This window comes from Bos taurus, chromosome 5, assembly GCF_002263795.3.
Source record: "Bos taurus isolate L1 Dominette 01449 registration number 42190680 breed Hereford chromosome 5, ARS-UCD2.0, whole genome shotgun sequence".
NCBI lineage: Eukaryota > Metazoa > Chordata > Mammalia > Artiodactyla > Bovidae > Bos > Bos taurus.
In genome coordinates, this window is record NC_037332.1 from 26,336,040 (window position 1) to 26,406,660 (window position 70,621).

Consider the following 70,621-nt stretch of genomic DNA (forward strand, 5'->3'; position numbering starts at 1 on the left):
TTAGACCTAGAATTTGGGTGTCCCAGAGAGGTGGTGTTCTGGGCTAGACGAGCCCCAGCAGAAGGGCTGATGACAAAGTCTGAGTCTTTTTGTTCCTTCTCTGGAAACCGATAAGTCACCTGACATTGTGTCCACCACTCACAGGGTTAGAGACTCGGTGAAGGCCTTGACTCGGGAACAAGAGAAGCTCCTTGGGCAGCTGAAGGAAGTGCAGGCAGACAAGGAGCAAAGCGAGGTAAGGCTCCAAGTTGGTTTGCTCTCTCAGTTGTCCATCCCATGTTTTACTATAAACTTACTTCTACAAATTCAGATGTATAACATTTCCTTATAAAATGATGAAAGCAATTAGATAATTTTGATGGATACCAAACTTTGAAATTGGAGGTTATGGATGACGGTTTTGTTGGCCTCAGCAGCTAACCTGTTTCTGTATCGTGTGTGGTTATACAGTATTGAGTATACCTTGAGTCTCACATACAGACCAGTACAAATGATCATTTTTAAGCTTCTGCCTTGCAATCTCAGTTCACTCTTCACGTCAATAGAAAATACAGTTGAAATTTTATTCTGAGGTTTTCACAAAAATGGATTAACCTGGAAGCACATGTCAGTGCCTGGGGCTCTCCAGTGTGCTAACATGTGAGTCTATACATTGTCTTCCAACATCATTTTTCATAATTTGGAAGAAACTGAAATCAAATATTGAAGCTTCCAAATGACTTCATCAGAACCCAAGGATGGAGAAGCATCCATCCTGTGGGCTGCTAGGGAGAGAATAGAACTGCACATGGCACCAAGGTGTCCAGCCTGAACGACTTGGGACGGAGTTAGTACCATGGACAGAAACAAGTGGCAAGGACGGGGTGGAATGGGAGGTGGAATATGGCGAGTGTGAGAGCCCACACCACATCCAAGTTGAGTTTTGGTCTAAAAGGAAGCGTAGGGGAGCAGACATGAGGCATGGGATGCCTAGATTCACATAAGACCCCAGGCTGTGCCACTGGAGATGGGACGTTCAGGATTGAGTTGCTTTGTGCTGAGAACCCAGGAAGGGCTGGCCAGGGCTGACAGTTTGAGTTTGTGTTAAATCTGAGGAGTGGAACCTTGGCTTTTCTCATCACAGAGGTCCATCTGCCCAGTCACCCCAAATATGTATTCCCTTTCCTTACCTCCTCTCCACCTCCACCAGGCTGAGCTCCAGATGGCACAGCAGGAGAACCGCCGCTTGAATTTGGAGCTGCAGGAGGCCAAGGACCGGCAGGAGGAGCAGAGTGCTCAGGCCCAGCGACTGAAGGATAAGGTGGCCCAGATGAAGGACACCCTCGGCCAGGTCCAGCAGCGGGTGGTGAGTGAAAGCCCTGGGCAACAGGAAGCAGCAAACGTTCCAGGGCTGGTTGTAAACAAATAGGGGGAAAGGCATGGCTCAAGACTAAAGAACCCAGGCCTGAGGTCCTGATGCAATGGGGGACAGGAAGGAACCTAGTTGTCTTCCTGGCTCAAGAGATGACTGCTGGGAGCCCTGATTCCATCTCCTCCTCTCTCCCGAGGCTGAGCTGGAGCCCCTGAAGGAGCAGCTTCGAGGGGCCCAGGAGCTTGCAGCCTCAAGCCAGCAGAAAGCTGCCCTTCTTGGGGAGGAGTTGGCCAGCGCAGCGGGAGCCCGGGACCGCACCATAGCCGAGCTGCACCGCAGCCGTCTGGAGGTGGCCGGAGTCAACGGCAGGCTGGCTGAGCTCAGTCTGCACTTGAAGGAGGAAAAAAGCCAGTGGAGCAAGGAGCGGGCAGGGCTGCTGCAGAGTGTGGAGGTAGTGGGATGGGGGATCTGCAGGTTCCTGGTCACTACTGCCCCCACCTCAGTGTGGTCAAATCCCCTGGGGGGACAGAAACAAGGGTGAGAACCTTCATGGACTTAGGGGTGAGGAGGGCCCATGAGGGAGGGATATTCACTGTCCCGGTGTGGCCCCTCCCTGCAAGGAGTGTCCAGTTCCTGATCTTCATAGCACCTGCCTTTGTTAACATCTTGATTCAGATACATGTTCCACCCTACGCCCCAGCCCTGCACGATACCCATTCCTACTCAGCAAGGCACCTTGCTCTTAGAGCCCTTCCTTCTTTCAAGGAATGAGGAAGGCAAGAAGGGAAGATGTCTCTAAATGGCTCCAAAACATTCAGTCCAATAAAGAAGAGACACAGTGAGGAATGGCGCTGTTACCAGTGGCATCCCTTACCCTTAACGTCCCGTTTGCTTCTTCGGCATCTCCAGGCAGAGAAGGACAAGATCCTGAAGCTGAGTGCAGAGATACTTCGATTGGAAAAGGCAGTGCAGGAGGAGAAGACTCAGAGCCAAGTTTTCAAGACTGAACTGGCCCGGGAAAAGGACTCTAGCCTGGTGAGGCACCCAGCCTCCCCAGAGCCCCAGGCGGGGCCTCCCTAGGCATCAGTGCCCCTTCCCTCTGCCTTGGCTGTGGGCTCAGAAGTGCTGAGCACTCACTTCCCTGGTAGGCGGCATTCCACTTGCAGGCCTCCCATCCCTCATTGGTCGGAAGCCTGCCATGTGCCTTTCTGCTCTCGGCACACATTCTGGGCCCAGTGGGGATGACTCAGGAGAATTCTAGGGTGGCCCTTCTCTGACCACGGCCTCTGCACCCCAGCCCAGAGGCAGTCCTCCCAGTCCCCACTTGGGAGGTGGAGGCAAGGACTCGGGTGAGTCTCCTGCGGTTGAGACGGGGCTCTCGGAGGAGGAGAGTCAGGCCTCCCGTGTGTCGGGGCAAGCAAGGAGTGAAAGCATGAGGAGTCGTGGTTCCACGTTGTGGCATCCAGGTTCTAGGAGGCACGTTCTAGGCTCCAGATTCCATCTGGCCCTTTCCCCCAAGGTGCAGCTGTCAGAGAGCAAGCGGGAGCTGACAGAGCTGCGCTCAGCGCTGCGTGTGCTCCAGAAGGAAAAGGAGCAACTACAGGAGGAGAAGCAGGTGAGAGCCCAGAAGCGCCCCTGGATGCCTGAGAGGAGGACCGAGGGCTGGAAGCTCGGTGTCTTCTTGTCGTCTCTCGACTTAGAGACGGGCATCAGTAAGAAGGGCCCAGAGGCTAAAAATGGGACCATGGCTCCTCTTAGAGGCCTACCTGGCAGGATAGGGGAGGGTTGCTGGGGGAAGCAGGGTGGGCATGGCGGGGTGGAAATCTGCCTTAAACCCTCCCACCTTTTGATGAAGGCATCAAATTCTCAGGAGCTCAGAGATCACCCTGGACGAGGGGAAGGCTTTGTGGGGCTGCCTGGTTCATACCTTCTCAGCCTCTCACACTTCTCCCCACTTCCAGGAACTGCTGGAGTACATGAGAAAGCTGGAGGCCCGCCTAGAGAAGGTGGCTGATGAGAAGTGGAGTGAGGACCCTGCCACAGAGGACGAGGAGGCCGCCGTGGGGCTGAGTCTGTACACCCACAGTCTTGTGACACCCCCACCCAACTCTCCCTCCCCATGTGACCCTCTGGGAGCAGCCTCTGCCCTCCGTGTTTTGCCTTCTTCCTTCCCAGACCCTGGTCCCTGATTTGCTAACTATATTTTTCCTCCAGAGAAGCCAGAGCTGATCCAACCCTCTTTCTTCTCTGCCTGCTCCCTTGCCTACAGGCTGTCCAGCAGCTCTGACAGACTCAGAGGACGAGTCTCCAGAAGACATGAGGCTTCCACCCTACAGCCTGTGTGAGAGTGGGGACCCGGGCTCCTCCCCTGCCACGGGGCCGCGAGAGGCTTCTCCCCTCGTGGTCATCAGCCAGCCAGCTCCCATTGCTCCCCAACTCTCAGGGCCAGCTGAGGACAGTAGCTCAGACTCGGTGAGCAGAGAGGAGAGACTGAACAGGGGCAGGGACAAGGGGTAGGCCCAATCCCAAGTGGCCCAGCCTGCAGATCAGGGAGCTTTAGCTATACAGGGCTCTCTTTCTCTTGGAGGAGAGCAAGGAAGGCCCAGGCTGTCTTTAAGGCCACCCAGTAGACACCACCCCAAAACCCAGTGTGACCCAATAGCTCACTGCTGCCACCCCCTCTTCCCATGCCTGTTTTTTTCCTGTGCACCAACCCCCATCCAAATGCTTCTCCTGGGACTTCCCTGGCAGTCCAGTGGCTAAGACTGCTCACTCCCAGTGCCCAGGTTCCATCTCTGGTTGGGGAACTGCGTCCTACATGCCATGATTAAGGCCCAGTACAGCCAAATAAATTAACAAAAATAAACATTAAAAAAAAAAATGCTTCTCATGCCCCACTCTTACTGCAGCCCTCTTAACAACCTCGGCCTAGTCTGCTCGTCCCTTACCTGCCCCAGCACTCTGCTTCCCCCGTCTTGGGACATTACCCCAAGACTCAGCCCTATCCCTTTGGTGCCCAGGAGGCTGAAGATGAGAAGTCGGTCCTGATGGCAGCTGTGCAGAGTGGGGGTGAGGAGGCCAACCTGCTACTTCCAGAACTGGGCAGTGCCTTCTACGACATGGCCAGGTGAGTGCTCAAGGGGGCAGACAGCAGGGAGGATGCCCGTGGAAAGGGCACCCAGGTGAACAGTCCTCATGCGCTTCCACCACCTCCCTCTTCTTGGCCCCAGCTAAGAAAAGGAGATGTAGCTGTGTTGACGCAGAGAATGACCCAGCACCCCAGATCACTGGTGCCTTCAGGCAGCCCTCCCCAATCCTATCAATGCACATGCGCACTCGGGCCCTGCCTTTAACTGGCTTCTGTGTTGTTCTAGCACCGTCCTCTGCAGAGCCCAAATTGCCCTGCATCCCCCCTCTCCTGCCCCTATGCCTTCCCCAGCCACCAGGTAAGTGCCTAGGCTCTGTCAGGGGTTGAAGGGAGGTGACCAAGGCCCCCAGGGACAGGAACAGAGAGAAGACTGGGGTCCAGCATCCCTCTGATCACCCCGCAGATGCTGTCGCTCCTCTCTGACTCCCCTGGGCAATCCTTTGGGTGGCGGATTCAGGTATCAGATTGTGCCCCGCCCGCACCCCCCGCCACCCGCCTTCCCTTTTCCCCCTGCAGGTCAAGAGGGGAAGGTAGGGAGGCAAGAGAGGTTTTATCGTCCAGCCCCCAGCTTCTCCTGGATATGAGATGGGCTCGGGGCAAGGAGGAGGTGATGCTGTCATCCTTCCAGGCTGGAGCAGGAAGATGAAGGACGATGTCAGACTCATTTTCAGCCTCATTAGGCAGCAGACGGAGATGGAGGGAGGAGAGCAGGGGGTTGGGGGAAGGGCTGTGTACTGGAGCAACCAGCAGGGACTAAAGAAAAGAGGGCACGGGGGAGCCTGGAAGCTAAGGCTTCCAGTGCTGTGGGGAGAGGGGACTGTGAGAGGCTTGGAGAGGACGTTAGGAACAGGGTCATCTGGGAGCCCCCGTGTGTGGGTCCCCCTCCCTGAGATCCAAAAGCCGAGAAGGCAGCAGAGCATGCCCACCCTCTCTTTCCCCTCTGTCTTTCTCTAGTGGCTTTGCTGTGGGTCCCTTGACAGAGGCCAGCACTGGGGGCCCTGCCACCCCGCCGTGGAAGGAGTGTCCTATTTGTAAGGAGCGCTTCCCAGCCGAGAGTGACAAGGATGCCATGGAGGACCACATGGATGGACACTTCTTTTTCAGCACCCAGGACCCTTTCACCTTTGAGTGACCCCACCCCCCACTCCCAGTCCACACACAGACACACACTTACACACATACACACACTCATGCATAGACATACACTTAGATTTCATGCCTCTTTTCCAACACCCTCCACTCCATGATATTCTGTTGCCTGAAAACACCCCAGGCTCCCCAACATCATCCTCTCCCAGCTGGCTCTTCTGTCCAGGCAGGGGTTCCTTCTTGGAAGCAGTGGCTGAATTTACTCCCTGAAAGCGGTTTTGGAGGAACCAAGATGGAGGAGGCCTTCTCTAGGGGAAATGGAATCACCCCCTCCTGGCTCCGGTTGCTTCTGTTAGTCACACCAACCACTGCACCACCACCACCACACACACTCACACTCTCTGATGCCCCAAAGCCAATTCCTGGGGCACGCCCCCCCGCCTTTTGTTCGGGGTCTGTGTTTGTTTACCTGAGTTCTCTCTGGGGCCTGCATTGACATCATGACCTCTTTAGGTCTCTTCCGGTTCTGAGCTTCTCTGGTTCCTCCTCCTGTTCCCCCGCTGCCTTCCATACCCCAACCCAGCCTTTTCCATACCATTAGATATAAGTTTGGAGGTTTCTTTTGTATTTTTGAGGTTTTCTGTACTTTATCTCCTGTCCCTCTCCACCACCATCCCCCAGGGTCCTCACATGGAAAGAAATAATGTACTTGTGCCTTCTCTGAGGGATGGGGGAACAAATGGTCCCAGGTGTCCCCACTTGCCAGCCCTCCCTCGCTCACCACATCCCCCTTCAGCAATAAGAGCTCCCCCCACATTGCTCTCCCCCTGCCAGTAGTTGAACAAATATATTTATATGATATGTATAACTATTCTAATAAAATGTGTTCTTATCATGAGGTGTGACTAGAGCAAAAATGCTCAAGACCTCTGGCTCTTAGACCTTGGTGGAGGGAAGAGGAAGAGAGGAAGGGCCCCCCCCGGCCAGCCCCATGCCTTAGGGAGGAGGCTAGCAGTATTTTTCCATGATGCCTCCTGATACGCTGGCCACCGGTGGGAAGTGAGGAGAGAGGAACCTTTGTCTCAGATGGGGGTCTGGTTGGGGAACACTGCAGTGCAGGAGGGGGCAAACTGAGGGGGAGGGGAGGGTTGTTCCCAGGTGGAGCAATGTGGGACCTGGGATATGGGCCGAGGTGTGTGTCTCGAAAGTAGGGTGAAGTTTCCACCGCTGAGACCTTTACTCTCCAGCCTTCACTGTACCTGAGCCAAAGGACAGACATTACTCCCGTTAAGAGTACACCCCTTTGAGTATCAGCTTGGTAAAAAATGTCCTAAACCTATCTCTAGAATTATTTGAATTTCTCCCAACCCTGCCTCCCTCTCTCCCTCTGTTCCAATCGTCAGATACATGCAGACTCTACAAACACAAAAACACATTCATCCACCCTAACTAGCTTCACAGGCTAGACAGACACACACGCAGCATCACAAAGCATGAATTAAGGACCCACGTGCTCACCAAGGCTCTCGGCAGTACCCGGCATTAGCCGTGTCTACAGCCCACTGTTCTCCACTCCAGTTGCTGTCTTATCAGCCACCCTCCATTCCCTTCAGGGCCCATGGATGGGCCACCCCCACCATTCCCTCTCTGCATCCACCTGAAACCTTCCTTGCCCACCCCCTTCCAGCCCCACCTGGGTGACATCTTACATCCTTCCTTCTCTCACGTTGCTGTCTCCTAGCAACCCCATCTCGTTCCCTGAATCCCTTCCAAGGAAATTAGAGATAATGGATCTCTCCTCTCTCCATCTCTACTCCTCTTTATTGATCCTCCTTTAATGAAAGTTAATTATAACAATGATTTAATTAATAGAATCCCTCTCTTCCTTTATTGCTTCCCGTATTAAGACTATTAATAAATACGAGCTGGGCTGACAGAGGCATCCATCACCCGCCTGGGATTCCCCCAACCCTCCTTTTTTCCTCCCCCTTATCCCCTCCCTCTCTTGGCCTATAAACTTGCCGGGGTAGTGGGGGTTAATCAGAGAGGAATTATGAGCCAACATCCCCAGCAGGAGGTGCATTTAATGAAATCACTTGTGATTTATGTCTGGGGGAGGTTGGAGAAGGAAGAATCTGGAACCCAGACATCCTGCTTCTAGAAAGGTACCGCCCCCCCAGTGCAAAAGAGGAGGAAGCAAAGCAGAAAGAGGGACCCAAGGCCTTTACTGCCACCCCACAGCCCCTGCAAAGCCACACACACCCTGGCAGGAGCCACAAGGGTAGCTGCACAAGGCCATCGCCACAGAGGCTGCCAGACTTAAAGTGCTTCTGAGGAGTGTAGTGTAAGTTTCGCTCTTTCCCACCTCCACAGCTACATAGGCCATTTTCACCTCTTTCCCTTCTCCCCAGCCCAGTTCTGCTTCACCTTCCCAAGCTACTCCGCACTCTCCTCCTTCATGAGGCTTCCCCAGTCCCTCATCAGACCCCTCAACCTGGGCATCTAGAATTTCCAGCCCCTCCTTTCTCTGCCCTTAGTATGTCTTCTGGTGTGTAGTCTGCACCTTCAGACTAGGAGTTCCCTGGAAATGTAGAATGATTTCTCTTCCTCACTTATGATTTTCCTACCCCAGGTGCCAGTGCCTGACACGGGGCGCTCAGGGGAGAGTAATTGACTGCACAGGCAGGGAAGGAAGACAGCTGGGTTCCCATCAGAGTTTTCTCCAGCTCATGGTGAGGTATTTGGCAACTCAGCCTTCCTACTGTTCCCCTCCTGTAATGGATCATCTGTCTTCCTCTGCTTCCCAGTACTCTTGCAGAAAGTGATGGACCTGAATGGGCTCAGACCAAGTAGCAGCAAATAGGAACTCAGGTGTCAGTATTTGGGGAGGGATGAATGAGTCCAAACATCACTCCCCCCTTACAGAAGCTCAGTGGCGGCCTGTTACCTACAGCAATGCAATGTGTGCAGTCGGGGCACTTCACCAACTCGCCTTTCCATTTCCTACCCTACCCTGGGGAACCCTGGACTCCAGTTTTACAGAACCACTCCACAGAAATAGGCACTGCTTTTGTATGCCTCTGAGCACATGCTTTTGCCTCAAAAGACACCTCCTCATGAAGCCTTTCTTCATCCCCTTCATTATCCTCTGAGGTACCACATGCTAGCACTTTGTCAAAACTCGCTATATGTGTTTGCAAGTTTTTCTTCTCTCTCAATGATATGCAGCTTGAGAGAAGGGGTACTTAATTAATCAAGACTCGGGGAGACAAAGCTTCCTGTGGATAATGACATGGGGGCTGAGTCTTAATGAATGTGTACTTGTTAGCTTAGTGTATGCAGGCAGACAGGACAAAATAGGGAAGACCGAACTCACTAAGAAATCCCAACGCTAAGAAATCTTGATCCTCACTCAGCTCTGAATGAGGATTGGATATGACGTGGGAAGTGAAGCTGAACAGATGGATCATAGACATCTACTCATACATTTCCTCAACAAACTCTCACTGAATGCCTACTATGTGCTAGGTGCTGTTCTAAGCACTAGGAAGCTGCATGAACAGATAGGAATGTGTACACTCAAAGAGCTTACACTCTATTGCAAGATCATGAAAGTCCAAAGAAAGCAGTTAGGAACCCACTGTAATAACCCTAGCCAGAACATTGAGCCTAGAACTAGGGAGTTTCCTGGTGGTCCAATGGTTAGAACTTGGCACTTTCACTGCAGTGGCCCATGTTCAATCCCTGCTTGGGAAACTTAGATCCCAAAAGCTGATCAGCGAGGCCGAAAAACAGTGTGCACTGAACTTAAGCGGTGTCAAGAGGCAAAGAGGCAGAATTCTTTAGAATGCAGAATTAGTGGGACTTGTTAATAATCAGATATGGGAATTGAACAGAAGGAGTCCTGTTGATCCCAGGTTTCTGCTTTCAGTGACCAGATAACCAGTGATGCCATTCACCAAATTAAGAATACAAATGGAGAAATAATACCTTGGGGGAAAAGGTTATCAGTGCAGTTTTGCCTTGTTGAATTCTCAGTGTCTTAAAGATCTTTCAAAGGAGACAGGACCCCAGTAGACAATTGGATAGATATTTAAGTCCAGAGCTCAGGATGGGTTTAGAGCAGAAGAGAGAAACTTAAGATCCTTGTAAGTAAAGATGATACAAGTGAAGAAAGATTACCCAGGCCTCCCTGAGTGTAGAGTGAGAGGTCAGAGGACCAAGGGCAGCACTCAGGAGACCATCAACATGGAAGAGAAGGATGGGGAGTGCTGAGCCATGGAGAAAATAGAAGAATCAGAGAGGTAGGAAGCAACTCAGGGGAGGTGAGTCAAGGAAAAAGGCCACAGCAGCAGGTGCAACAGAGAAGCCAGGGAAAGTTTCCCTGGAAATAGCTGGTTTGACAGCCAGGAGGTCACTGGCAACTCAGCAAGAGGCACTTAAGGAGAGTGTTTCAGGTAGAAGTAATTGTACAGCTGGACTTCATAGAGCCTGAAACAGATACCCTGCAATAGATATGCAATTCTTCTGACCCATGGGAAGTGGGGACATGTCTCTAGTCTCACAGAAAAACAAGGACTCCTAAGTCAAGGTGTAAGTACAATCAAGGGTGGGAACCAAGATGTCTGGATCCCACATCAAAGATCCTGCTGCCTGTGACCAATCAGATTTAGGCACTCTCTAAGCCTGCACTGCCCACATGGTGGCCACCAACCACACGCCACTACTGAACACTTGATTTTTTTTTTTAAATTTCTTTTGCTTTTTGGCCTTGCAGCATGAGGGATCTTATTTCCCCAACCGGGGATAGAACCTGTGCCCTGTGCAACAGAAGCTTGAGTCCTAACCATTGGACCACCAGTGAATTCTCCATTAAAACACGCTTGAAATGTGACTAGTGTAGACAGATTTGTCAACTGCAAATCGCATAACAAATTTCATATTTAACACCAAAACTAAAACAAATTTAAAATAATGTTATATTGACTGCATGTTGAAGGGATATAATATTTTGAATAGATTGGGTTAAATAAAATACATTATTAAAGGTAGTTTCACCTAGTTCTTTTTCAAATGTGGCTATTAGAAGATTTTGGGCTTCCCAAGTGGCACTAGTGGTAAAGAACCCACTATCCAACGCAACAGACGTAAAAATGCCAGTAAAAGATGGGTCCAGAAGATCCCCTGGAGGAGGGCATGGCAACCCACTCCAGTATTCTTGCCTGGAGAATCTCATAGACAGAGGAGCCTGGCGGGCTATGGTCCGTAGGGTCACAAAGAATCAGACACAACTGAAAGCGACCTAGCATGCATGCAGGCACTAGATTTTAAATTATGTATGTGACCCATATTAAATTTCTACTGCACAGCATTAGTCTAAGCTTTGCCACTAAATAGGACCCCTACAATACCCAGCCTCCCAACATCCTCCTAGCAGAAACAGAAAGGCCTGGAATCCCAAGATTGCATTCTGTAGGTACCTGTATGTCTCATGCTCCCAATGCCAGAACCCATAGCAAGAGATTCCAGTGTTCAGTACCCAACCTCCCCAGTTTTTCTGTGCCTGTCCCTTCTTCTCCAGGTACCTGTTGATAATCAGATAAGAGCAGAAATGTCCTATTGTAACTCCCAGAAAAGTAGATTTTCCCCCCTACCTAAGAGTTCCAAATCTCTCTCCCATCCCTAAATTTAAAAGCCATGTCTTCCTGTTACCTCCATTTCTCAACTCCTTCTTTGCCTTTCTGAAACCTTGAAAATCTCTCAAACGGGTAGAAACACAGCGTGATAGCAATCACCAGGATTTAGAGATCTTGGCAAGCCATCCAGTACTCTTGCCTAGAAAATCCCATGGATGGAGGAGCCTGGTAGGCTGCAGTCCATGGGGTCGCTACGAGTCGGACGTGACTGAGCGACTTCACTTTCACTTTTCACTTTCATGCAATGGAGAAGGAAATGGCAACCCACTCCAGTGTTCTTGCCTGGAGAATCCCAGGGACAGCAGAGCCTGATGGGCTGCCATCTATGGGGTCGCACAGAGTCGGACACGACTGAAGCGACTTAGCAGTAGCAGCAGCAGCAGCAGACTTAGTTTGCCGTATTTCCTAATCACGTGACCTGGAGTGAAACACCTCATCTCTCTGAACCCTCATCTGCAAAACGGATCTGTGATGATTATATGAGATCAGCTGTGTAAAACACCTTGTGCAGAGCCAGTTACTTTGTAACTTGGGGTTTCTCACTTTGCTTCTTACCCCTGAATATCTGGAGAATTAGGAAAAGAAACAGCAAACTCAGTTTCATGTATATGGACTAATAGAATCTTAAAACCAAAAAGGGGCTTAGAGGTATATTTCCAGCTTCCCATTCAGTGCAGAAATCTCCTAGACTCCATCCCTTATTGGTAGTCATCCAACCTCTGCTTAAACATCTCCAGGGGCCATTCACTGGTTCACTCAATAAACAAGAACAAGGCACTGTGGGAGCCACAAAGAAGGGCAGGCACAGCTCTCGCTGTTAAAGAGCCTACTTATATAATAGCAAAAAGGATAGAGAAATTACTATCACATAAGATAAACATTGGTATGTGCCAGTCAAGGTACATACAGAGCCAACAACCTTATAGGTTAATATATGTGCAACAAAGTGTAGCTCTAATGTTGAAATCCCTCCTAAATCCCAGACCTCCGTGTTCCCATTCATTTCATGGAAAATGCAGCAAGATCCTTCCACATTAGATCTTGGGTCACTCTCTTTTTTTTATTTTGTTTTTGGCTGTGCTGGGCCTTCATTGCTACATACGGGCTTTCTCTAGATGCAGCAAACTGGGGCTGCTCTCTAGTTGCGCTGTGTGGGCTTCTCACTGCAGGGGCTTCTCTTGCTGTGGAGAACGGGCTCTGGGCATGTGGGCCAATAGTTGAGGCATATGGGCTTAGTTGCTCTGCTGCGTGTGGGATCGTCCCAGATCGGGGATCCAAACCACGTCCCCTGCATTGGCAGGTGGATTCTTAACCACTGGACCACCAGGGAAGTCCCATGGGTCATTCTTAAGGAGGACATTTTTTGTAAAAACCTTTAAAATTCCAGGAGGGTGTGACCATGGAAAAGGCTAGAACAGATAAATGGTAGCACAGGTGTAGGGAGAACTGCAAGATCCTCTGGCCTCTTCTGTCTCAGAATTTCTAGGAATCCCTAGATGTCTACCCTAGATGTACAGTCCCTTACGTACTACCAGCAATTCCTGTCGCCCTGGGAAGCCCTGAACATCCCCACTCTCGGGGCTCATCCAAATGTCTTCCTGTGTGCTCTTGTTTTCTTTTTCATCCCATCCCTCTTACATTTTTTCATCTTTTATCACCATCTCTATGATTTTCTTTGTGTCCATCTGTGCTTCAGTCTGTCCCTCTCATTACTTTGATTTGGCGTATCTGATATTCTCAAGGTCTTTCTGTCTCTCAGTCTCCCTCTCTTTTACTCTTTCATCATTCTCGATTTCTTGGTTGGTTTCCATTTTCTGTCTCTGGCCTCGCTTTCTCCCCAGCTGCCGCAAAGCCATAAACCCAGCCGGCCCTGCAGCAGGCAGCCGCCAATCACTGGGCTCCAGGAGTTGCGGGGAGGGGGCTGCAGAGAGAAGGGGGCTTGGAAAAGCTGGGGCGTTGTTGCTACAGCATGGGAGGGGAGAGGCAGAAAAGAGCAGAGAGATGCCACTCCCAGAAGGCGACCACAGCTTTCCTGCAGGGAGCAGACGCCTGACCCCTCTTTCTGTTGGGAATCAGGGTACCTGGGTCCTTCCCCTGTACTCCCCAAATTGTGATTTCTCATCTAAAACCACAGGTCACAGGTCACTCACTCCACCAGAGATTTGCCGCCTCCTTCATTTTTAGGCTGTCCCAAGATGAAGCAGCTAAGGGACCCTGGGAGTCTCGGGATGTTTGGGACATACGTTACATGAACAATGGGACAATAAATGGATGATCAAGACATGGTGCTGGGAAGACACTGAGAAGAGGCAGACTCTTAATTGGTCAAGGGCGAACCCGAAGGTTGCGCAATCCAGGCTCCTTACTTGCTACCTGCATCCCCAAAGCAGGACTGACAGCCTGAAACCCTGGTCCCTAGTCTAGGCTGGGATTGGGCAGTTTAGGTGCTATATAAGGAGCAACTATCCAGCTTATCAACAGGAAACTACAGGGCCTGGGGAAGGGGAGGGGTGCTAGAAAGGGAAAGCAGGAAAGGGGAGGGATTAGTGAGAGATTTTAGGAGAAGACAGAGGAGGAACTTTCCGTTCTGTTCGGGCCCAGCGAGTGGTAATTCCTGGTGTGCCGGCGACCCCTGCCGGCTGCGCACCTCACTGCTCAGGAGAAGGGAAGGAACAGCCGGCCTGTGTGGGTCGCAGCGTGGGTTGAATACGACACTGTGTTTTGTGAGGGTGTCACCGTACAGCGGTCACGGTGCCTGTGGTACCCCACCTGAGATTGTATGTGGGCACCCCTGGGTGATGGCAGTAATATGACCGAGCACAAAAGTCACAAAGTTCAGGCTCTGAACTCCTGGCTGCCCCTCAGGGAGTCCAGACTGCGAAGGGGGAGGTCTCTGAGCGCAACAGACGCCTCACTAACGTCATGTATGAACCCACTCGTTGAGGCTCTGCGGGCATCAAAGTAAAATTTACCTGTCCGAGTTTAGGGGGGAAAGTGTGGACTTTGGAAGCAGACTTACCTAGGTTAAAATCCTGATTCCCTGTACTAGCCATCTGACCTCAGGCAAGTTACTTAACTTCTCTGAGTCCAATTTCCTCACTTGAAAGGCATGTTAATACCCATCTCACAGGGTTATTGTGAGTGTAGCCCATAGATAGATGCTAATTTTCTGCCTCCCTTTTCCTTTACCTCCCACCCCAAAGATGCGGCAGGGATTGCAAAAGGCAAATGAACTGAGGATATTGTTGACACTGATGATGGTGGTGGTTTATATTTACATCACTCACGCAAATCATTTTAAACATATTTTTAATACGTGGCTTTTTTCCTTTTTATTAGCCAAGCACATCATGATCATGTTTTATTGGGATAGAAATATCCTGATGTTATGGCAGGTATGTAGAAGGACAGCCTTATGAAGTGATAACAAGGCATGACAAATCTTTCTTTATTGTGATACATTTTCATTACTCAGGTTAATCAGGAATTACCCATTAGAACAAGGGCTTCAGATAAGTACATGACAGTCATCTGTGCAGATCAGAATCTCCTGATTTTCCAATGGGTATCTAATTGTTATTGCTGTTGTGGGGGGATGATTAATGCTTTGATTGAACTGGTCTTAAAACATTAGAATAACTCGAGATATGACAGGCAGTTAGAAACAGTATATTCTGAAATTTAAAAGAGGACAGATTTCAATTCTACCGAAAAATATCTAACCATTACAGCTGTCCAGTGACAGAGGGCAAACTGCTCATGAAGTAAAGAGCTCCTTTTGGGGAGAAATACTGAAGCAGAAGCTGGCTGATGCCCTGGCAGGCTTACTGTGAAAGAAATCTGGGCTGCAGAGGGAGCCTGGATAAGAGGCCCTTTGAGGTGCCTCCACGAATACACTGCCGTGAATAATGAATACTTAGCTCTGTATAAGTGTTGTCCCAAATGACATTACTGCCATACCCAAGGCCATTTTTTGTCACCATGGGGTGGGATGGGGGGATAGTAATAATAACTATATACTTTTTCCATTCAAGACTATTCTTCCCAAGGAAAGTCAAGATTCCGGGATTGTTCCCTCTTTAACCATCCCCACATTCCTCTAATTCTTTTTTTTTTTTTCCTATCTTCAAATATCTTAAAGAAAATTTTGCTTTTAAAAAAAAAAGACATTTTTCATCTTTTAGTTTTCTGCCTCCAAGAGGTGGGCAAGCAATAGGTGGGGGCAGAGGAGGAAACAAACATTTATTGAGTTCCTATTTAGTGTAGCTGCTGTCATTTTTGCATTTAAGAAGTGTGTATCTGCTCTCATGCAGGTTAAACATGAGAGCAGATACATGTGTATGTGTGTGTTAGTCGCTCAGTCATGTCCAACTCTTTGAGACCCCATGGACTGTAATCCGCCAGGGTCCTCTGTCCATGGAATTCTCCAGGCAAGAATATTGGAATGGGTTGCTATTCTCTTCTCCAGGGGCTTTTCCCAACCCAGGGATCGAACCCGGGGCTCCTGCATTGCAGGTGCATTTCTTTACCATCTAAGCCACCTATAGTCTTTTGTAAATGTGATGGGGCCACACATTTTTTTTTTTTTCACTCTTCAGGCTTCTCTGTGGGATTTTGGTTATCTGGCTGCTTGTGGGGGTATCCATATGCAACTCCTCCAAGGATTTCAATTCTTCCTATGTATACACAGGAGTTATTCTTCTGGCTTCAGAATCTTTGTGCAGGACACCAGCTTTGTCCCTATCCTGGGCACAAGGGTGTTACCATATCAGGACTCCTGCCTCCTCGCATTCCATGTGTGCATGATTTCCTTTTCCATCTTTGTCACAGTGCACGCAGATCCCTGTGCCCAAGCTCCGCCACACGAAGCCATGCGTGTCCCACAACCCCTCCTTCCACCTCTGTGAAGAGTCCTTGGCACCCTCCCCTCCTGGCCACCCCCACTCCCCACTTTCCATGCCAGGAGAGATCTAATTACACAGAAATTAGTACAGAGAAGGATCGTTTGCTTTTATGGCATCAGCGCCAGGGCAGTTGTAAATCTGGGGCTGCTGCTGCAACTGCCTCTGGGCACTGTGCAGGCTGTAGGGGGGCTCTCACCTCTGTACCCCGCTTTGCTCCATCTCTGCCCAGCTGCCCAGGGCTCTAACTCTGCCCAGGACCCCAGAGCCCTATCATATACCCCCTCTCAAAAGGAGGAGGAGGCCTGTGAAAGGGGAGGGGTCAGTCATAAGATGACACATACTAGCTGCTCAATAAATGTTCCCTGAATAAGAGAAGGGTTAATCCTAGCAATGCTAACCACCACTAGGTCCCCAGCTCTGGTGGCCAAGGGATGACTATTCCTACTAAGATTTCTCCCAAAATATTTAACACTCACTAGAGAGTCTTCAGTGTTCTTGCCTGGAGAATCCCAGGGACGGGGAAGCTTGGTGGGCTGCCGTCAATGGGGTCGCACAGAGTCGGACACGACTGAAGCGACGCAGCAGCAGCAGCAGCAGCAGCAGCAGTCTTCCCCACCTTCTTATAAACTCAAATGAAGTTTATGGGTCATCTTGACTTCCACTTTAGAGCTCTTGAACTCCTTCTCAGGCAGTATCAGATAATGAAAACAGCCCAGTTTACTAGCTAAGTGATCTTAAATTACACACACACACTCACCTGAGCCTTGGTTTCCTCATCTGTAAAATGGCAGTTATGAACCTACCTTTCAGGTTGTTGTGAGACATCCATGAGAAAGCACTGAACCAACAGGAAAGTGGTCCACTAATTGTTATTATCACCACTGATTTCTTGTGAGCTTACACTTCCATTTTCTCACCACCCTTAAACTAGCCTTTATCCCAACCAATGCTCACACAAGTGCCACCACACAATTTGGCTCAATAGGGTACGGAGGCAAGGTTGTGTCCAACCTAGAATGAATGTTTCTTTGGGTTATGAGTCTTGTCCGGAGCCAGGGATGAGGACAGGTGACTCCCACAATCCTTGAGTACCTGTAGACACTGTTTCACCTGTAACCAACTTTCTCCAAGCTCTTATCTTGACAATGATTATTTTGAGCTCCACTATTCTCATGGAGGTTATGAATTTGTTCCTTGGAGTACCTGTGAGTACTGGGTAGAAAGAATCAAGGACTTAAGGAATTAGGAGAGAGCAACAGCAAGGGAATTAGGGTAATGACAGAAGATTTTAACCCTAAAGAGGGAGTAGCAAAGACAGAAGCCAAAGATCCAGGTTTCCAATTTCCTCCCAACTCAGTCTCCAAACCTAGGGACTTGGGGTCTCCTCCTTCTGTCCTCTCCTACTCTGATGTCTCTAGCCCAGGGCACTCAGCCAGGAATTTCTGACTTTCTCTCTATATGGATAACCCTGGAAAGTTCTAAATGGTGTAGGCCAGGAAGTGAAGAGCCAGAGGAAGGAAGGGGTATTCCGCCTTTCTCAACCCAGGTCTGTGCAGATCTCCAAGCACCATTTGGACAAGACCCCCAGCTTCCATCAGTCAGGGGCAGGGAGAGCAGGCTGGAGAAAGCTGAGGCACATCATTGTCTGCGTTTGGCCTCTCACCCCATGATCTGCGTCCCAGGGAGGGTGAGGATTTGGCGTGAAGGGCAGAGTGGCGAGGGGATCTCTGGCCCCCGCCTCCCCCCACCCCCAACCCCAACTCAGGCTGCAGTCTCTCCTCGTTGTAGCAGAGCGAGAGCAAAGGGACGGGCAGTAAAGATGAGTGATGGCGCGGAGACAAGCAGAAATACACCATCATGAAAATGCTAATGACTCCTTGCTCTCTTTCTTTATGGTTGGAGTAATACAGACTTCAATCATAAAAACAATCTCCCAACATTTTAATGGGCTCCATCATGCCCGCACTTGTCGGTATATTTGAAGAATAAATCACCCTCCCCTCTCGGAATGAATTCGCTGTCAAACTCGGCTCCCTCGGAGAAAATGGATGGGGAGCGAGGATGGAGGTTTTTTTGGGGGGAGGTGGGGGAGTCCTCTCCCCCTCTAACTCCCTTCTAAACTGGGCTTTAGATCGTTGTGCGAGGCGCCTGGATCCTGAGAGGGAGGAAGGGGGCAATTGGGAATTTGGTGGAGCTGAGCCCGAAGGGAGGGTTTGAGGCAACAGGGGGCAGGGCCCGAGGGACTCCACACGGAGAGAAGCCGCTCCTTGGATGGACATGGAAGAGAGAAAGGATCAAGAACTGTCATAGCATTGGACGGAAGGGGAAAAATCTTGATACAGAACCGAGAGAAGGCAAAGAAAATGCAAAAAAGTATACAAATTCGCCTTATTTTTTGCGAATTGCTTTCCGACTGGGCCTCAGACAGAGGAGCTGAGGGAAAAGTTTGAGATATCTCTTTGGGGGAAGAACAGGGAGAGAAGGCAGAAAAAAAGCCCAGGAGTTCTGGCTCTGAGCTTGCAGGTTTCAGTGCAGTAAGCCACAGGTCCACGTAGCAGAGAAGGCGCTGAGAGTCCCCTGTCATTCTCATTTCCATACAGGTGGCCGTCAGCCAATGAAAACTTAGGATGCGCTCACCACCAGCAGCCAATCCCAGTGAAGGATGAGCCGAACTGCCAGGCCTAATTGCATCTTGATTGGTTGTGATGTTGCTAGGCAGAAATGAGGTCCCGGAGATCGCTGCGGGCAAGACCGGAGAGACAGGTGGATATGAGAATATCTGGAAACATAGACTCTTGGATTGTCATTTTTCTTCCTGAGCTCCTTCATTCTTAAAGGATTAATGGGGTCAGGGGAATCACTCTTCCTTTTCTCCTCCACAGTGGGACAGAGCCAAATAGTTACCGTTTCCCCAAAACGCCTTCAGAGAAATCTGGCTGCCTCGAAGGTGTTCTAATCCAAAAAAAAAAAAATATCCCCCGGAGGTATTCCAGCCTCATACTCAGTCTCCCCATTTAGGAAGTCCTTTCTGAGGCCTCCCTTCAAGCCTCCTGGCTGTAGTTTATGAACCATTTTCTCTAACATACTCAGGAAACGAGAAATCTTGTCCCACGTTCTTCTTTCACATCGCAAGACTCAAAGAGCAAGAGATTTCCCTGCAGAATGGCCCCTCCACAACCACCCAAGGATGCCCTGCAGACCGCGCCAAGGTCGAGGCGGCCATATAGTGGCTATATAGTGGCATTCTCAAACCCGTGGTTTCTGCATCTTCATTTGCATCTCATTTTCATCAGTGCCGTTCTTCCGCTACCCCCAAACTCACCCGCCTCTGCCCGGCCTCGGCCCCTCCTCCCCTCCACCCTACATCTGCAGTTCCCTCTCCGTGTGCCTGACTCGCCCCCTCCTCCTCACTCTACCCCCTCTCACCAGCCCGCTCGGCCCCACTCCGGTGTACCCCCGCCTGCAGCCTCCGCTGCAGGAGACCCGGCTCCGGAGCCTCCCGCGGCTCCTGAGTCACAGCATCCCGGGAGACAGGAGGGGGCAGTGAGGGGAGCGGCGGGGGCCGCCACCGGGAACTGAGAACCCGCTGGTCTGAACTAGACCGTCCGCGAACAATATGCCACCATTTAAATCTGAACGCGCGCCAGCCGCCGATTGTGATGTTAATTCGGGGATGATTTAGCGGGGCGGGAAGGAGTTGGGGCTGGCCGCCTCTCTGTCAGAGTGCTGTCCGGGGGCTTAATATTTGTAATTGAAGCTGATGAGGACTCTGTCTCTGTTTCCACTGATAAAAAAAAAAAAAAAAAGCAGGGAGGGAAAAAGAGCAACTAAATTATGGGGCCGGGAGAAAAACATGATTAATCAAAGGTTTGAACTGTCGTCGTGTTCGAGGCCCAGTAAATCTCGCCCGGCCGGGGCCTATGGAGGCCGGAGGATAAATCTGAGCCGACCGGTGTTTGCCGCCCCTTTCTGTTTGCCTCTCGGTTAGCACGTCAATTAATTCGATAATTGGATTTGAAGAGATATCAGAAGATTATCGAGGGGGAGCTAGGAGGAGTGGATGTGGAGGAAGGGGCCCGGGGATGGCATGCAGGAGGCGAGAGAGCCGGAGAGATCGGTAATGGAGGGAGGCAGACAGCGGACCTGCCCAGAGAGCACCTCACCCAGCTCGCCACCAGGAGACCCCGGGAAAGGCAGCCCGGGTGTGCGTTCCCTCAGCCACGGTTCCCAGGCCCCCTCGCCGCGCACTGCTCCCTCCAAGAAACTTTCCTAATTTTCTCAGTACTGCCCTTGTGCCAACACTCTTTCCCAGTTCTGTCCTCCATTTGAAGCTGCGGGTGCCCTTGCGTGAACTCGTTTGTCATTGTATGTTATGCTGGTTTGTAAACAAAGTTCAAGTGTTCCCTCCTCTGGTTCATCCCATCCGACCCAGAGATCTGCCTCCCAGAAGGCGGGTACCAGGACTTCCCTTGGAATCCCTTTTAAATGATAAGACAGGATTTTAGTCCTCACCAAAATTTCTTTCCCACACTCACAGTTAGAATTATAACCTACAACCAAAGTTAACTTCTGCTTAAGGAAGACATCTTTACAAACCCATAACACACAGGAATACAGGAAAAACTGACAGAAGCAGATTCTTCAGAAATTAAGCCCTTCAGTAACCTCAGGTGGATCCCCAAAAGGGATGCATTCATCTCCTAGAAGAAAAGTGATTCTCTCTTTCTCTGTGTTGCTTTTAGGCTTGGGTTTGGGTTTTGGGAGTGATCTTGATTTGGTATTTGGGAGCATGATAAGGTCAGAAGAGAAATGAAGTCTGCCATACATTCTGTGTGTGTTTGTGTGTGTGAGAGAGAGAGAAAGGGAGAGAAGGGGTGGGGTGGCCGGGGGAGAGATTGATTTCTCTTTAGCAGATATTTGTCCCTGTTCTCTGTAGAATTGTATACAGAGATAGAGAAGGTTGGGAAAAATACAGGTGAACCATGCAAATGATTCTGGAAAACAACAAGAGGAAATTGGAGGCAGGGAAGGAAGTGAGGGCAGGGACATAAAAACCATCCTGCCAGGCTGCCTGGTATTAAAGAAGCTCTAGGAAAGGACACTAGTAGGCACCCCAGCCAGAGGCTACCCTGGTGAGAACAAAACACACAGCTACTCTTGATGCACAGACAAAATAGACTAAGCAGAGAGAGCTGAGTCAAATAGCAACATGAGGGGTACAGCAAGCCATTGGTATTTAAGCATACCAATTTAAAACACTGATGCCAGCTAAACAAGCACACTTGTTCAGATAATTATTATCCTTTGTCTGCATACAAGGAAGTAAAAATTCCAGCTATGAAGGGACAAAATGGAGGATTTGAGCAGCTTCAGTTTCTATGTGGAGGCTCCTCAGAGAAATCGACCTTTCAAATCCACTCTTGCCTACTCTTTCATGTTACTTGGTCTCAATCTCTTGCCTGTGTTGATCAATCTCCACGCACAGAAATGAATCAGACCCACCACCTTCCTTTTGATTAGTGCTTGATTTTGGCTGTGTCCTCTGAATGGATTCATGATAACAAGCATCCTAATACTGGGAAATATTTTTACTTAACTAGGAGTTGAGGGATGGAGTCACAGGAAGAAATTGGGTTCAGGGGTCCTTCTGCAGCTCTATCAGCTGCAGCCATGAACCAAGACATTCAAGAAGTCATCAAGGTCTTCATATATAATGTCTCAAAAGGATGCTCCAGTTATGAATAACACAATATCACAAGCTGCATCTTACACTACAAGGAGATGAAAGATGAGATTTAGGGGATCACAACCAGATTTAGGCAATTAATATTAGTGGAGAAGCAGAGGACTTGAATTCAAAAGAGTAGGCTTTAAGATTGGTGATCAGAAGGGGCCGAAGACCAGAGACCTGAGATGATTTTTGCAGGTCACACAGCAAGCACACAGCAGGGCGAGCTGAAGAACTCAGCTCTCCACTCTCCCAATCATCGCCTGGACAGCACAGACTTCCTGGATTCAAGTTCTGTCTTTTCTTGCTTCCTACCTGTACCTGAGTTTCCTCTTCTGTAAAGTGGGATAATAATCATATTTACTTCATAGGGTTGTTGTTAGGATTTAAATAATTCATGTAAAGAAATCAGCAAAATATCTGGCACATAATCAATATTCAATAATAGCTGTTTTTTATTATGAAAAATGCACACAGTTCTCATAATTTACAACCTGAATGACCCAAACTGGCAAAAGGCATTCACCAATGCCTGTAAAATGCTTTGTGTTTTAATCACTAGGCCTTAAGGAAAGGAGTGAACACTGCCTTGAAAAGACAGTAGGCTCTCTGTTTTGATGCCTCTAGAGAGCACTTCTCCCCTCAAACCAGTCTCACACCTTTAAGTCTGTGAGAACTTGTTTCATATAAGAGGGATACACCTGGAACAGCTTGCAGGGTTGCTATCCAGTAATTTCATTCATTCATTCATTCATTGAATGCCTAGTCAAAAAGCAGCATGGTTCATCAATCCATCAAACCTCTATTGAGGAACCATTATGTGTTCAACACTTTTATAGGCAGTTATTAAACCATGAGTCCATTACTAGCTTCACTAGTGAAGAGGAAATATATATATTTCATTTTTGTATCCCCAGCACCTGAACCCCAGTTTAGGCACATGGTAACTCAATAAATGTATATTAAGTGAATATATAGACACTATGGGAAATGGAAGAGAAATAGAAATATAGTTCCTTCCCTTAATAAGCTTAAACTCTTGTTGGGGAGACAAGACTTGTGCACATAAAAGGATAAGTGAACAGGACTTCCCTGGCAATCCAGTGGTTAAGGCGCGAGCTCCCACTGCAGGGGGCACAGGTTCGATCCCTGGTTGAGGAACTAAGATCCCACATGCCACTCTGTCAAATAAATAAATTTTAAAAAATTAAAATAATTTTTAAACGATAGGAGAACAAGACTGAACATATTAAGACCATGAATAAATTCCAAGTGATATAGACTAGGGGCTTTCCAGGTGGCATAGTGGTAAAGAATTCGCCTGCCAGTGCAGGAGATGTAAGAGATGCTGCTTTGATCCCTGGGTCGGGAAGATCCCCAGGAGGAGGGCATGGCAACCCACTCCAGTATTCTTGCCTGGAGAATTCCCATGGACAGAGGAGCCTGGTGGGCTATGGTCCATAGAGTCCAAAGAATCGACACAACTGAAGCGACCTAGTACAGCACAGACAGACTAGGAAGAGCTCAGAGGAAGTGGGGAGGGTCACACTTACCGTGGAGGGAGTGAGCCTGAAATACAGAGTAGAATCTGGAACAGCTGAGAAGCCTCGAAGGGCATTCTAGCTGCAGGAGTAGAGAGAGTGACAGCATGTGGTAAGAATCTATACATGTTACACAACAACACAAGATCAACTTAATGAGAGGACCGGGCCATGTCTGAAAGATGGAAACCATCTGTGTTTTCAACCATGTTTCTCTGACCATTTTCCTGGTCTCCAAGACATTACGTTTGGATTTTCTATTCTTTTTCTATTCACACCTTCTTCCCCTGTCTTAACATGAAAACCAAGAATTGAAACAGTAACCAGCTGCTACTGTCAGCAAAACAAACAGATTGTAAAAGCAATTACGCTATTACCATTTCTCATTCATCTACACACAAGACAACTGACTCCCCCTTTCCCACATGGCCCCAGCCTGAGCTGGGATTACTGCTGCCTGGATTGTTACTGTTTCCTTTATAAACTCCTTTTTCCTGGAACCACTCCTCCCAGAAAAAACAAAAAAAGAATTTACCTAGAACAAACTTCATATTTTCCCCAGCCTCCATGATTAGTTTGAGGGAAAGCGGTGATGAATGGGAAGAAAACAATGTAAACTGGGGAGGTGAGGAGGGGAATATTAAATACCAAGTGCTCTGCATATATTCAGTTCAGTTCAGTCGCTCAGTAGTGTCCGACTCTTTGCGACCCCATGAATTGCAGCACTCCAGGCCTCCCTGTCCATCACCAACTCCTGGAGTTCACTCAAACTCACGTCCATTGAGTCGGTGATGCCATCCAGCCATCTCATCCTCTGTCGTCCCCTTCTCCTCCTGCCCCCAATCCCTCCCAGCATCAGGGTCTTTTCCAATGAGTCAACTCTTCGCATGAGGTGGCCAAAGTATTGGAGTTTCAGCCTTGGCATTAGTCCTTCCAATGGACACCCAAGACTGATACCCTTATTTAATTCTCACAATAACCCTGTGAGGTAGATATTACTATTGCCATTTTACAAGGAAGGAAACAGGCTCAGAGAGTTTGCCCAGGTTCAAAGAAGAGTAAATAAACATGAGAATAGGGGTTTGAACCCAGTCTGTATGATTTCAGAGTCTATGCCCTTAGACCAGGCAAGAGGGACCTCTACCCTGGGTGACAGTTTTAGAGGGTCTCTTCCTCTTGCAGGGGGCGGATAACTTTAGGCCAAGGGGGTGTGCCTACCCAGAGCTCACGCCTGCCCACGCCTAGACCATGCTCCAGTGGCCAGACTATCCTGTCAATTTGCCCCAGGCTGACTTCCAGGACCTCTTCCTGGGGTTTGATTTCCTGAAAACACAGAAGGAGCTGCTGGGGAGCGCAGCACCAGCCTTGTTGGTGTGGAGTTTAGCGGTGAGGCTGACCCCAGCACGCACTTTGGTGTGAAGCCCCTCAGGTAGTAGGATGGAGTACGAAATGGAGAGAGAACCCGAGGGTCAGACTGGGGCTGGAAGAGTCCCAGGATTCTAAATATAAATCTTCCAACTGATATTGATATATTTGTCAAGATAAGAGGGTAGAACATGTTTTATTTAACAGTTTGTTAACTTTGATTTATAACTTGTACATATTTAGACATTTGGTATGTAGGCTATATTTTTTACCTTGCCCTGGGCCTCACAAGTATCAGGGGTTGGCCTGCTCATCTCACTCTAACCCTCTGACTCTTTTCCAATCAGAGAATGGCACCACTCAGTGACCCAGGCCAGAGAACTGGGCACTGTCTTCACCTCTCTCACCTCCTTCATCCCCCATAACAATCAATCACTGAGGCCCATTGGTTCTTCTTCCTAAACCTCTTGAGCTCTGCCTACTTTTCTCCATCCCAGCTATCACCTCAGAGCTCAGGCCACCACCATCTCCCACCTGGATTCTGACGACAGTCCCCTACAGCGCTCCCTGTCCCCTGTCCTGCCCCCTCTCATCCATTCTGCACACTAGACCTACAATGATTTTTCTAAAATGCAAATCTGAGCTCATTCTCTGGTTTAAATGGCTTCTGGCTGCTTTCTGGATAAAATCCAAACGGCTTGAGTTTGATGCTCAAGATCCTTCAGGATCTAGCCACTAACAACCAGTCTCTGCACTCTGTTGCACTCACAACTATTCATTCTGACCACGCTGAATTACTTGCCTTTGTGGAAGAGACCACTTATCCCTCTCTTCAAGCTTTGTCCTTACTGCTTTTTCTCTGTGGAACATCCTTCTCTTTCCAGGTCCTTTGAGTTTCTTGTAAATGTCACCTCATCTTGGAAGCCTCCCTTGACTACTAGTTCTCAGGACCGAAATATATGTCCTCCCTATGCATTCCCACGGCATCCAGCGCTTATCCATCTTAGAACATTGTCAAATTGTGTTGAAATTATTTGCCTTTTGCTTCCCTGTATTCCCTGATAGACTAAAGCTTTTTAAGGGCAAGGACTCTATCTGATTCACCATTCAATCATTCACAAAATTTCTATTGAGAGCCTATTAAGTGCCAGGCACTTTTCTAAATGCTGAGGATACAGTGGTGACAAGGTCTCTCAACTAGTGGAGCTTATCTTCTAGTGAAGAAAAAAGCAATAAAAATAAAACTATGGTAAGTGCTAAAAAGAAAAATGAAGGAGGATAATGAGATAAAGAAGGGAAGGTAGAGGAGTTTCCTGGTGGTCCAATGGTTAAGACTCTGAGCTTTCAATGAGCAAGCAGCCGGGCCCTGGAATCTCTGGACCCCTGAACCCGTCCAGGACCCATCTCTGGTCCTGGAATTCAGATATCACAAGCAACGTGGCCAGAAAGTTAAAAGGGGCCGGGGAGTGGCAGCTATTTAGATTGGGTGGTCAGAAAAGCACTCTCTAAGGAGGTGATATTTGAAATGAGACCTAGACGAAATGAGAGTGAGCATAATCTAGGAGAACGATCCAGGCGGAGGAAACAGCAAAGGTTCCGAGCAGAAACAAGTAAGTGTGGTGTGACTGAGGGTCAATAGGAGTCTAGTGTAGCTGAACAACGAATTTTTTTTCTATGAGAACTGGAAAACCATTGGGAAGTTTTAAGTTGCATGATCTGATCTACACTTCATTAGATCACTTTAGCTGCTTATTGGGTGGAGTAGACCATGGCAAGACCAGACTGGAAAAGGCAGAACAGCTAGAAGGCCATAGTAGTGGGTCCACCAGGATATGTCACTGGCTTGAACCCAGATAGATCTTGGAAGTGGTAACTGGTGAGCAAGTGTGGAATATATTCGTATTCTCAGAGTCTAGCATGACGTCTGGCTAGACATTCAATAAATATTTGATGAATGAATTAAGAATTAATTAATCCAACTAAACGAGGACTCTGAGCTGGAACTGAAATCATCCATCCTTTAAGCCTCTATTAAAATCCCAACCCTGCTAAAAACTGGAAGGAGATAACTGATACTGACAAAGAATCAGGACTAGGCTATCTATATTTGTTAATTCCTAAAAATCCACAGGAGATGACAAATAACCCAATAGGAAATGGGCAGAAGACATACATGAATAGGCATTTCACATAAGGAGAAGCATGAGTGGCCAATAAATATATGAAAAGATGCTCAACTTCACTAATAATAAGGCAAATATAATTAAGTATAAATTCAAATCACCATTTTATATCCAACAGATTGACTAAATAACCAAAATTGGTAAGGATAGGGTAGCAATCAAAACTTTTATATACTTTAGTAGGCATAAATATTGGAAAACAATTTGACATTATCCAGAGAGGTTAAAAAATTCATATGCTTCAACCCAGCAATTCATACATATGTACCCTGAAGAAACTCTTACGCATGTATACTAGGAGAAATGTTCTGAGCAGCATTGTTTGTAGTGGCAAACAGCTGAAAACAATCCTAAATATTCTTCAACAGGGAAATTAATTGACAAATTGGTGGGCTATGATGCAGCTGCTGCTGCTGCTGCTGCTGCTAAGTTGCTTCAGTCATGTCCGACTCTGTGCAACCCCAGAGACAGCAGCCCACCAGGATCCCCATCCCTGGGATTCTCCAGGCAAGAACACTGGAGTGGGTTGCCATTTCCTTCTCCAATGCATGAAAGTGAAAAGTGAAAGTGAAGTCGCTCAGTCGTATCCGACTCTTAGCAACCCCATGGACTGCAGCCCACCAGGCTCCTCCGTCCATGGGATTTTCCAGGCAAGAGTACTGGAGTGGGGTGCCATTGCCTTCTCCAATGATACATCAACGAAAGTAAATAAACTATAGCTACCTACATCAGCTTCAATGAATCTTAGAAACATAATGTTGAATGAAAAGAGCAAGTAAAGAAGGATACAAATAATATTATATCACTTTTAGAACAGTAGGGGGAAAAGACCAAAATAAGCAATACGGTAAAAATCTGAGGAAAAATCTTGAAATGATAAATATAAAATTCAAGGATTACTTTACTATAGGAGAGATGCATGGGGGAGGGGGGCTCAGTGGTATTAGTAGGGTTTTTTTTTTTCTTTTCCTAAACTGGGGGTCATTTAATGGATGTCTATTTTATTATTATGCTTCATAATTTATATTAAAGTCACCTCTGAGGAGGCAAGGATTTTTGTCTTATTTTATTCACATCTGTGTTTCCAGCACCTAGAACAGCACCTGGCACATAGTAGGATCTCCAAAAATATCTGTTGCATAAATTATACTCATTAATTGCATTCCTTTATGTAATTCAAATACTTTAAATTTTTTTAAAAGAAGGAAAAAAACTACTTTTTAATCATAGTGCCCCCTTGATCATTCTAAATGGAAATCATACTGCTTCAACTCCTATAACCCATATAAACCATTAAATTTTGCTGCAAGTTATAGTTATATATGTACATGTTTTTCCTACTGATTATAAACTTATGAAGACAAGGGACTGTGCTTTCTCCTTTTTTATTCCTAATCACAATACATGGTTCAGCACCTCACATACAGTAGATGCTCAGTTAATACTGGTCGAATACTTAAAGTCACAGGAGATGAGGGCAAAACAGGAAGAACAGATCTATGCTATTTATATTTAAAGCCAAAAAAGAATTCAATAATCAGCAAGTGTTTTCCTACAATGTGCAGTTAAGAAAACTGAAGTCCAGAGAGGTGAATTGATGTTTTTCAAAGTCACATAATTAAGAACAATCCCAAATTTAGGGCTTGCCTGGTGGCTCAGTGGTGAGGCATCCACCTGCCAGTGCAGGAGACATGGGAGCAATCTCTAATCCAGGAAGATCCCACATGCCTTGGAGCAACTAAACCTGTGGGCCACAATTATTGAGCCTGTGCTCTAGATCCAGGGAACTGCAACCACTGAGCCCATGTTTACTATAGCCTGTGCTCTGCAACAAGAGAAGGCACTGCAACTGGAGAGTAACTCCTGCTCTCTGCAACCAGAGAAAACTGCACAGCAATGAAGGCTCAGCACAGCCAAAAATAAATCAATTAATTAAATTATTTTTTTAAAGATATTCCCACATCTACATTCAGATCTCTAACTTTCAGTCTTAAGCTCTTACAATGTATCACAATGACCTTTTTTTTTTTCAATTGGAGTATAACCACTTTACAATATGTTTGTTTGTGCTGTTCAAGACAGTGAATCAGCTATATGTACATATAAATCCCCTCTCTCTTGGACCTTCCTCCCACCTTGCCCCTTTCCAGCCCTATAGGTCACCACAGAGCACTAAGCTGAGCTCCCTGCGCTATACAGCGGCCCCCACTAGCTATCTACTTTACATAGGGTGGTATATATATGTCAATTATCACAATGACTTTCATTTTGTTTTGTCTCTGTGTGTGCTTTGGCTTGGGAGACAATAAATGGCAGGGACCAAATTTGTTCACATAAATACTTAATCATTGTTTCTATATAAATATGTAGGGCATGTATAAGTTCATCTTACAAATTCAAAAGAACTTAGGTTCTTCCCAGCAAAAACTTGTCCGGCCATCTCTCACCAAGCCTTCCACAATCCCTGTCTTGGAATCCTGGATACCCATGACACTTTTTCTTCTTCCATCTACTTTTTTTTTTCTCCAAGAGTAGGGAGGTTTACTGATGGCTTAATCCTGTTGTTCTGGGGAACTGATTTAGCAAGAGAAAATAGAAAAATCCATCAGTCAGTGCCTATCAGTCCCAAAAGCTTGAAATTAACAAACTCAAATAAATAGAGGAACATAGCACCCAAGAATAGTCCTTATTGGCAGTGTAAAGTTACCACTTCAGCTTTAGAAAACAGACTGCTTGTCAGAAAGAGAATCAGGAGAGTTAATATTGGATGGAATCTTACGGATCACCTACTTCTCCCCCTGATTTTTCCAAACGGGGACACTGAAACTTTGAGAGATAAAGTAACTTGCATAGCTACTCAGCTAGTTAGTAGCAGGGCTGGGACCAGATTCCTAGTCTCCTGCCTCCAAGACAACTGTTCTTCCCATGCCACGTGCTGGCAACATGTGCATCTGACAAAATGCATCATAAAGTAGCCTCCTCTTAAACCACCAGAAATGAAAACCAAATTATTCAAATCCATCCTCTTTGGCTTTTTTGTTTCTTTCATTTTTCTGTGTCTTAGTCTCTCTCTTTTTACCACTCTTCTGTTTCCCTCTGTGAATCCCTCTGTTTGGGTTTCACATTGAACTGTAGCATGCCTGCATGACTCTCTTGACTTTTCTTCTCTAAGCTATTGTTTCCAGTCCAAAGGCAAATATGCATAAGCCAGTCAAGACTCTTTCTTGGTGACCTTTGTGGAAAAAGAACTCTCAGAATTTCTACATGAAAGGTGCTGGACCTCCCTCCTAGCCTCTCCAGTCAATTAAAATGAGTCTCTGGCCCCGCTGAGGGTTGTTAACCAATCCTAAGAAAGAAAAGATCAATCTCATTTCACCGTCACCACTGTGCAGTGAGGTGGCTAACCAGTCAGAATCTGCCACTAACAGTCCTTAGAAAAACTGGCCAATCAGGCCAACCTTGTTACATGGTCTGGTAGGAAAAGAAAAGGATTGATTGGAAAGGATAGTTCTGGCTCCACACCCTTTCCTTTCTGGACCCTAGTTTTCCCTCAGTGAAGTGAAGGAAGAACCCTTTCCCAAGCCCTTGGTTAAGAAAATCCCTAGACCCTTAGCTAATGTTCTCTTGGATCATATTTTGCTGTCTTCAAATTCACCCCTCTGCACATACCTCCAACCACGTTTTATAGTCTCATGCCTCCGGATTTAATGTCTGGTTGCAAACCTGGTAGCAACAGCCCTGGGAATTCTCAGCCCTCCCCACAGATCCCCACCCACTTACCTGTCAAGTAACTCCTTTGTGTGATTTATGTAGGTAAATAAGTTCAGTAAGCCATAGTTTAGTTTCTTTCAGGAGCTATCGTTGCAAGCAGCTTGCAATAAAGTCTCTAGGAAGCAGAGCAGAATTGAGCTGCCATGCTCCCAACTATAACACTACTACTGCTGCTGCTGCTGCTGCTGCTAAGTCGCTTCAGTTGTGTCCGACTCTGTGCGACCCCAGAGACGGCAGCCCACCAAGCTCCCCCGTCCCTGGGATTCTCCAGGCAAGAACACTGGAGTGGGTTGTCATTTCCTTCTCCATTGCATGAAAGTGAAAAGTGAAAGTGAAGTCGCTCGGTCGAGTCCGACTCTTAGCAACGCCATGGACTGCAGCCTACCAGGCTCCTCCGTCCATGGGATTTTCCAGGCAAGAGTACTGGAATGGGTTGCCATTGTCTTCTCCAGATAACACTGCTACTAACACCAAAAAAAAAAAAACCACCACCCAGTATTATTATATTACTAGAATTTATTGAACTGTTACTAAGTTCCAAGCTCCTTGCTAAAAGCTTCAGGTATCTCTGCAGTCAAGTCCAACTCTTTGCAACCCCATTGACTGTAGCCCTCCAGGTTGCTCTGTCCCTGGAATTTTCCCAGCAAGAATACTGGAGGGGGTTACCATTTCCTCCTCCAGGAGATGGTCCTGACCCAGGCATGGAAACTGCGTCTCCTGCATTGGCAGGTAGATTCTTTACCACTGCACCACCTGGGAAGCCCCAAAGCTTCATGTATATTATCCCAATATTTGCTGCTGAGCAAGCATTATTATCGGGCTTCTCAGATGGCTCAGTGGTAAAGACATCCACCTACCAAGCAGGAGACTTGGGTTCGATTCCTGGGTCAGGAAGATCCCCTGGAGAAGGAAATGGCAACCCACTCCAGTATTCTTGCCTGGAGATATCCCGCAGAGTAGCCTGGCCGTCTACAGTCCATGAGGTCCCAAAAGGGTCAGATGAGACTTAGTGACTAAACGACTATGAAGAATTATTATCATTCCCAAATTACATAAAAGAAGATCGATATAGAGGGGTTAAACAGCTTGCCCAAGGTCACACAGCAATTTGGGAAGCCAGGTGTATGAATCCAGAGCCTACCACTGAATGGAGGTAAGGGAGAAATAAACATATCAGACACGGGCTCCTTCTCCAATTCTCCTTTGGATTGTTAGATATCTGAGAGGGGTCTAAATTTTCGCAACAAACAGCTGTAACAACTGGCTAGTGCTGGCAGCTCCTACGAGCTGTGGAAGTTTTGCCCTGAGGATGTGCAGCCGCGGGCTAAAAGGAATTCAGTGGGCGGGCTTGGGGTGTCTGGGGACCTCAGGAGATTTTTTTTTTTTTTTTTTTTTGCCAACTGCTTCCAGGCATGAGATATCTTAGCTCTCAGACCAAGGATTGAACCCCCACCTCCTGCATTGGGAGCTTGGAGTCCTTACCGCTGGACCGCCAGGGAAGTCCCCCAGGAGATATTCTTGTAGCCTATTTTCCCTTTCTCCTCTGAGCATCTTACCCTGTGTCTGGCACCGCTTGGTACCTGGTAAATACCTGTTGAGTGATTCCCAAGGATACCAGTTCCATTTCTCACCTACCCACAACCTCACCCTGAGTCAACAACTGGAACTGGAGAGAGATCTGGGCATTTCAGGGGAACCAGTGAGAATCTTCATTCTCGAGCTGGAATCTTAGATTTAGGAAAGGCGGGAAGTCTCCCACTCTTCTCCTCCTCGCCCGCTTCTCGGATTTCTCCCTACTCCTTCCCCTCCCTTTCAGAAGCTCAGGGCCATAAAAATGCAGATGGAGGATCGGTGTGAAATAACGGGCCCATATAAATCCCTCTGCCGCCCGCCTGCAAGATGGATTGGCCGCATTGAAATTCCTCCGCGAGGATAATTAAACTCGGGGCCTCATCCGGGCAAAATTACATTCCTGTAATGGCGTCGCTCGGGGTCCCGGGAAATTGCTCCGTGGGCTTTCAGCGGCGGTTTTTATCGCCGGCCGGGGTGTGCCTGGCTGCGGCTCGCCTCTCCTCCGGGACCGTAAAGCTGCTGCCGTGATTTATCCTCCCCTTCTCCCAAATCCGATTAAATGGAGGAGCTCGGGGCCGGGGCGCCGCGGGGCCCGGGAGCCGGGAGGGGGCGGCGGGAAGGACGGGGCCAAGGAGGGGAGGACAAACGGCCCCTCAGAGGGTGGCGGATTTGGCTTTATTTACAGCCGCGGCCTTCTTTTTATTTTTTATGGGGGTTTGGTGAGCTTTCCCCGTGTTTCTTGTGCTGCGTTCAAGACGATGCCCCTGGACGGCCGAGGTTTGGACGTGAGGGGAAGTGGGTAGGCCTTGTGGACCTCCCTCCAGAGGAACAGGTCAGACCTACCTGGGACATAAAGCAGCCTAGAAGAAGAGGCGAGGGCCAAGAGGCCCCCTACTTTCTCCCATCGAGGAAAGGACGAGCAAGAGGTCAAGGGGAAGAAGCTGAGGGGCCTCCATAAGAGCACCTCCTAGGGGTGGGGGACTGCTTATCTCAACTCGTGTAGATGAAGCCTGAGCAGAGGCCCTGGCATGCCTGGGGTGACCTCCCAACCTCACTGCTGGTCACTGATGCCCTCTATTCCTCGACTGTCTCGGGCCTCAGGGAAGAATGCTTAGGGTCAGGGCTCTCGAGCCCTAATCATCTTTAGCCCCTATCTTCTGGTCCCTGATGCTGATTTTCTCATAGTTGATCACTGGAATAAGGAGAGGGAAATAAAGGTGAAGCCACTAGAGGCAGCCGGGGCTTTTTCCTGACTATCCGCCTATTGAATAAGTTTTGCCATCCGTAAAGCCTGGGTCGATGGCAACAGGCGTCGGGATTCCTGTGACCTCATCTTCCTCCTGCTAGATTTTGGACACTGAACCCCATCTCGATTGTAAGCCATTTAACACTGAAATTCTGGACAGCTGGGTCTTCTTCCCACCCCGCAGTGTGACCGCGCATGCTTGGAAAAGAGACACAAATCCAAGATCCCAGCCGCTGTGCAGAGCAAACCGCAGGCCACGTTACGGATCGGCTTACACTGCGGAGTGCCCTCATTTCTCAGGCTCTGCCTGCAGTTTCTCCTCTCAAACGCCAGGTGGAGTGACCGGCCGGCTACCGCCACGGAGCTGGCAGGCGGCGCTGTGGTGCCTGGGCCCACCCTCAAGTTTGCAATCTCTCTAGCCTTGGCGGAGCGACTCTTTGGTCCGGGCCGCGCCTGCGCTGAGCCTTCCTTTTCCTATTCCCGCCCCCTCCCCGCCCCTCTCTGTCTTCTCTGCACTGGGAGCAGGTAAGGCCTTGGGCCCTCGCGCCCGGGTTGCGCCGCGCACGCGCGCCGGGCGCCCACCTCGCGTGGATGGTCTGAGGCCCTTACCTCGCGTGCTCCCACCTGGGTCCTCACGTCCTCCCTTGCCCCCGTATCCCCGCGCGTTAGGGCTGCCCCTTCCGCGTGCCGGTGACCTCCAGCCGCGCGGGCCTGGCGCCATCTTTGATGTCTCGTGGGTTGGGGGAGGGCGCCTTGGAGCTGTCGAAAGTCAAATCCCAGAGTGCTCATTTCACCTGTCGCTTGCAAACGCTTTTTTCTCACCCTTTTGCCCTTTCAGAGCTGTCCCAACCCCCAGACTCTCCCCTCCTATCTCTGCTTTCTCTTCTCATCGTGACTCGTGCCTGCCTTATCCTGAAACCTCCAGACTTCTGGCCCCAGGATCTCAAGTGTCGAGCAGTGGAGTTTGGTGGGTCGTCTAAAGCCACCAGTCCCTCTAGGCAGCAGCCCTCGATTTAAAAAATAAACCATGAAAGTGGTAGAAATGAACAGCACAGCCAAAGCACCCCCTACCTTCAGGCTGTGGACTGGGAGAGAGCCATATCAGAAAAGAGGGAGGTTTCTTTGGTACCGCGGATTGTCTCCCAGTGGCGTTCTCTTCCTTCCACTGCGGTGAAGCGGGAAAAACACAAGTCGTGGCCTGTGTGAGGTTTTCTTCAGAGGCAACAGGCCTATAAAGCGGAGGGGCCAGCATGGGGTGCTACCCACCTGCCAGCTTTCCTGTCAAGGGGTTTACTGAGAGTCCCCAGACTCTGCCCTCAAGAGGAAAAGAAGGTTAAGGAAAGGGAACGATTAAGTAGCAGCCCTGTAACTCCCTGGCTGACCTCCATTGAGGAAGAAACCCATGAACCTGGGTAGTGCTGTTCCCCAAGGTGATATTGGTGAACAAGTGCAGACTTGGCCAAGTTTAGGTGGCCAGCAGAGGGATCACCGCTTCCTGCAGGCTTCCTTTAGTTCTGCATCAGGCACTTTCCATATGTTATTTTCATTTCATTCCTCTAAGAACTATATTTTTTAAATGATGATACTGAGGTTTTGTTGCCTTGGGGGAAAAACAGTCTCTCTTTTTTTAAAGCTTAAAAGAAATTTTAGATTTTTGACCTAAGAAAACCTGAATAGCCTGGCAGCAAAATTGGGTTAGTGTTACATATGGGCAGAAATCAGAGTTCTGGAAAGGACAAGAGTTGAAGACATCCATTAATGTAAAAGTAACATTCTGGAACCGGAAGTTAATCTGGGAAAGTATTAGTCCACTTCATTCAAGGAAGTGTCGTTTAACAGGCCTAAGTAATCATTGAGTATTTCAACCTGTACCATATTAGAAAGCATTAAGAGTGCTGCTGCTACTAAGTCGCTTCAGTCGTGTCTGACTCTGTGCGACCCCAGAGACGGCAGCCCACCAGGCTCCCCCGTCCCTGGGATTCTCCAGGCAAGAACACTGGAGTGGGTTGCCATTTCCTTCCCCAATGCATGAAAGGGAAAAGTGAAAGTGAAGTCGCTCAATCGCTCAGTCGGGTCCAACTCTTAGGGACCCCATGGACTGCAGCCTACCAGGCTCCTCCGTCCATGGGATTTTCCAGGCAAGAGTACTGGAGTGGGGTGCCATTGCCTTCTCTGCATTAAGAGTGAGAAGAGTTCAAATTCTGATTCTACCACTGCCATAGTTTTAAAACTGTTTTTTAAGACCAAGCTCTTCCATGTACCTAAGAATCATTTGGGAAGCTTCATTGAAATACAGAACGTTATTATTTAGTTGCTAAGTCGTGTCCCACTCTTTTGTGACCCTGTGGATTGTAGCCAGCCAGGCTCCTCTGTCCATGAGATTTCCCAGGCAAGAGTACTGGAGTGGGTTGCCATTTCCTTCTCTAGGAATTGAACCTTAGTGTCCTGCACTGGCAGGCGGATTCTTTATTGCTGAGCCACCAGGGAACCCCGAAATAGAGTACTTGGGCTTTATTCCCAGAGATCTTGACCCAAAAAGTCTTAAGGTGAGACCCAAGAATTTGCATTTTTTGTTTTTTCTTTTTGTTTGTTTTTTGGCCACAGCTCATGGTCAAGGGATCTTTGTTCTCTGACCAGGGATCCCTGCAGTAGAAGTGCAGATTCTTAACCACTGGACTGTGAGGGAAGTCCCACATTTTTAACACATACACAGCCCCTACCCTCCTGTAACTAGTTCAAGTGGGACACCAGCTGTACTTGGAAAGACCCTGCCTGGAGATCTTTAACTCACCCACTCTTCTCTCAGTTCTACCAACATAGGTAGCTCCAGGGTGTTAGCATTGTTTAAGCTCTTTTTTTTTTTTTTTAAGCCTTTATTTGTTACAACATTGCTTCTGTTTTACCTTTTGGGGTTTTTTTTGCCCTGAGCACGAGGGATCTTAGCTCCCTGACTAGGGATAGAACCCGAACCCCCTGCACGGAAGTCTTAACCCCTGTTTAAGGTCTTGAGGATACAAAATTGAATACCCCTTAAAACAGTGGTGGAAATGAATACTTTAACAGTCATTGCTAATTAGAGTAATGACAGAGTTTCTCCTTGATCTGCCTTATCTAGTTAATTAACATAGGAGATAAATATTTTGACAAATGCTTCCTCAGTCTGTCAGTTTAGTCGCTTAGTTGTGCCTCTGCGTCCCCATGGATTTCAGCACACCAGGCTTCCCTGTCCATCACCAACTCCTGGAGCTTATGGAAACTCATGTTCATCGAGTCAGTGATGCCATCCAACCATCTCATCCTCTGTCGTCCCTTTCTCCTGCCTTCAGTCTTTCCCAGCGTCAGGGTCTTTTCAAATGAGTCATCTCTTTGCATCAGGTGGCCAAGGTATTGGAGTTTTAGCTTCAGCATCAGTCCCTCCAATGAATATTCAGGACTGATCTCCTTTAGGATGGATTGGTTGGATCTCCTTGCAGTCCAAGGGATTCTCAAGAGTCTTCTCCAGCACCACAGTTCAAAAGCATCAATTTTTCAGCACTCAGCTTTCTTTATATTCCAACTCTCACATCCATACATGACTACTGGAGAAACCATAGCTTTGACTAGATGGACGTTTGTGGGCAAAGTAATGTCTCTGCTTTTTAATACACTGTCTAGGTTGGTCATAACTTTTCTTCCAAGGAGCAGGCATCTTTTAATTTCATGGCTGCAGTCACCATCTGCAGTGATTTTGGAGCCCAGAAAAATAAAGTCTGATACTGCTTCCACTGTTTCCCCATCTATTTGCCATGAAGTGATGGGACCAGATGCCATGATCTTAGTTTTCTGAATGTTGAGTTTTAAGCCAACTTTTTCACTCTCCTCTTTCACTTTCATCAAGAGGGTCTTTAGTTCTTCGCTTTATGCCATAAGGGTGGTGTCATCTGCATATCTGAGGTTATTGATATTTCTCCCAGCAATCTTGATTCCAGCTTATGCTTCAGCCCAGCATTTCTCATCATGTACTCTGCATATAAGTTAAATAAGTAGGGTGACAGTATACAGCCTTGATGAACTCCTTTCCCGATTTGGAACCAATCTGTTGTTCCATGTCCAGTTCTAACTTGCTTCTTGACCTGCATACAGATTTCTCAGGAGGAAGGTGAGGTGGTCTGGTATTCCCATCTCTTTAAGAATTTTCCATAGTTTGTTGTGATCCACATGGTCAAAGGCTTTGGCGTAGTCAGTAAAGCAGCAGTAGATGTTTTTCTGGAACTGTCTTGCTTTTTCGATGATCCAGCAATTGATCCTCTGCCTTTTCTAAATCCAGCTTGAACATCTTTAACAAATCTTTTGACGTGTTTTGACAAATGCTTCCTGGTAATTCAATAAGAGGATTGTTAGAGACCGTTTCAGAGCCTTCACCTTCCGCACATATCTTCCAAGAGTCTTTTTTATTTTTTTTGACTTGTGCTGTATGGCTTATGGGATCTTAGTTCCCCAGTCAGGGATGGAACCCATTCCCCCTACAGTTGAAGCTCAAAGTCCTAACTACTGGACTGCCAGGGAATTACCCTGAGGGTCTTAAAGGGCAACATTTTGAGATCCAGGAAATGAAGGCTTGAGAAGAGTTCCTTTTCAGTAAGAGACTGGGGGGGAAACTTGGGCAAAAGATGCTGGGAAAATTCGTCTATAACCCCACCTCATGAGGCTATGGAAAGAGATAACATGTCTTAAAGCTGGGACCAAGTGGCTTCTTGTTCAAACCAAGAGAAGTCACTTGATTATAAGGAAAGCTTAAAAGCTGTGTGGAGGAAATCCTGACTTCAGGGTTCTCATTCCATCTCTAAGACTTGAGGTCAGTCACTGCTTTCTGGGCCATTTAAGTTTTCCAGAGCACTTGCTAATACAGCGGTCTTTTGATGAGCAAGAAAAAACATTTACACTGCTGCTTCTGTAATTGCAGCTTTCCTGCCGTAGCCCTTCATCCCCTGAAAATGTACACTTGCGCCAAGTTCGTCTCCACCCCCTCCTTGGTGAGTACCCACCTTTCCCAAGAAAGTTTTTAAGGAGAGGTGTTTTGTCTTTTCCTTCTCAGACCTTATGCGTCACAGTTGGGCCCTTTGCTTTGCTAGCCTGACGAGAGTGAATACTTCCTAGGCGTTACTTGCCTTGTGTCCCATGAAGGCCAGTTGATTTTTCTCATGCAGTCATAATAGAAGAGCATAAATGAGCATCTAGGCTAAGACAGGTTATTCCTATCCAGAAACACTGTGTCCTTGTAAACTGGAGCCCCACTAGAAATGGTAAACATGAAATAAATAGCCTAAGTCAGACTGAGTATGCACTGTGTACAGGATCTTGTCCTGAGTGTCAGAGAGCTGTAGCTAGGAGTTCCTCTGGAAGCTTAAATTTGGGTGGGAAGCTAAAATACACATAGGAAAAATTTTTGATTCAAAAGCAACAAGATGGAAGAAATGGAAGAGTATTAGATAGTGGAGGCAATCGGTTCATTCACTCGTAAGTGAAAAGGAGTGATGCTGTTAGTTGGTATTATTTATTGAGCACTTGCTATGCCTGGCATTAAGTCTACCAGTTGATGTACGTAATCTTATTTACTCCTCCAGTCAACCCTGAGATATGTTATTCCCATTTGATAGATGAGAAAGCAGGCTTAAAAAGATTTACATGACTTGTCCTAAGATCACACAACTCAGATAGAGCTAGGATTTGAATCTAGTTATATATGACTAAAGCCCTGGCTGTTAACCACCATGTTGTCTATTTTGGAGACGCTGGCTTGGAGTTAGAAAAGGGCTTCCAGGAGGGGGTACATTTTCAGCACAGGTCTTCATGTCTGTTTTCCAGAACAGTGTGTTCAGGGAAAGATGTTCCAGTCATTCACTTCCTTCTAATGAGCTGGCCATTACCAGTATATGTGTAGATTTCTTATTGAGTGAAGTAAATACTTTAAATGAATGATTCCAGATTCTTTTTTGAGGTTCCAATTTAAGTTCTAGTGAATAAATGGGGTATCTCAGTAATAATTTGCAGTAGTTCTAAAACTCTCCACAGCGTTTCTTGACCTTGTATTTTTCCGGCTAGATCAGGAGAACCTCTACAGTATTGAGCCGATCACTGTCTGCAGTGGTGGTAAGACGACCGGAAACACTGACGGATGAGGTACCTTATGAGTAGAACTGGACCTGTGGGGAGGGGTGAGGGTGGGATGGGGTGGGGAGGGGAGGGTTACTGACAGAACCAGTAGGAGGAGTGCTGAGGACTCATGATACCATATACCATGTGATATATTCCCTGATGTTCCAACTTTTGCCACTGGCAGCACATGCCCCTGTGTGCTGCTTATAACTCCCATTTTACTTGATCTAGTGCGCTGACTTGAGTTGGGAGCATGTAGCCCAGGAAGATGGTCTCCTCAAGGCATCAGGAACAGGCTAGGGCTGTAGTCTTCCATTTCTAGACTGTACCTGAGTCATGAAGATATTTGACATCCACCTCTTGCATTTAAGCGTTCTGCTTGGCAGTAGAGTTTTCTGGGGAGTTAAAAGATTTTTTGTGTGGAGGAGAAACGATGGGATTTGATAGCATAAAGGGATTAAGTGGTACAGAAGTTTTCCAAAGCAAAAAAAGGGTTTCCTAAAAACTTGCTATCTGCTGCTTCTTCACAGAGCCACAGCAGCTTGGCAGTAGTTCCCCGTCCCCTGACCACCTCACTTACTCCTAGCCGCAGCTTCCAAACCAGTGCCATTTCAAGGGACATTGACACAGCAGCCAAGTTCATTGGAGCTGGGGCTGCCACAGTAGGGGTGGCTGGCTCTGGAGCTGGAATTGGGACCGTGTTTGGGAGTCTCATCATTGGTTATGCCAGGTAAGATGGGCCCTCCATTGGCTCTCTAATGTGCTTCCGCCGGTCTGGGCAGAAATATTTGGGGTTCTGGAGCTGCAGTATCCTATACAGTAGCCACTAACCACGTAGTGCTATTCAAATGTGAGTTTTAACTAAAAGTACACTGACTTAAGTATACTTTGTATACTTTCAGTGTAGCTCAGTAGCCACATGTGACTCGTGGCTACCATTTTGGAAAGTTCTATTGGACAGCTTTGGTTTAGAGTAGGAGTTAGCAAACTAAGGCAGGAGGTCTGTATTGGGCCAGCCTGGTTTTGTATAGCTGAACTAAGAAGGGTTTTATATTTTTAAAGGGTCATGAAAATAAAAAAGGTAACAGGTTGTATGTGACCCACAGAGACTAAAATATTTGCTGTCTAGCCCTTTACAGAAAGTTTGCCATGTCCACCCCCCAGTCTAAAGCCTCAGTCAGCATAGCTTCGCTGCTGTTTTTCCCCATCCCCGGGAATTCCCTCATCACTCCTGGGAAAACTGCTTCTGCATCCAGCCCCAGTGCTCCCTGACACTTGAGACTCTTTGGTCCCCAACAACTCTGGGCAACTCAGTGTTAGAGCTAAATTAATCCTTTAGAGACCTGCAAGTTCTCTCAGTGCCTTTGGGGAAATAAGTTTATTTCTTAGGATTTGTATGAAATAAGAAACTTCTATGTCCACAATTCTATTAAAAGCTAGTGTTGCTTTACCTTATCCATCAAGTCTTCCGGAGGCGACAGTAAGGGAAATAGAAATTATATATTGATTTTCAGAATTAGGGAGGGATTGGGGGCAGGAGGAGAAGGGGACAACAGAGGATGAGATGGCTGGATGGCATCACTGACTCGATGGACGTGAGTCTGAGTGAACTCCGGGAGTTGGTGATGGACAGGGAGGCCTGGCATGCTGCGATTCATGGGGTCGCAAAGAGTCGGACACGACTGAGCGACTGATCTGATCTGATCTGATCTATCCCATTTTGACTCATATTGTCTAAATGTGTGCCCCCACTCCCCAAGGCGGTTTGTAGCCCAAAATCTTTTGACTATTTTGAAATAAGAGAAGTTATTTGTCCCTCTGATGTCCTTGTCCACTAGAATAGTATTTCTCTAATTGTGTTACACAAGCCCTAGGGTTCTGAGGGTACACCCCAGAGACGTCTAGAGAACGAAGGGGAGACCAAACAAGACTTCCAACTCCGCCACTCCATTACACTTTAGCAGTTACAAGTTTTGTATTATGGGGTTCTACTGCTTAAAGTTTGGAAACGCTGCTCTGATAGACCCTGCCACCCAGAGACGTCTTCCATCTTGGTTGAGCCCTGGATAGTTAAGTGTCCAGACCCAGGGAAGATGTGGTGATACAGTAGAGGAGGTAATGTTTGTACCTGGGCTGTGTTGGAGAATTTTGGATTGTCCCCTCCCCCCTTCATCTCTGTAGAGACCTTAATGTGTCGGAGCAAGAAATGGGGCATAATGGTATCACCCTGAGAGACTCGTTACTGAAATGTCAGCCTGAGATGGATTCTCCCTGAGCCCTCCTTTAATGTTTGTCTTTTTCTTTATATGGACTAGAAATTCAGTCTTTTCTCTTCCCCTCCCAGGAACCCTTCTCTGAAGCAGCAGCTCTTCTCCTACGCCATTCTGGGCTTTGCCCTCTCGGAGGCCATGGGGCTCTTTTGCCTGATGGTGGCCTTTCTCATCCTCTTCGCCATGTGAAGGAGCCGTTTCCACCTCCCATAGTTCTTCTCCCGTGTCTCATCTGCCCTGTATGTTTCTTTTCCTGTACCTCCCCAGGCAACCTGGGGAAAGTAGTTGGCTCAGGGCTTGACAGAAGGAAGACAAATAAATACTGTATTAATAAGATGTTTCTTGAGTCTCCTGTGTATATTTCTTTTCCACAATTGGCTGAATGCCTTGGTGAAAGTATAAGGCCAGAGGTTAGTGATGGTTTTAAACTCAATGTGGATCTGGGCTCACTTATTTTTCATTCTCTATGTTGGGAAAGCTTTATTCAAATCAGTGCTCTTTTTTAATAATTTTCACTTGGGATGGCCTATTACCATGGAGAATTGGGACAGAAGCAACATACAGAGCTGGTGTAAAATTTTGACTAAAGTGGCTGTCTGTTGCCACTGCCACTGCCCTGGCTGATGCCCTTATTGCCACCCACTGGTCTATTGCAATAACCTCTTAATTGGCCTTCTGCCTGCCGTCTCTACCCTCTGGCATTTACTTTTGCCCACCACTGCCAGGTTAATCTGTAAATGCAGGACTGGTTCTGCCATTGACCAATTCAAAAATAGTCTGATTCAACTTTTCTCAGCTTTATGTCTTATTCCCATTACACTCTACCCAAAGTGGACTGTTAGTCATTTTTCACTTTCCTGCTTTCCTGTCCTTACATATCTGCAGGCCTTGCACTTTGTCCATCTCTGTTTTCTTTGCCTGAATCTTTAGTCACTTTCCTCTTTTTTTCAAACTCTCCCTGCTATTCTGAAAGACTTACTTTAAATGCTACCTCTTATTCCATGAAGCTTTCGTCTGGTTTCCCTCTACTTTCAGTCAAACGAACATTAGTCCATATAAAGGACTATAAAGCATGCTGCGTCCTTTGTAATGCTTAACTGTGTGTGACAAATGTGGGCTTAAGTGCCTGTATGCACAAATGTGTGCCTTATCTTCTAAGTTAGATTGTTAGTTTCTTGAGGCAGGGGCTCTGTCATACTCGTATCCTTAGAAGTATCTTAGCATGACACATCTCAGCAATATCTTAGTCAAATTTTCAATTTAATTGTCTAAACCAGCCACCTCACTTCACAAGTGAGGGAACAGACTTTGAGATATCAAAGGACTCTCCCAGGAACATTTATTGGCAGAGCTTGAGTGGGAGCAGGGGTCACATGTTGTAGTCCAGGGTGTACGACTACCGCACAGTTGGTCTCGTTCTCTTCCAGTGTTGCTGGTGACTGCTATTTTCTCAAGCAATCCAAAAAGAGCAGAATAGGCAATGGTAAACCTTCTTCCTTAAAAATGCCTCAAGAGGGACTTCTGGACAGGGGTTAGTATAAAGGTAAAGGATTATTATTTTCTAAAGGCTAAATTTTCGGGTCTTTCCTGGTGGTCCAGTTGTTAAGAATCCACCTACCGGTGAGGTGACATGGGTTCCATCCCTGGTCCAGGAATCTGACATGCCTTGGAGCAACTAAGCCTGTGTGCCACAACTATTGAGCCTACGAGCCACAACCCCTGAGCCCACTTGCTGCAACTATTGAAGCCCATGCTCTGCAACAAGAGAAGCCACTGCAATTATGAAGCCCCCGCTCACCACACTAGAGAAAGCCCACGTGCAGCAACAAAGACCCAGTGTAACCAAAAATAAATTAAAAATAATTTTTTTTTTAAAGGGCTAAACTTTAGAACTACCCTAATGGTGCAGTGGCTAAGAATTTATCTGCCACCGCAGGGGACATGGGTTCCATCCCTGGTCTGAGGAAGATTCCACATGTTGCAGAGCAATGGAGCCCATGTGCCACAACTAGTGAGCCCAGATGCCTAGAGCCTGTGCTCCTCAACAAGAGAAGCCACTGCAATTAGAAGCCCCCGCTCGCCACACTAGAGAAAGCCCACATGCAGCAATAAAGACCCAAAATAATTTAAACCAAAATAAAATTAACCAAAAATAAACCAAAAATAAAATTTTTAAAGGGCTAAACTTTAGAAGTGGATGGCGCAGTGGCTAAGAATTTATCTGCCACCGCAGGGGACATGGGTTCCATCCCTGGTCTGGGGGGAGATTCCACATGTTGCAGAGCAATGGAGCCCACGTGCCACAGCTAGTGAGTCCACATGCCTGGAGCCTGTGCTCCTCAACAAGAGAAGCCATTGCCATGAGAAGCCTGAGCACCGCAACTAGTTGGCCCTGCTCACTGCAACTAGAGAAAGCCCAAGCGAAGCAACGAAGATCCAGCACAGCTAAACTGAATTTTTTCTTAAATCTTTTTTGAAGAAAAAAGTTAAACTTCAAGTAAGACTTATCTTACATATGCTCGAAGTTGGGTATAAAAGTCCTTTCATGATAATGTTGATGATCTTAACAGTTTTTCTTTTGGTTTAATCAGTAATTAAAGCCTAGAGCAGATACTTGACCCCACAATAAACTGATGCTTAGGAAGCAGGTCACCTCGAACTATTCACCCTGTCCTTTCGCTATTGTCATCAAGGATTGAATGGGATCGTATCCTCAATTTGCTTCTAGATTGCTATACTATTCCAAAAAACTATACCCTACTGCCCTTTGGGGTTCTAGGCGGACCTCACAAGAATAGCTCCTCCAGCCATAAGTAGGTACGGGTATGCACATATTTGGGGATGATCAAAGTGCTCTCTCTGTTTTGTTCATTTAAGTTTGAACCTCTGGTGAGGGCTTCTCTTGCCAGTTCTGTTACCAAATCATCAGATCAGACTCATCTGTGTTTTATTTCTCTCCTTGGCCCTTTCTTTGGGATTGAAACTGACTCCTTAACAACTCAGGTGCTTGGAGAGAGCACATCTGGTGGCCCACGTGTTCTTGTTCTCTCTGAGGTGAATGATGAGATGGTGCTGCAAGACGCTTGGAAGCAAATTTCTTCAGAAGGAGCCGAGGCAACCAGGATCCTCTTAGTTTCAGGTCCCAAGAGGTATCTATTGGCAACCCAAGTTGCCAACAGTTTGGGGTGGAGGAGTGCTTTGTTTTAGTAGAAACAGGGTCCAAGAGCAACTTTTCTGAAGATCTTTCCAGTTTTGATAACATGCAATGAAAGCTATCTATTTGTCCTTGTAATTTCAAAAAGATTGCATGATTTGAAATTAGATGTTATTGTAATCTTTCTTCTCCCTGGGCCACTGTGATGGTGGTCAGATCACAATAAATAACTCTGGGACCTCAGTTTCTCCCCATCTATTAAATCGGGATAATAATTCTCATTCAAAGAATTAAGTGCATGTACACAAAGGTGACCTTGGGTATTTGGAAAGGATGGTGACTTGAAAGATCAATGTATATTGATTATAGTTTTCTTTCTCATTCTCCATGAAACTCAGAGCCTGTTACAGGCATTTCACAGTTTCTCCCTCTTGTGGTTGGCAAGTCTGGCCATAAAGCACCTGGAGGAAAAAAACCCCAGGGATGCTGAAGGCAGCGAGTCTTGGTTTCCCTCTTTTTCTTTTTTTAAATTTTTATTGGAGTATAGTTGCTTCACAATGTTGTGTTAGTTTCAGGTGTACAGTAAAGTGAATCAGTTATACATATATCCACTCTTTTTTATATTCTTTTCCCATATAGTTGGTCCCCTCTTCTTAGATTTCAGTTTCCCCAAGTTGTGTTTCTTCAGTACCAGGCAAAAGTATCATCCTAATTAGAAAATGATGTTCTTTGAAAACCATCTACATGCTAAATATTAATGATGAGAAACCCTGTTCCAGCCCGCCTTTCAGGATGGATTTATTAGTTTGAGATCTTCTTAGGTCACCAGGATGAAAAAGCAGCTCAGGAACAACCCTGGTGTTTAGCCGAAGTTGGTACACAGGAACATAGAGGCTCCTGTGTGTCTTAACCTTCACTGAAGAGAAATGAGGTGAAGGGATGAATATCCACCTTGAATCCTGAAGTAGAACATGTAAGAGGAGTACTGGGGTGTTATCCTGGTCCTCCGAGTTTTGAGCGGTGAAATTCTCTCTTAGTTGAGCCATATCTAAAAAGCTGCACTTTCCAACGTATATTCTTAGGACAAGTTCTTGGAGGGCTTGGTGTTGACACCATTTGATGAGGAAAAACTAAAGCATGGCAATAGTTTTTTAGTGCCCAAGCATTCCTTAAAATGTCTATTATTGACCATTTACCTCAAGACACTGTGATAGGACATTGTGACCAAAGTAGCCACTCTAGAGGTGGCAGAAGATATAATGGGTAGGACTCTCATCGCAAATGCTTGGCTTCTCCTGTTAGTATATTACTTAGAGAGAGTTTATTCCCACTTCCTTCTCCCCCGCATCCCCAAAGAACTTCCTTTCATCTTTTGAATAAGTGCTGTGGCAGGCAGAATTTCTTAAATGACCCCCTAAAAATAATCCCCAGAACCTGTGAATTTGATTAGCTATTGCACCTGTGGTAATGTTTGTTTGTTTGTTTTTTAACTTGGCTCATAGAGCAGATACTTTATTGAAAAATTTATTGGTTATTACTACCAGATAAGAGGCAAGATAAAACCTACTTCTCATTTGCAAAAAGAGTATAAAGTCAGCTCAAAATGGCTGTGACAAGTGTGTATGTTAGGTGCTTTTATTCCAACTCTTGCCAAGAAAGATTTTTTTTTTTCTTTGGACCACTTTTGATGGTTATAAACTGAAAAACAAAACAGGAAACAGTACTGATAAAGACAGGAAAGAAAAATAGGTTTAGAAATAAAAATAGGGATGCTCCAAATGATGGCTTCAGTTCTGTCTCAATAAGGCTGTCTAAAGACAGCTCGGGCAGCAGGTAGCAGTTCAGGTCAATCATACCTTCTGGAGTGGTGGTGGTTCAGTCCCCACTGGCCTGGAGTTCTAAGGCAGCAGACTGCAACCTTGAACCTCAGTGCAGTTGAGGAGTGCAAGCATATTATTTTCTGTTGTTTTTAAATAATGTGACAACTCCCAATTGAATAATAACCAACATCTGAGGCCGCGTCTGAGATCCCACTCATACTCTGCTGTAAAGGGCAGTTTTGAAGCACAGTATCTGAAAGTTGGATAGAAGTCATTCCTCTCCTCCCTTCAAAGTAGGCCCCACACTCCATGGATGGAGGGGGCATGAACCTGACCAGAGGCTAAGAGCCAAGGAAGCAACAAAGCAGGAACCCAGAGAAGGGCCTGTATCCCCATCCTCAGTTCTGGTCCAGTACACAGTGAAGACCCAGCAGGCAGCCAGAGACTTTGGAAGCAGAGAGGTAGGCTTGTTTTTTATTGAATGAGTGATCTATGCAGTTGCCAAAGCCACTATGTACAGAGAAGAGGCGGGGAATTTTATTTCTTGGTCTCTTCCTCCTTGGACAGAGTCTTAATGATTTCCTCCTCCTTGGCCTGAAGCCGCTCTTCACCACGCTTGCGGGTTTCCTTGGTCTTAGACCTGCAGGCCTCAGCCTGTTCCACCAGAGACTTCTTGCGAGCCTTGTCGCCTTCAGCTTGTGGATATGTTCCATGAGATTCCGTTTGTTTTTGAACACGTTACCCTTCACCTTCAGGTACAGGCTGTGATACATGTGGTAGTCAATCTTCTTAGATTCACGGTATTGTCTGAGCAGCCGGTGCAGAATTCTCATCCTCTTCATACAGGTTACCTTCTCGGGCATTCAAGTGTTGGCAGTACCCTTTCGCTTACCTATGCCCATATGCCTGCCTTTCCGGCAAGCCAAGGTGTTTTTCCAGCATCAAGCCCGTGAATGGATAGTCACAGGCTTCCGGATGATCAGCCCATCTTTGATCAGCTTCTGGATCTGCTGGCGGGAGTTGGCATTGGCGATTTTGTTAGTCTCATTGGGGTCCAAACAGACCTTCTTTTTGCCACAGCAGAAGACACTGGAGGCAAGCCTCTTCTGAAGCCTGAGCATACTCATGGCTGCGGCCACAGAGGTGAAAGGAAAGCTATTGTAATGTTATATATGGCACAGCTGACTCAGATAGGGAGGTTACCTGCATGGGCCTGAACTAATCAAGTGGCCCTTAAAAACAATGAGCTTTCTCAGACTAGTGGCAGAAAGAGAAATCAGATTTGAAGAAAGGATTCGATACACTGTTATTATTGGATTTGAAGTTGGAGGGCACCATATGTAAGTGGCTTCTTATATCTGAAATTGACCCCTTAACCAACAGCCAGCAAGAAAATGGGACCTCAGTCCAACAACTGCAAGGAACTGAATTCTGCCAACAGCCTAAATAAGCCTGGGAAGTGGATTCTTCCTACAACCTCTAGATAAGAGCCCAACTCAGTCAACATCTTCCTTGACTTGGGATTTGTGAGACACTAAACAGGAAACATGGACTTCCCAGGTGGCACAGTGATAAAGAACCCGCCTGCCAATGCAGGAGACACAAGAGACGCAGATTCAATCCCTGGGTTGGGAAGATCCCCTGGAGGAGGAAATGGCAACTTGCTCCAGTGTTGTTGCTTGGAAAATTCCATGGACAGAGGAGCCTGGTGGACTACAGTCTGTGAGGTTGCAAAGAGTCAGACATGACTGAGCACACACGAACAGGAAATGTAATCAAACCTGCCTGGATTTTATGATCTACAGAAAGTAAGATAATAACTGGAATTTGTTTTAAACCACTGAGTTTATATAGTTTGTTATGTAGCAATACAAAGGGAACACAAGTGCAGTTTTCCAGTCTGCAAAAGGAGTGAAGTTTCATCCGAATCTTGTGTTGAAAGGAATTCTAAGGTTGACTTATCTGACGTCTGCCTCCTAACTTCATTGACTCTAACCTAGCTCAAGAAGGCAAAACAAGAAAAAATCTTTTAATTTTATTTACTTACTTATTTGCCTATTTATTTATTTTTTGGCAAGACCATGTGGCATGCAGGATCTTAGTTCCCTGCTGCTGCTGCTGAGTCACTTCAGTCGTGTCAGACTCTGTGCGACCCCATAGACAGCCCACCAGGATGCCCCGTCCCTGGGATTCTCCAGGCAAGAACACTGGAGTGGGTTGCCATTTCCTTCTCCAATGCATGAAAGTGAAAAGTGAAAGTGAAGTCGCTCAGTCATGTCCGATCCTCAGTGACCCCATGGACTGCAGCCTTCCAGGCTCCTCCATCCATAGGATTTTCCAGGCAAGAGTACTGGAGTGGGGTGCCATTGCCTTCTCCGCTTAGTTCCCTGACCAGGGATCAAATCTGTGCCCCCTTCAGAGGAAGCATGAAGTCTTAATCACTGGACCACTAAGGAACTCCAGGAATGACATATAAGCAAAAATTGTATGCCTGTAGCTATTTTTACTATAGCTATTTCATTTGTGTGAGGTAAAAACACAAAAGGGAAGGAATTGAAGCACGAGAAGAATTAACCAAAAGTGACTTGAACCCAGGATTGTGGGACTTTCAATCTGGTCAACTGGGGCACAGATTTGATCCCTGGTCAGGGAACTAAGCGGAGAAGGCAATGGCACCCCACTCCAGAAAAAAAAAGCCATTTTTTTCTGGTTTTAACAAGTGAGAAAACTAAGACTCAGATTCAAGAATCATGACTTTGTTCTAGAGGTCACCCAGGTGGAAACATAGAACAGAACAGAAACCCATGACCAGAGCTCCTTGCATTATGCCACACCACAAGGTGTGGGGGCCAGGATATCATTGAAGGAGAGGGAAAGATGAATCTGGACAGTTTTTTAGATTTCTCAGTGAAGGAGACTGATCTGTTTTTCTTACAGTTATCGTCTCTGTGGTTACCTTGCAGATAGTTAGCATTTGCTTACCCTTGTGTTCATTTTATCCACTGCTGGTAATTTCCTGGCCTTCTGGGTAGGCTCAGTTTAGCTGGTTGGCTCAGCTCTTGCCCCAAGATAGATATTTTTTTAACTATTGTGGATTAGAACCTTCTAGGAACTGTGTTGCTGCTTTTAGAGAAACCAATTCTGTAGATCTTACTGGGGAGGGTAGTTGAGGGGGTGGTGTTTATGTGTACGTTGTGGAATGATATCTATGCCTAACAGATTTCCATCCCCATTGCACCCCTAAGGCTTTTCAATCCACTTCTTCCACTATCTGAAGCAAGGACTTTTACGTTTCCAAAACATAGCTGCAAAGGGTAACAAACACCTAGCCCATAACTCCCTTAACAACAGGAGGATAGTCAGTGGGGATTTAGCTCAGGTAAAATCTGTACAATGCAAAAACTCATAAATTTTTCAAAAACAGCTTAGCCTATGGACTTGACCAGATTGAAAGTCCCACAATCCTGGGTTCAAGTCACTTTTGGTTAATTCTTCTTGTGCTTCAATTCCTTCCCTTTTGTGAAATGAGAGGCACATTTTCTTGAGATGTGCCTCCTAGAGATGACATAGAAATAAATGAAATTAGATTTTAAAATTCTTGCTGGAGGAAATTTCCCTGGTGGTCCAGTGGGTATAACTCTGCATCCCCAATGCAGGGGACCTGGGTTTGATCCCTGATCAGGGAATTAGATCCCACTTTCCAAGACTAGGAGTTTACATTGCTGTAACTAAAGATCAAAGATCCTTCGTACCACACCTAAAACCCAGGACAGCCAAATTAAAAAAAAAAAAAAAAAATCTTGCTGGAGACCTAGATCTTGTAAATTGTCTTTATCTCTTCTGTTTCTTAGTTACCAATTTACCAGGAGTAATTTAACACTAGGACTCTCTGCCAGGGCTAAAATTAGACTCCACCACTCTGGGGCTTCCTTTTCTCCTTCTTGCTTTTGTTTTGGGAGCTGGAGGGAAACATATGTGCTGCTGGAGTTAGTAAACTAAAGACCACAGAAAACTTTTCCTGCTAAAAAAACATTGTTTTCATCCTACCCACCTTAATATCCTTTTAAAGAAAGAACCCAAGTCTGCCCTGGATTTTGTCTATTTGATTCACTCCTAGATATGGACCTGGGAAAGCCTAGGAATCCCTGGGGAGTGAGAGAGAGAGGATAAACAGAATTGGAATGGAGACAAGTTAGGCTCTTGATTGCTCCAGCCAGCCTCCCTTTCCCAGCCAGACAGGCTTTCTGCCACCAAAACTATAAGGTTCTCTGTCACGTCACCAAAGGGTCTGGAGTTACTCCTGTGGCCTGACATCTTTTCTGAGGGTGGAAGGCTTCAGGTATCGGACACCTTTCTTGTCCAGGGGTCTAGGGAAAAGGATCAGGCAAGGAGGGAGTCAATCTTTTCCAACTGTAACCTAGAGAGAAACGGAACAAATTCTTCACCAGGGAAGACTGTGTAAACAGTGCCTTTGGCTGGAGCCAAGGAGTTGGGGAAGCAAAGAAAGGGATCTTTGTTCTCCCCTACCCCAGCCAGAGCACAATCGTAGAGCTGGGATTGTTTGCTTTGGCAAGAGACTCCCTGCTTGAAAGGACTAGGCGTTCCAGAGACTGGTGAGGCCTCTGTTAGGTTTCCCTTATGGAGCTGAGAAGAGGACAACCCCCAGCCTAAATCTTTTACCTAAGGAAGTGAGCTGGGAAACCTGGAGGCTTAAGGCATCTGGCCCATTCTTCTCCAGCTTTGTTCGCTTCTTTCCTTCCCAACATTACCACAGCATAGGATGTTAGTTAACCTCAACCTTCCTGCCTTTGAAGGTGTTTTTGGTTCTTGTACTAGTGTTCTGTCCCCAAAGAAGCTACATTTTCACAGAATGCAAGACAATCCCAGGACTCCTTTCTAAGGAGTCCAACAGGAAATAGGGATTCTGAGATCATTTTCTCCAACCTGTTCCTCTTAGGTTGTATTGCACATGACTCTTATAGTTGTAGTCAGTCTTTCCCAAAATGTCCAGAAATGTCCCATTTTCCTTAGATAGCATTGTTGTTGTTCAGTCGCTCAGTCATGTCCAACTCTTTGCAACCCCAAGAACTGTAGCCCACCAGACTTCTCTGTCCATGGGTTTTCCCAGGTGATGATAGGAGTGGGTTGCTATTTCTTTCTCCAGGGGATCTTCCCCATCCAGGGATAAAACTTGTGTCTCCGTGTCTCTTGCACTACAGGCGGATTCTTTACCACTGAGCCACCAGGGATGCCCAATGGGTAGCATTGAAAGAAATCTTAGCTGCTCAATCGTGTCCAACTCTTTGTGACTCTGTGGACTGTAGCCTGCCAGGCACCTCTGTCCATGGGGATTCTCCAGGCAAGAGTACTGGAATGGGTTGTCATGCCCTTCTCCAGGGGATCTTTCCAGCCCAGTGATTGAACCCAGGTCTCCTGCATTGCAGGCAGATTCTTTACCATCTGAGCCACCAGGGAAGCCCAAGAATACTAAAGTGAGTAGCCTATTCCTTCTTCAGGGGACCTTCCCAGGAATCAAACCAAGGTCTCCTGCATTGCCAGCGGATAGCATTAGTGTCTCACAAATGTAAAATAGTATTTATGCAGTGCCAGATGTTCTACAAATCCCATATCATTTCATCTCTGTGACCATTTTATCAGGTAGATACAATTGCCTCCATTTTACAGATTAGGATACTGGAGATTAGCAAAATAAAATAATTTGCCTAAGTCACACAGATGGTGTATTAGTTTACTAGGGCTGCCATAACAAAATACCTTAAACTGAGTGGCATGACAGAAATGTATTCTCTCACGTTCTGAAGGCTAGAAGTCTAAGATCCGGGTGTTGGCAGAGTCAGTTCCTTCCGAGGACTATGAGGCAGAGTCTGTTCCATGCCTCTCCCCTCTCTTCTAGTGGTTTGCTGGTAATTTTTGGCATTCTTTGACCTGTAGATCTATGCTTTCATATTTAGGTGGCATGTCTGTAACCAAATTTCCCCTTTTTTTATAAGGACACCAGTCATATTGAATTAGGAGTCTGCGTTACTCCAGTATGAGCTTATCTTAACTAATTACATCTACAATAACTCTATTGACCAAAAAGGGCACCTGTGAGATACTGGGGGTTAGGACTTTGACATATGAATTTGGAGGGGGACACAGTTCAAGCCGTAGTAGATGGTAACTTGCTATGCCAAGATTTGAACTTGAGTCCCTCTGATTCCAAAGTCATTTGTGTTCTTTCTGCTGTACTATGCTGCCTCCTAAAAATCAGAAAGTTACTCGTAATGTCTGCTGCTTTCCGTTATCTCTCATCTTCAATCCAAACTCTATATGGCTGTTCTCTAACGTGTAGATTTGATCAATCATTCTCTTACTTAAACATCTTTTAGTGACTCCCAGTGACTAACTGGATAAGGACCAGACATTTTATGGTGATAGAGAGGGCCTTTCTTTCATGCCTGTCTTTTCAGTCTACTTTCTCATCATTCTCTCTTCCTATCCAATCACCATAAACTCCAACCATACTGACCTATTTGCAGTTTCTCAAATACGTTATGCTTATACACTCCTTCAGTTCTTGATTTCATTCATCACCTCTCCCAATATATCCCTTTTTGCAGTTATCATCATTTCAACTATTCAGACAAAAAAAAAAACAAAACTGTAGGCTAATTTTATTTTTAAATATTTTTTTTGGCTGCACTGCACTGCATGTGGGATTTTAGCTCCCCATCCAGGCATCAAACCCGTGCCCCCTGCACTGAGAGTGTGGAGTCTTAACCACTGGACTGCCAGGGAAGTTAGGCTCATCTTTGATTCCTCTACTTCCTTCACTCTATACATCCATATCCACTGTCACCACCCTCGTCTCAGTCACCACCCTCTCTTACTTGTACTACCAAATGACCTCCTAACGGTCTCCCTGCCTTCATTCTTGACCACTCCATAGTGAAACGATTACTGAAAGTGAAATTGGTATTGTGATTTGTATTCTTTGGGATTTGTAATCACTGTTCTGAAATTGTGATTCATATTCTTCTGAATAAAACCACCAGTGGCTTACCATTAGACTTGGAATCAAATCTGAAGTCGTCAAAATGCCTGGTAAGTTTTTACAAGATCTTGTCTCTATCTACCTCTCCAACTTTACCTCAGATTACTCCTCTCATCTCAATAATCTATTTACAATTGTGTAACAAATTACCCCAGACTTACTGGCTTAAAACAACAAATATTATCCAAGTTGATTCCCTCTTCCAAGGGGCCTACTAGTGCCCCTCTTCAGGAAAGTAGCAACTTGGAATAAAATCTGGCACGCCTCAGGCTTCTGAGGAAAAGGGGGTGTTTATTTCCTTTGCCTGCCTTTGGCTGCCTACATGTATGGAAAAAAAGAAAAAAAAAAAAACAACAACAAATATTTATTATCTCAGTTTCTGTGGATCAGGAATTCAGAACTGGCTTGGCTAGTTGCTTTTGGCTCAGGATTTCTCATGAGGTTGCAGACAAGAAATTGGCCAGAGCTGTAGCCCCTGTTGACTCAAGGATTGAGGTTCAAAGATCTAACTCCAAGATGTCTCACCTAAATGGTTGTTGGCAAAAGAAGTCACACACTGTCACTCTGCCATCATCTGTTTCTTAGCAGTGTGTCACTAAGTCAATGCAGACTACACCAAAGGAGAGTAGAATTAGGCTCTACCTTTTGAAGTGAGGCATGTCAAAGAATTTGTAGGTAATCAATTCTCAGCCTTCTGACTAAGATCAAGTATAGAATTTGTGGAAACATTTTAAAACTGCACTTATTCCTATAGGTGATTATTTTTTAATTCAGACCTAGTGAGGAATTTATGTACAATCAAGTTCAGCATTTTTAAATGTGCTGAGTTTTGGTGATGTGTATAGTAATAGAATCACTGCAGTTGAGATGTGTGCATTTCTATGACCTCAGCATCTTCTTTTATGCCTCTCTGTAGTCATTCCCCTCCACCACCACCACCACAACCTCAAGCAACCACCGAGTTGATTCTTGTCCCTATGGTTTGTCTTTTCCAGAATGCCACTAAATGCTATCATGCAGTATGTAGGGTTTTGTGTCTGTCTGCTTTCCCTTCACGAAATGCTTTTGAGATTCATCCGTGTTGTTGCATGTATTGTTCCTTTTTGTTGCTGAGTAGTATTTCATTATACAGATGTACTATAATTAATGTATATATTCACCAGCTGATAGCCATCTAGGTAATTTCCAGTTTTGAGCTATTATAATAAAGCTGCCACAGGCACTCATGTACAAGTCTTTATGTAGGCATAAGATGCTTACTCCTTGGAAGGAAAGTTAGGACCAACCTAGATAGCATATTCAAAAGCAGAGACATTACTTTGCCAACAAAGGTTCGTCTAGTCAAGGCTATGGTTTTTCCTGTGATCATGTATGGATGTGAGAGTTGGACTGTGAAGAAGGCTGAGCGCCGAAGAATTGATGCTTTTGAACTGTGGTGTTGGAGAAGACTCTTGAGAGTCCCTTGGACTGCAAGGAGATCCAACCAGTCCATTCTGAAGGAGATCGGCCCTGGGATTTCTTTAGAAGGAATGATGCTAAAGCTGAAACTCCAGTACTTTGGCCACCTCATGCGAAGAGTTGACTCGTTGGAAAAGACTCTGATGCTGGGAGGGATTGGGGGCAAGAGGAGAAGGGGACGACAGAGGATGAGATGGCTGGATGGCATCACTGACTCGATGGACGTGAGTCTCAGTGAACTCTGGGAGTTGGTGATGGACAGGGAGGCCTGGCGTGCTGCGATTCATGGGTCGAAAAGAGTCAGACACGACTGAGTGACTGATCTGATCTGATCTGATGGGTAAATAACCAGAAGTGGGATTTCTGGGTTATATGGTGAGTGTTTGTGGAACTTTATACTGCTGCTGCTACTGCTGCTAAGTCGCTTCAGTCGTGTCCGACTCTGTGCGACCCCATAGACGGCAGCCCACCAGGCTCCCCCGTCCCTGGGATTCTCCAGGCAAGAACACTGGAGTGGGTTGCCATTTCCTTCTCCAATGCATGAAAGTGAAAAGTGAAAGGGAAGTCGCTCAGTCGTGTCCGACTCTTAGCGACCCCATGGACTGCTGCCTACCAGGCTCCTCCGTCCATGGGATTTTCCAGGCAAGAGTACTGGAGTGGGGTGCCATTGCCTTCTCTGGTAGAACTTTATAAGAAACTGCCAAACTGTTTTCCAAAGGGAGTATGTCATTTTACACTCCTGTCAGCAGTGTGTGAGAGTTCCAGTGGCTCCTCACCCTCCCCAGCATTTTGTATTATCTGTTTTTAATTTTAGCCATTCTAATGGGTATATGGTAATATGGCACAGTGGTTTAATTTGCATTTCCATAAAGTCTAATGATGTTCAGCATCTTTTTATATATTTGTTGGGTGAAATGTCTATTCAAACCTTTTGCCCATTTTAAAAGTTAGACTGTTTTCTTCTAAGTTGTGAGAGTTGTTTTTGTATTCTGGATAGCAGTCTTTATCAGGTATATGTTTTTCATACATTTTCTCCCCATCCATGGCTGTGTTTTTCATATTTTAAATAGGATCTTTTGGAAGACAGAAGTTTTTAATTTTGATGAAGTCCAAATTTATCAATTTTTTAATGGCTTGTGGCATTTGTGCCCTAGATAAGAAATCTCTGCTTAACCCAAAATTATAAAGACTTTCAGTTATATTTTCTCATAGAAGTTTTATAGTTCTGGGTTTCATAATTAGGTCTATATCCATTTCAAGTTGACGTTTTTATGTGGTGCAAGGTATGAGTTGTAAATTCTGCATCATGTGGGATCTTTCGTTGTGGCTCACAGACTCTCTAGTGGTGTGGCCCAGGCTTCTCTAGCTGTGGTGCACAGGCTTAGTTGCTCCACAGTATGTGGGATCTTAGTTCCCAAACCAAGGATTGAACCTGAGTACCCTGCATTGCAAGGCAGATTCTTAACCCCTGGACCACCAGAAACTCCCTATAGTAAATCTCTAAATCAGGTTGTGTGAGTCCTCTAACTTCGTTTTCTTTTTCAAAAGTGTTTTGGCTATTCCAGGTCTTGTTACCAGCAACTCTTGCATTTGAGTGCCCCTCCCTCTCCCCATCTTTTCACGTCTGACTCCTCCTTGTCATTCAATCCTCACCTTAAATGTTTTCTCCTCAGAAAGACCTTCTCTTACCATTTTCAGTTTAGAGTGGACACACACTCATACACACACTCATTACCCTGCTCGGTGCCCCCACCACTTGAGTGTAAGCTCCACGAAAGCCTAGCTCTCCCCCTACTCGTTTATCACTGTATCTTCAGAATTTAGAACAGTACCTGCCATAATACAGATCCTTGATAAATACTTATTCAGTGAAGGAATTAAGTCCTTTGAATATGTCTAATCCTCCACCCTCCAAATCTCATATTTATCCACTAAAATATCTCAGTCAAAAGCCCAAGTTCGTGAACTCACTCTAGAGTTTGTTGTCCCTCTTTTTGTCTGTATATACATTTATTATAGTACTTACTATTCATACTGTCATTATATACGTACATGTCAGTCTTGGCCACAAGACTGTAACCACCTATGATATAGTAGCCACTCAATAAATTTTTTTTTAATGGATGAATGAATGAAAGAAATATCCTACATTATGGGTTATCTTACAGTTTATCTTTCTACAAGGTGCATGCTAAATCTCTTGGGGCAACTTAAAAACTGAAAAATACACATACACAAAATTTGAAAATAAAAATACCATAAAGGACCACTCTTACTATCAGATGTAAGTCATAAAAACCAACATTTACCAAGTACTTATTATGTGCCAAACAGGAGCAGACCCAGATGAGTAGGGCCTGAAGTTTATACAATTTGGGGATTCTCTTTAAGAAAAAGAAAAAAATTAGAAATATAAAATTAATTGCAGGGCCATAGAGGTAGCCTGTGCAAGTGAGATTCCCTGAAACTTAAATATCTTTAGTTTTCAAGGCAAATCCACCTCTAGTGCCAGACACTGCTTTAAGGGTATTGCTTAATCTGCAACCCTGTTATATAGAATTTCCATTTTAGAAATGAAGATGTTAAGGCCTAAAGAGGCTGAGCAGTTTTTGCAAGCTCCCACTACTGGTAAATATGAGAAGGCAGATTGGAAGCCAGTGTGGGTTCAGAGCCCATGCTCTTTTGCACTGCTGCCTTCCTGAATCAGTGTGAAATATTTATCATCCATTATTGGTTCAGATCTGACATCTCCCATCTAAGATAATTCTCAAATCTTACAACTGACTCAGTATAACAAAAGCTGCAGAGCATGGCTTATCTATAAGTGTCTGAGGCATATTCTTCAGCTAGAATAGAAGCCTGTACTTCAGAGCTTAGTCAAAGATGAAAGAGTAATACTGAATGGTAGGTCTCTTGGATCCAACTATTCTATTTTTTTTGTCTCCTTAATTTGCATATGTGGTTATCTGAAACATAGTTCTTTAGGCTATAACTATGTAAATCATTAAAAATATCATGGACACAGATTAACCATACGCAGTTTAATAAAACCTCATTTTCTTTTGGCCACAAGTAAAAGAGCAGCCATCAATACTCCTGTGAATGACAATCCACAATCAAAATGATTGGAGGCTTTTTTCCCCTTAGTTAAAAAATAATTATGAGCCTGCTATCTTCTTACTTTCCTTCCTTTCTTCTTCCTTCCTTTCTTCTTCCTTCCTTCCTGAGTAATTCAGCCTAAAAGCCTTTAGGTGGGGAATGTAGGAGTCCAGCTAGAAAGAGTAGCAGCAGTGGCTCATGCAGTATGTTAGAGCCTGAAGAGGGTAAAGAGGGTTCCGATTCCATGTTTGGAAACCACGGTGGGAGTCTGGCATGGAGCATTGGAGCTTAAGCAGGCATCTGTGGTCAGGGAGAGGGAGCGGCAGCAACAGAAAATTGGTTATATATAAGTGGGATTGTTCAAATAAATATATTGAGGACACAGGGAGCCAGGTTTCTTCTGCCAGATAAAAGGTTCAACTGTGGAAAAAAAATCAGAATGAACCCTGTAACATTAGGTTAGAATTAGAGGTATTTGGGTAAAATGTATATACAAAAAATATTCCCAGATGGCTCTAGTGGTAAAGAACCCACCTGCCAGTGCAGGAGACATTAGAGACACCAGTTAGATCCCTGGGTCAGGAAGATCCCCTGGAGGTAGGGCAAGGCAACCCACTCCAGTATTCTTGCCTGGGGAATCCCATGGACAGGGGAGCCTAGTGGGCTGCAGTCCATCGGGTTGCAAAGAGTTGAACACGACTGAAGCAATTTGTTTTTATTCTTTTTCAACTGAAGCAATTTAGCAGGCACACACATACACACATTTCCCCCCAATTCAGTTCACTGAGAGGACTTGGGAATAGTGATACCCCAAAACATTGATCTATGGTTTCTAAATACTAATTCTCCACTGAAAAGAACCATTGCTCCATGGGAAAATGGTTGTTTCAGGGTCTGGGGAGGGAACTACAAGATGAACCTGAAATATACGGTTGTGCCAGGACAAAGTGCAGAATGCTCAAATAATGATGGGGACATGTCACTTATAAAAGCAGTCACAGATGTGGTGTACAGCATAGGGAGTAGTCAATAATGTACTGTAATAACTTTGTATGGTAACAGACGGCAGCTAGACTTACCATGGTGATCATTTTGCAGTGTACAAAAATATCAAATCACTATGTTGCACACCTCTAATATAAAATTGTGAGTCAATTATATTTCCAAAAAATGATGGGTGCATCATTTCAAAAGGACATAAACGAGAGCTTTAAAGCAACTATTCCAAATTAAAAAAAGTAAAAAAAAAAAGCTTAAAGGGGCTCCCACTGGCCAAATCTGTGATAATTTGAACATCAAACTAAATAATAACAGTAAAAGATTATAATCCACTGAATAAAACAGGAATCTGTGAGTCATTCTGATAGGAATAATTAATAAATAGAAGGGAAGAAGAAAAAGGTTTTCTCAGTAAAATGACAACTAATTAATGTAGAAGCAATGATGGACTTAGAAAACGCCATTTAGAAGCCATCAGAAATAATTAGGCCACAAAACACCAATGAATACTAAAACAAATGAAAATTTGATGAGGGGTAGGATATTTCCATACTCTCAAAGTACTTTCCCACACAATACTCATTAACTAAAAAAGGGAAAAGAATAATTTTACAGTGGAGAAATCTGAAGACATCACCATAAGGGATGAAAGTTAGTAACATTACCATTAATGGGACAAATCAAAATAATATACAGGCTTGAGAATGCAGTTAGAACATCACTTCCGTTGTAATTCCTGACAAAAATGCATAATCTGAATAGAATCATGAGGAAATATCAGACATACTTGATTGAAGAACATTCTACAAAAAACTATCCTATAATCTTTAAAAGTGTCAAGATCATGAAAATCAAGAAAAGACCAAGACAAATTCCATATTGAAAGAGAATGAATGCAACACATTACCCTTTTGCACTGTGCTACCTCAGCAACACACACACAAAAAAGGGAATCCTTTTGCACTGAGGAATATTTTTTGGACAACTGGCAAAACTTGAGCAGGGCCTGTGGGTTATATGGTAGTAGTATATCAAATATCAATTTCCAGATTCTGATGGCTCTATTGTGGTTGTGTAGGAGAATGCCCTACTTGATAGAAATCAGACACTAAAGTATTCAGAGCTGATGAGACATCATGTCTCAAAGGCGGGGGAAAAGTTATTTGTACTGTTCTTGTGTTTTTCCTTTAATTTTGACATTTAATTTAGAACATCACTTCCTTTACTATTTAATTTAGAACATCATTTCCTTTACTATTCTTGTGTTTTTCCTTTAATTTTAACATTTAATTTAGAACATCACTTTTGAAGATTATAGTATAGTTTTTTGTAGAATGTTCCACAATCAAGTAGGTCTGATATTTCCTCATGGTTCTATTCAGATTATGCATTTTTGTCAGGAATTACAATGTAAGTGATGTTCTAAATGTCCTTTGAATTTGACATTTAATTTCAAATGTGAATCATTTGAAATATATAGAAATGTACCAAGAATTATAGAGACGTCTGCTTTCACCAGGCTTTCTTGGTGGCTCAGCTGGTAAAAGAATCTGCCTGCAATGTGAGAGACCTGGGTTTGATCCCTGGGTTGGGAAGATCCCCTGGAGAAGGGAAAGGCTACCCACTCCAGTATTCTGGCCTGGAGAATTCCATGGACTGTATAGTCCATGGGGTTGCAAAGAGTCAGACACGACTGAGCGACTTTCACTTTTCACTGTTCTCACCACTTGTATTCAGTATCATATTCAAGATTCTAGTTGGTGCATTAAGAAAAAGAAATAACAAGCATACATTTTAGAAAAAAAGTAAAACTGTCATTTTGCATAGGTAACATGATTACTTTTACAGAAAATTCTAGACTCTACTAAAAAAACACTAGACTTAAGAATTTAGTGAGGTTCACAGGATACAAGATCAACATGCAAAAATCAACTGTTCTTACATTGGATTGGCCAAAAGTTCACTCGGTTTTTTCCATAAGACCTTTTTGGCCAACCCAAGACATTAGCAAAAATAATCAGATGTTGCCACCCAGCAGACTATAATTGAGTCTCACTGTTCTATCAACCAACTGCTTTTAGATGGTAGAGAACATGGTAAGACCAGTGAATTCCATGAGCATGGACCCACTGCTGCACTTATTCTGCTGTGAAATGAGTTCCTTGATCAGAAGCAATACTGTATGGAATCCCACAACAGTGGATTAAACATTCCATAAATCCATGGATGGTAGCTTGGGCAGAAGCATTGTGTGCAAGGAAGGAAAAATTCATATCCAGAGTATCTATTCCAGTAAAAACAAAATGCTGCCCCTTCCATTGTCCAGGGTATTCAACCTGCCACCAGGTATCTGGCTGATCACCCTGAGGAATGGTCCCAAAACGGGTGCTTAGCAGTGGCCATAGTCAGGTTGGCTTTAGTGAATGGAAGTCCATGTTGTTGAACCCATGCATAACCTCCATCCCTGCCACCATGGCCACTTTGTTCATGAGCCCACTGAGTAATTACAGGAGCAGCTTGGGAAGGAGGCTGACCGATATCCACAGAATTATTAAAATCCTTCTCTGCTGAGGTCATCCTTTGGTGACCTTTCACAATGTACACAGATATTCCAACTTTTTTCCTGCCTATTCAAAGAAGTCTGAATACATAACTTTGTTTTTCTTTCTTTCTTTCTTTGTTGTTGTTTTAATTTTTTTGATTGGGCCACATGGCTTGTAGGATCTTTAGTTCCCTGGCCAGGGATTGAACCCAGGCCCACGGCAGTGAAAGCACTGAGTCCTAACCACTGGACTTCCAGGGATTTCCCTGTGTACATACTTCTTCCCTAAATTTCCTTGTCCCCAATTTTCCACTTATGTTCTTTCCAAGTCCCTGACCTCCTGGCCAAACCATTAACCACAGCCCATAAATCGGTATATAATCACATGCCTGGCCATTTCTTCTTTCAAGCATAGTGAGCAACCAGGTGTACTGCTTTGAGTTCTGCCCCCTGGGAGGATTTCCCTTCTCCAATGTCCTTCAAAAATACTCCTGAAAAGGGCTGTAATACTGCAGCTGTCTACTGCAGCCTAATACCTGCACATCACATAGAACTGTCTGTAAACCAGGCCTACATCTCTTCCTTTGTCAAGTGATCACAGGGTACTCTGGATGAGGCCATAGTTTCAGGCTGGGAGAGAGATGGCAGTGTAGCAGGAGTGGGGATCAGGGGCATTTGGGCCATTTCATATAACTTACTGTGCCCTCAAGGCCTGGTCAAGCCCAATCTCATATCTACTACTTCCATCTGACAATAGAGTACTGCTCTGCACACACAACTTTCTCACTTAGTGGGCCAGATAACACCCAGTTCATGAGGCTGGGCAGCTGAGGTTACATGGTAACTTGGTTGCTCAGTGATAAGGATTCAGTTTCTGGAAAGGTCCAACAGCAGACCAAAAACTTTCTCAAAAGGAGAGGATTTATCTGCAGAGATGGCAGGGTTTTGCTCCAAAATTCTAAGGTGCTATGATGCAATTCACCAAGAGGAGCCTGCCAAAAACTCCAAAGAGCATATACACAACTCACATCAAGCACCGTTGGGTCTGCTAGATCATGTGGCCAAGTGCGAGAGCAGCTTGCACAAGACCTGTTGCAGAGCCTTCTTGTGTTCTGGGCCCCTCCCTCCAAACTAGCAACTTTTGAGTCACTTTGGAACACATCCAAAGGAGAAATAAGTTGCCTCCAAAATTCAAAGAGGCCCCCACTAAGCATCTTCCTCTTTACTGGTTGCAGGAGGGACCAGATGCAACAACTTACCCTTCATCTTGGAAGGGATATCTTGATATGCGCCACACCACTGGATCCCTAGAAATTTCACTGAGGTAGAAGACTCCCGAATTGTCAGATTTATTTCCCACCTTCTGCAATGCACATGTCTCCCCAAGAAATCTAAAATAGTTGCTACTTCTTGCTCACTACATCTGTAAACATTCTGTCAATGATGAAATGAACCAGTGTGATATCTTGTGGAAACGAATGACCTTCAAGATCCCTGTGAACTAAATTAAGACATAGGACTGGAGAGTTAATATACCCCTGAGGTAGCACAGTGAAAGTGTATCACTGGCCTTGCCAACTTAAAGCAAACAGCTTCTGGGAGGCTTTATTGATAGAGAAAAAAACATTTCCCAGATTAAGAGTTGTGTGTTAATTTGCTAAGGCAATGAAACTACACCTCATCCTGCAGTTACAACTGGAGTGATCACCGGGTTAAGCCTATCCATTGTCATTTCCCGAGATCCATCTGTCTTCTGCACAGACCAAATAGGCAAGTTTTATGGGATTATGCATTCTGGAACTGGGTAAATAAGCACTGGATGGGTTTGGGGAAACACTGGGCCTACTGTGAGAAGGACCTGAGCTAAATCTCCATTGATCACCTAACTTCCTACTCTGACTAGTTGGCCACAGTGATGTTTGTGTTTGATTTGAGTTTCTTGAAATTAATGTCAATTCAGAGTCAAGGCACAGTAGTCCCTGAAAGTTCTGATTATTTTCTTTTCCCCAATGCAGTCATCCTGGTAAAAGGCTTTAGGTCTCTTTGGGGAAGGATGAGAGAAAGATTATGAAATTTTTGGTGGTGTACCAGGGTGCTTCCTCAAGGGAAGGAACCCAGCCTCCCCTTCATTCAAGTGGTCCCAAGTCTGTAAAGTAGCTCAAGTGCGGGAATTGATTGAAGGGCAATGACTCTCTGTTTTCAGGATCCAAGTTATGTCTTTGTTTGCCTTACCTAGAAATTTTCTCCTTATACAGCTCAAGTAGGAAATTTAGTAGGCTTCTTATCTGTTTCACTTCTAGGAATGTCATGATCACCTAGCCGATGTCATAGGTCTGCGAGAGTCAGACTATTCAGACTGCTGCTCTGACTCTGCTATTCACTACGGTAACTATGCCTACCTTGCCTTTGGTGTTGAGCGCTGCCACTTGGCCCTGCCACCCCGAGATCCAATTATTCCCACCATATTTAGGTTTCCCAGCTCAGTGACTGTAATGCCCACTGTAAGATCTGGCCTACAGAGAAGAGTGATCACAGATTCCAAGGATTCTGGGGCTCCCTTTACAAATTTCTCACAGTAGTGTTGAAAGATGTGTCTTCTGGGGACTACCCTGGTTGTCCAGTGGTTGAGAATCTGCCTTGCAATGCAAGGGACACAGGTTCGATCCCTGGTTGAGGAACTAAGATCCACATGCCACAGAGCAACTAAGCCCACACTCCACAACCACCGAGCCTGTGGACTGCAACTGGAGATTTCAAGTGCCACAATGGAGGATCTTGAGTGCCACTGCTGGGGCATGGCACAGCCAAATAAATAAATAATATTTTTTAAAAATGTCTGTCTTCTGGATCCTCCCACTATGGTTAAGTCTTAAATGACAGATTCATTCCAGTTTCCCTAAGGCTTTGAGTCCCTTTCTCTACATTAAACTAAGGCATAACTGGTTACTCTAATTTGCTCACTGTGCATCATCTTTTGGTCCATATTTTAGACAACCAACCAAAGAATTTGTTACAATTCTTTCTAATTCCCCTTGCTGTAATATTAAATGCAGACTCTCTGCTTAGTGTGGCCCTGTTAATAAATTTGGCCTGATCCAACTTTAGATTCCTTCTACCATTATCCCACGCCATTGGTATATGTAGTTCCTAGCTTTCTGTCTGCCTAAACCAAAAAATTCAAGTAGTTTTTCTGGAGTATAACACACTTCCTCATGGGTCCACTTGTTATCTCATCTTCAGGGGTCTGCTGGGACTTGAGTTTAGTTACAGGTCCAGAAGTAAAGAGAGTGACAGTGAGTCTTGAGGAGAATCCACCTTGTCTTACATGGCGAATGTCTCAGGAGCAATCATTACAGTTTCCTCAGGCAATGTAGGATTAGCCCCCTCAGATGGGTATAGGAAGACCAATACCACTGTGTGTGGGAAGCCACTTCTGCTGGGGGTGGGGAAGTCTCTTCACTGGCAAAGAAGACTCATCAGAGTTTAAGGGCTCGACATCCTTACCATCACCAGGTTTTTCCCACATATCCCCATCCCATCTTAAAGGACCCCATTCTCTCCCAATCAATGTCCCACTTTAACAACAGATACTCTGCAAAGCTGGGAATTCAACTTGAGTTGTAATTCAGCTAGTCACGGAATGAAATTCTGGATTTGATTTTCAGCAGTCTCAATCCAGCTTCTCTGAGACGTAAGGGTCTCCCTTAGGGTACACACAGAAGCCTTCAGTCTTTTATGTGGTGATTGAACTGAAAACTTTAATCTCTGAGCTCATCCTTTTCTTTCCACGTTGTCCAGTAGCAGGAGCAATCAGGCAATTTCATTATATTTGTTAGTTTTCTTGACATGTTTGCCATGTGTAAAATAAACAGCTGGTGGGAAAACTGCTGTACAGTATAGGGAACTCAGCTTGGTGCTCTGTGGTGCACCCCACCCTCTTAAGGTGGGATGGGGGAGGTGGGAAGGAGGTTCAAGAGGGAAGGGACATATGTATACAGATGATTAACTTATTTTTTGTACAGCAGAAACTAATAAAACATTGTAAAGCAAATATACTGCAGTAATAAAAAATTTTAAATAATAATAAAAAATGTTTGAGGTATCACATACACAGTCAACCAGCTTCTTCTTTCTTTTTTTTTCAGTCAGGCTGTGCATATGGAATCTTATTGTTGTGTGTGTGTGCTCAGTCATGTCTGACTCTTTGGGACCCCATGGACTGTAGTCCGTCTGACTCCTCTGTCCATGGGATTCTCCAGGCAAGAATACTGGAGTGAGTTGCCATTTTCTCCTCCAGGGTATCTTCCCGATCCAAGGATCCCATCCATGTTTCTGATTGATAGCATCTATCAATCTAATTAGATTACAGAGTCAGTTTCAGAAACCCCAGAGCCAATTCAGAACTCATCCTTAACTTTATTTTTTTTTTGCTATGCTGTGCAGCTTGCAGGATCTCAGTTCTCCAACCAGGGACTGGATTAGGGCCATGGCAGTGATCACCTGGAATCCTACCCATTAGGCCACAGGAGAACTCCTTCATCCTTATGTATGAGATTTATTATAAGATGTATTAAAATAATTCAGTACCAGTAATTTGATTATTTGTTGATTTATTATAAATAAATAAATAATTGGCTAATGCAATTGTAGAGGTTATCCCACAATCTGCTTTCTGCAAACTGGAGACCCAGTCCAATGGTGTAGTTTGTTTCCAAATTCAAAGTCCTGAGAACCAGGAGAACAAATGGTATAACAGCCAGTCCAAGTCTGAAGGCCTGAGAACCAGGAGCGCCACTGGTGTGAGTTCTAGTCCATGCGCAGGGGAAGGCTGATATCCCATCCAGAAAACAGCAAATTCTACCTTTGTGTGTGTGTGTGTGTGTGTGTGTGTGTGTGTGTGAGCTCAGTTGTGTCCAACTCTTTGCAACCCCAAGGACTGTAAGCTGCCAGGCTCCTATGCCCATGGGATTTCTAGGCAAGCATACTGGAGTGCCATTTCCTTTTCCAGGGGATCTTTCTGACCCAGGGATCAAACCTGGGTATCTTCTTTACCATCTGAGCCACCAGGGAAGCCCCTATCTTACCCTACCTTTGTTTTATTCAGGCCTCTAGTGGATTGGATGAGGCCGGCTCACACTGAGGAGGGCAATCTGCTTTACTCAGTCTACTGATACAAATATTAATCTCATCCAGAAACACCTCACAGATACACCCAGAATAATGCTTAATCAAATATCTGGATACCCTATGTCCCAGTCAAACTGACACATAAACTTAACCAGACAAAAATCAACAAATTGGATTTCATCAAAATTAAAATCTTTTGTTCTTCAAAAGACACTGTAGGGCTTCCATGGTGGCCCAGGGGTTGAGAATCCATCTGCCAAAGGAAGGAACCTGGGTTCAATCCCTGATCCGGGAAGATTCCACATGCCATGGGGCAACTAAGCCTGTGGACCTCAACTACTGAGCCTGTGCTCTGGAGCCCGTGAACCTCAACTCTTGAGCCCGTGTGCCACAACTACTGAAGCCCACATGTTCTAGAGCCCCTGCCCCACAAGAGAAGCCACCACAGTGAGAAGCCTGAGCACCGCAACTAGAGAGTAACCCTCACTTCCCACAACTAGAGAAAGCCCTTGTGCAGCAATGAAGACCCAGCCCAGTCCAAAAAACAATTAATTAAATTCTTAAGAAGACACTATAAATTAAAAAGGAAGGCAAGCCATAGACTGGGGAGAAGTATTTGCCAAACACATAGCTGAAGAAAGATTTATGTGTAAACTATTATAAATAATCTTCATAACTCAAGAAGGCAAGCAACCTAATATTTTTAATTGGCAAAAATTATTAACAGATAATTCACCAGGAAGACATGTAAATAGCAAATGAACTCTTGAAAAGATGATGAACATCACTAGTCACTAGGGAAATGCAAATTAAAACCACAATGAGCTGCCACCACACACCTCTTAGAGCCAATGGAACTCTTATACACTCCTGGTGGGAATGAAAAATGATATATTCAATTTGGAAATTTCAAAAAATAAATCACATCTAACATATGATTCAGAAACTCCACTCCTAGGTATTTCCCAAAGAAAATGAAAGTATATGTTCACAGAAAGATTTGTACACAAACTGCAGTGTATCCAAATAATGGAATACCGCTCAGCAATAAAAAAGAATGGACTACTGGTACATGCACCAGTATGGATGAATCTCAAAACAGTTATGCTGAGTGAGAGGCTGGATTTTTAAAAATAGTACATACCGTATGATTTTGTTGTACAGAATTCTAGAGAGTGAAGGCTCATCCATGGTTATAGAAAGCTGGCCAGAGGATGAGTAGGAGTGAAACTTTTGGCGGTGATTTTTTCTTATTTGCTTTTTAAATTTTTTTACTGCATTCCATGGCTTGTGCAATCTTAGTTCCCCGATCAGGGATGGAACCCAGTTTCAAGCAGTGGTCTTATCCACTGGACTGCAGTCCATCTTTGTAAATGAAAGTGTTAGTCCCTCAGTCGTGTCCGACTCTGATCCCATGGATAGTAGCCCAACAGGCTCCTCTGTCTATGGGATTCTCCAGGCAAGAATACTGGATTGGGTTGCCATTCCCTTCTCCGGGGGATCTTCCTGACCCAGCGAATGATCATGGGTCTCCCACATTGCAGGCCGTACTTTACCATCTGAACCACCTGGGAAGCCCCCCATCTTTGTAAGTGTCAATGTTATTCACTCATTTTAACTGCTCCATGGTAGTCACTTTCCCACTGAGAGAGTTTCCAGCAGTGTAGCCATGAACATAGTATGCATGTCTCCTTGTGCACAAGAGTAAATACTTCTCTAGGGAAGATTCCTCCAACTGAAAATACTAGGTAATGGACTATATGTATCTTCAGCTTTATGAAATATTGTCAAATTGTTCTCCAAAGTAGTTATTCTTAACATTCCCACCAGCTATATTCTTACCAACAATTACTGCACTTCTCCAAGTTTTCATCTGGCAAATGGTATGAAATGGAATCTCATTATTTTAATTTTCACTTCCCTGATATTAGAGAGATTGAACATCTTTTTAAATGTTTAGCATCCATTTGGGTTTCCCCTTCTGTTTTCCCCTTCTTATCCTTTGCCCAGTCTATTTTTGTACTGTGGTGTTTATGCTTTTTAAAAAAAACTAATTTCCATGGACTTCCTTCGTGACACAGTGGATAAGAATCTGCCTGCCAACGCAGGGGACATGGGTCCAATCCCTGGTGTGGGGTGATTCCACATGCTGCAGAGAAATTAAGCCTGAGCACCGTAACTTCTGAGTCCAAATGCCAGAGCCCACAGGTCATAATTACTGAAACCCACATGCCCTAGAGCCTGTGTTCTGCAACAGGAGACACCACCGCAGTAAGATGTGAGGAAGAGTACCCCCTGCTCACCACAACTAGAGAAAGCCTGTATGCAGCAACAAAGAGCCAGTGCAATCAGAAATAAAATTTAAAAAATTAATTTCTAGGAGTTCTTTATATCTTCTCTATGCTAATCCTTTATGTGGAGTGCAAATAACTTCTAGTTTGTGATTTATCTCTTTACTTTATGTTATCTTTTGATATAGAGAGTTTAAGTTTTTTTAGTCTTTTACTTTATAGGTATGCTTCTTAGTTTTCTTCAGGATTCATTCCCTGGGGTTTCCTCAGTGGCTCAGCAGTAAAGAATCCTCTTGCAATGCAGGAAATGCAGGAGACTCAAGTTCGATCCCTGGGTTGGGAAGATCCCCTGGAGGAGGGCATGGCAACCCACTCTAGTATTCTTGCCTGGAGAATTCCATGGACTGAGGAGCCTGGCAGGCTATAGCCCATAGGGTTGTGAAGAGTCAGAAACGACTGCAGCAACTGAGCACATACACAGGATTCAGTCAGTATCACGTTGTCATAAAAATATTCTCCCATATTTTCTCCTGAAGTAAATCCCAGCTCTGTTTCTTCTGTTCAGTTAAGTTGCTCAGTTGCTCAGTTGTGTCTGATTCTTTGCAACCCCATGGACTGCAGCACGCCAGGCTTCCCTGTCCATCACCAACTCCCAGAGCTTGCTCAAACTCATGTCCCTTGAGTCAGTGATGCCATCCAACCACCTCATCCTCTATTGTCCCCTTCTCCTCCTGCCTTCAATCTTTCCTAGCATCAGAGTCTTTTCCAATGAGTACACACACAGGATTCATTCGCTATTGTGTTGTCATAAAAGTATTCCCCTATATTTTTTTCTAAGGTAAATTCTACCTCTGTTACTTACTAGCTATGTAATCTTGGGCAAGTTTCTTAATCTTTGTGAGACTCAGATGAGTCTTAAAATGAGGATGGTAATAATGTCTACTTCATAGGGTTGTTCTTAGGATTATTCATCTGTATGAGGCAGAGACACAAAGAAACAGATGTTACTTTTAAATTAGGATGATACAAGATGGGTTATTTACAGAGATATGGATAGGTAAAGGGGAACCATAAG

The 70,621-nt window shown here is 45.4% G+C and overlaps 3 protein-coding genes, 1 non-coding gene and 1 pseudogene across 11 annotated transcripts in view; 3 read left to right on the forward strand and 2 right to left on the reverse strand.

Moving 5' to 3' along the window:
• Window positions 1–6,486, forward strand: part of CALCOCO1 (calcium binding and coiled-coil domain 1) — a 14,113-nt gene extending 7,627 nt beyond the window's left edge. Inside the window, exons 7-16 of one of the 3 annotated variants that reach the window (XM_010804858.4) lie at window positions 145–235; window positions 1,190–1,345; window positions 1,548–1,802; window positions 2,261–2,386; window positions 2,871–2,966; window positions 3,313–3,421; window positions 3,621–3,823; window positions 4,372–4,478; window positions 4,903–4,956; window positions 5,454–6,486. In XM_010804858.4, coding sequence (XP_010803160.1) covers window positions 145–235; window positions 1,190–1,345; window positions 1,548–1,802; window positions 2,261–2,386; window positions 2,871–2,966; window positions 3,313–3,421; window positions 3,621–3,823; window positions 4,372–4,478; window positions 4,903–4,956; window positions 5,454–5,631 — 1,375 coding nt within the window. In that variant the 3' untranslated portion in view covers window positions 5,632–6,486. 3 annotated transcript variants of the gene reach the window in all.
• An 11,562-nt stretch (window positions 6,487–18,048) lies between these two features.
• On the reverse strand, window positions 18,049–35,320 carry LOC112446668 (uncharacterized). 4 transcript variants are annotated; one of them, XR_003034702.2, is made up of 2 exons: window positions 33,192–33,987; window positions 18,049–18,927 (listed from the first exon to the last, which is right to left on the reverse strand). XR_003034702.2 is itself a non-coding variant. In XM_024992416.2 (2 exons), exons 1-2 carry the CDS (start codon window positions 34,844–34,846, stop codon window positions 18,293–18,295), a joined length of 816 nt encoding a protein of 271 aa, XP_024848184.1. In that variant the 5' UTR covers window positions 34,847–35,320; the 3' UTR covers window positions 18,049–18,292. The 4 variants fall into 4 exon arrangements, 2 of the variants coding, with proteins under 2 accessions (XP_024848184.1, XP_024848185.1); XR_009494480.1 differs by lacking the exon at window positions 33,192–33,987 and adding an exon at window positions 19,615–31,264; XM_024992416.2 differs by lacking the exon at window positions 33,192–33,987 and adding an exon at window positions 34,666–35,320.
• On the forward strand, window positions 34,041–42,335 carry ATP5MC2 (ATP synthase membrane subunit c locus 2). 3 transcript variants are annotated; one of them, XM_005206138.4, is made up of 5 exons: window positions 34,041–34,119; window positions 38,537–38,606; window positions 39,676–39,753; window positions 40,260–40,459; window positions 42,074–42,335. In XM_005206138.4, exons 2-5 carry the CDS (start codon window positions 38,568–38,570, stop codon window positions 42,186–42,188), a joined length of 432 nt encoding a protein of 143 aa, XP_005206195.1. In that variant the 5' UTR covers window positions 34,041–34,119; window positions 38,537–38,567; the 3' UTR covers window positions 42,189–42,335.
• A 3,631-nt stretch (window positions 42,336–45,966) lies between these two features.
• Window positions 45,967–48,102, reverse strand: LOC132345253 (large ribosomal subunit protein eL19-like; annotated as a pseudogene).
• Window positions 48,103–54,212: 6,110 nt separating this feature from the next.
• Window positions 54,213–54,356, forward strand: LOC112446860 (small nucleolar RNA SNORA67). The gene has a single exon (XR_003034946.1). It is a non-coding gene; the product is annotated as a small nucleolar RNA SNORA67 (small nucleolar RNA).
• Window positions 54,357–70,621: the final 16,265 nt, after the last annotated feature.

Coding starts and splice junctions, on each gene's coding strand:
- LOC112446668 (XM_024992416.2), bottom strand. CDS start 34,846: ATGCTGGCCCCTCCGCTTTATAGGCCTGTTGCCTCTGAAGAAAACCTC. Junction 18,928..34,665: donor TCCCAGTCCACAGCCTGAAG/GTAGGGGGTGCT, acceptor TCTTGCCCGCAG/CGATCTCCGGGACCTCATTT.
- ATP5MC2 (XM_005206138.4), top strand. CDS start 38,568: ATGTACACTTGCGCCAAGTTCGTCTCCACCCCCTCCTTG. Junction 39,754..40,259: donor CGGAAACACTGACGGATGAG/GTACCTTATGAG, acceptor GCTTCTTCACAG/AGCCACAGCAGCTTGGCAGT. Junction 40,460..42,073: donor CTCATCATTGGTTATGCCAG/GTAAGATGGGCC, acceptor TTCCCCTCCCAG/GAACCCTTCTCTGAAGCAGC.